We start from the raw sequence: 72,089 nt of genomic DNA on the forward strand, positions 1-72,089 counted from the left end.
CTAGAATCGTGAAGGGCCCCATTAATAAATTTGACAAGGGAAACAATAAAGTTACTCCCAAAATTAGGAAAAAGGACGATATGAAGGAGTCCATGGGAAAAAATAAAAACAAGTGTTGCAAACTATTGCAACAGCACTCTTTCTTTCGCCCGTAGTAGTATTAAGTATTAAATAACAAGCGTTTTCTTAAGCAGTCTTATATTATTTTATTATTGCGACGCTAAAAATCAATCGCTTGACTCGGGCTACCGCGAAAGAGTGCCTTCGGTCATTGCCTTAGCCACGCTGTTCGGGAGCCTTTGAGCGATCGGGAATATTCGGCTCGATCGGTATTGGATGCTTCCCACACTACGCGTTTGTACCGCGCTCTGTCGGGAATCACGGTAGATAACACCGACAGATCGAATCTAACGTTAATAATTATTAACAACAAGAATAAGAATAAAACACTGGTTATTGTTCCTAAGGTGGTTCAGTCTTGCGATACGACAAGAGCTGATCTACGCGCAAAATTGGATCCGATGCGACAGCAAATATCGGAATTCCGTAATGGCAGGGACGGTCAAGTTTATGTTATATGTCCTGCTCAGGCAAATTTAGATAATGTTAGAAAAGAAGTAGAAGGCATTTTAGGAGACGGGTGTTTAACTTCCTTGCCAATGGCCAGAGTAAAAATTATTGGAATGAAAAATATTCTGAGTCAGATTTAGTAGATCTTTTGAAATCTCAAAATGAGTTGATTCCCTGGAAACAGATGACAGTAATTGGAATGTTTGCGAGTAAGATCTACAAGTACCAGAAACACAACGCGGTATTGGAAATCGACAATGAGACTGATAAATGTTTGGAAAAAATCGTTAAATTCAATATCGGATTTGATCGTTGTACAATGTCTAGGAGCATACATGTTATGCGTTGTTTTAAATGTGGTCAGTTTAACCATAAGAGCACTGAATGCCAAAATAAGGAAGCTTGCTCAAAGTGCAGTGGCGAGCACCAAACGTCGGATTGCTCCTCGTCCATCCGAAAGTGTATTGTTTTTTTAATAACACATCTAGGAATCTTCAACTACAGGTACAACATGCTGCCAATAGCTATGATTGTCCGCTGTTTAAAAAACAGGTAGAGAAACGAATGAAACTTTCTCAATAGCAAGAAGAGGTGGAATTAGGGCGATTCAGAGAGATTTTATATTTCAATGTTGCCGGTCTGTCATCTAACTATGCTGAGTTTTGTAAGACAGAAGAAAAAGTTCAACATTTGTTGGTCTTGATCTCGGAAACTCACGTGACCGAGGAGGCAGCATTTGAGCAATATTATATAAAAGGTTATAGGGTAGTGCCGTCTTTATCACATTCACGTCATACCGATGGTGCTGCAGCTTATGCCAGAAGTGATATTGTTCTTAAAGTGATCTTAAACGAGTCATTGGAAGGCAATTGGTTTCTCGGTTTAGCGGTTTCTCAGGGTATGACGGTAGGAAATTATAGCATATTGTATCACTCACGTAGTGGAAGTGATTCAAGGTTCGTAGAAATTTTGGAAGAGTGGTTAGAAAGGTTTCTGGATTTTAGTAAAATGAACATTGTCGTCGGTGATTTCAATATTGACTGGGTGCATGTTGAAAACTCTGCCAAGCTGAAATGCTTTATGGAATCAGTAAATATGATCCAAAAAGTCGACGAATTCACACGAATTGCTAGGCAGAGCAGGAAATTGATTGATGAGGTTTACAGTAGTATTGACTCAATCAAAGTCACTACTGATCCGCTATTGAAAATATCGGATCATGAAACACTTGTTTTGACCATAAACGATGAGCGTTGTAAAACGGTTCAACGTAACCTTAAATGCTGGAATAGGTACTCGAAACTTGCTCTTTGCAACAATGTGTCACAAGACTTACAGTATGTCGCGTCAAACTTGGATGAAGCAGCTGACTTGTTATGGAACACGTTGAAAAAAACAATGAACACATTGGTGGAAGAAAAGACAACTGTTTCAAAAGAAACTAGTAGGTGGTATACTTTGGATCTTGCACGTATTATACGGAAAAGAGACAAAGCGTACAAACAATTTATTAGAACTAACACAGATTATGATTGGACTGAGTGTACTACACTCAGAAATTTATACAGTAGAAATCTGAAAAACACACGCAAAAATTACTATACCAGTGAGATACATAAGCACAAAGGAGATATCAGAGAATTGTGGAAAGTGTGGGGTTATTAGTAGGCTGGCATAAGATCTCGAGTTTTGGGATTGTTAACCTGTAAAGGTCACTGATTTTACCACACTTTGATTTTTTTCGTCGATTCTATTTCTTGGCGATAAGGACAAATAAAATGGCTTCAGAGATTGAAAAATCGTATTTTGTCGTTGGTCGTCTGTTGTTATGCTACATATTTTTCAATGGATGTCTGTAGAGCAGAGGATTGTGTATCAAATCATGACCTTCATATTTAATGTTGGGGACTGCCCTCGTGTAGACGTCCTTACAAATTGATGCATGGGCCTCCTTCTCTCAGGTGACAGGGACTGTCACCTAGAGACGAAGTAAGCACGAAGAGGTCACTCCCCCACGAGCCGAGCCGAGAGATAGACGTGAGCTGGTCTCCGTCTAAGCTTTTGTATATTATGAGTTTATTGCAATAGATATAAGTTTTATCACCTGAGACTCTATATGTTTTGTTTACCGTCAAGTTGAGAACGTAGATAAACTTACATTTAAACTTTTGGGAGGCCTTTTGCCAGCGTATTTAGAGGAACGCATTGTTCGAGGATCTCATGTTCATCGGTACTATACACGCAGAGCAAATGAGCCGAGGGTTCCCAACTTAAGTTCACATGATGCCAGAAACTCTTTGTTTTTCAAGGGAATTCAATTGTACAACAGATTACCTGGAGAAATCAAGAATGCGAGTAACTTTCCAGGCTCCAAACGTAGGTGTGCGGCATATGTTACGCAAACTGTGTAATGTCATATTTGTGGAGATGTCCTATGTCACTATGGTATGTACAACTGCACTTGTCATCATGAGTTTGATGATGATGATAAATTTTTTCTTGATATATGAAAACAAATTAGAAAAAATATATAAGAAAGAGACATCATAAGTTTGAGACACGCGCGCGTACAAGTGGACAAACGGATTTAGTTTTGGAGAGTTTGCTGTCTGCATGTCTGGGAGGTCACAGCGAGATTCACTCATTGATGATTGTAAGTGGTCAAATCCAGATACATTAAGTTCTCCTGCATCGGAAGTTAGTGCCCTGGAGCCGGTGTTTGCACCAGTGGAACTGGCCATACGCATGTCGCAGTTATACCCTGATGTGTTCGATGGAGTTGACCCGTTTTTTCTTGATGAAACAACGTCGGTCTTTTTGGGTGTGTGTGTGTATGACTCAGTGGATTCTTTCAAATGACGTCCGATGCCGCCACTTGCTCGTAAATTTTTATTTTATTCAAAAACTACCTTAGAGTAATATTATCGTAAAGATACTTTCGTCCTTCTCAAACCTATGTTGGGGTAAGAGGTAGAACTTATCATCATTACAAGTAGATCCATGAATAACTCAGCACCTATCTTGCTGCTGTCGATCTTGCTGCTCATCGATCCTATCGATCTTGCTGCTCACATTAAAATGTGGATCAGCCAAGAGTAAATGATGCGGTATTGTCCAATTATCAATTGAAATATCAGAGCTGGGTAATTCGTTCGTGATTTTTGAAAGAATCAAAACTGAATTGAAGCTTTGTTCGGTGTTATTCGTGACTCAATCGTTGCCAAAACTGCCTTTTTGCTCATTACCTCTGCTCCTCCAACACGGCTTACTTGCGCATACCCTTGAAATCTTCTCAATTTCAAATGTTGTGCGAGTCTCTTAGTTACCACTACATGTGCCGTTGCCAATTGCACGTTTTGTCTGATACTGGGGGACGATGTTACTGAAATAAAAACAGGTGCTCGATTACTGTTACTACCAGAACCCATCATGCATAGTTTCGCCTCATGTCGTCTTCTGCAATGCACACACACGAAGGTAGATGTACAATTATTACTTGTATGCCCTTGTCGCAGACAATTGAAGCATAAGTTCAAACCATTTGCCACCCGTCTCCTTTCCTCTACTGACAGTTCGGCAAACCTTGAACATGAATGAAGCGTGTGACGACCCTTACAGACTGCACACAGTTTTTCCATATTATGAGACTTATTGCCTTGCGCCGGCAACGATACGGTATGCCGTCCTAGTCTGGTGTTTTCTCGAAGCTGCTTCCCGGCCACCCTTCCAGGCCTTATAGCTTTTCCGAATGCGATGCTGAAGGTGTGAGCTGGTGTGACGACTTCAGCATCTTAATTCGATTGTTTAGAAACTCCATCAGTTTCGAATATTCGTCCCTCTCGTGGCGGGTGGCTTCCCAGACTAAGATCGTCGATTCGTCCAGCTTCAAATAAAGAAGATGAGTTAATGAAATGTCCCACTTGTCAACTGGCTCACCCAATTTGATTAGGCCCTTTACAAAGCGAGTAAACTCATCCACTAATTAGACGTTTGACGTTTAACGTAAAAGTCGCATTCGCGTTTCGCTCCGTATATTTTCTTGAAAATCGCGCTGTTTATCACACTATTTTCTGGTTTCTGTATAATCACAGTATTTTAGAACACCGTTCCATTACCGTTCAATAGTGCGTTTATCTCTGCTGACAATAAAATTCGCGTAAATTTTGTTTTTCGGATCGCATCTGAGTTCGCGCGTCCAAACCGCCATCGCTCTTATTGCTGCAACGAAAACCTGCACCGCTCCCGTAGAATGGCCCGTATTTGCAACGCCTGCACTATGGAAATTGTGGAGGCATCTATCAGCTGCTGCCTGTGCGACTCTCCATTTCACCGGCGCTGCACTTCGGTTCCTGCTGATCTGTTCCTGCGCATTGCGGAATATAAACAATTACACTGGTGCTGTATTGGCTGCAACAACGTATTTATGAATCCGCGCACCAAGTTCGTAAAAGACGCAGCCATGCAATCTGGCTTCCAGGCGGCAATAACAACAGTCGCCGAAAGCATCAAGACCGTTATGGAGCCATTGACTAATGAAATTAAAACTGGGTTTGCACGGATGAGCCAGCTCGATCTAAAAACTCCACGAAGTAGCCACCCCCCCCCCCCCCCCCCGCTAAAATTCGTCGCATAAATCGGTCAAAACGTTTGTTCTCGGAAGTCGCTACTGACAACCGTACGTTGTTTACATTTGGCGCCAGACCCATTAACACTCAAAACAATCACAACCAGAACCAACATAATAAGCCGATCGATGATATGTATCGCAAAAATCGAGCTCCACCCATGATCACAGGCACAAACAAAGATACAAATACATTTCCGATCAAAATAGTCCCCGCTCAGTCTACGGTGCAGAAGTGCGCATTGTATATTTCCCGGCTCGCTCCAGATACATCCAGTGACCAAATAGTGCAAATGGTCAAACATGCTTTGTCCATTGAGGATGTCACTGCATATTGCCTTATACGACAAGGCACAAACACAGCAACACTTTCATTTCTATCATTTAAGGTGTTAGTGCCTCTTACTCAACGCTCTTTCCCCCGATACTTGGCCGCTTGGTCTATCGGTGCGTGAATTTTTCGACTACCGAGCTCAACAACCAGGTGCAAATTTTCGTCTACCGCCAATGAGACTTTCAACACCCACAACCCTATCTACAGCGCAGGATATTCGATCACCACAGCTGTTGGATCACACAATACTTTCAGCACACACTCCACGCACTTCACCCACACCGCAAACCCGCTAATTATCAACACCGACAATCAATTCGCACACATCACGCACACTCGCACGCTCGCTAATCAGCTGTACACCGCATATGAGCCAAATAACGCCGAAACAACTTTTGTTGATAATTTACGCACTCACCTGATGATTGTTCCTCCAACAACAAACAACTTTACCACCACTGAAGCAGTCTGTAGTAACGGCATCTCGTGTAGGCTACTTAATGATCGTGAACCCAACACTACGCAACATCAGCAGCACTATTGCTACAGTACAGATCCTACACTCACACAAACGCACGACGCTCATATCATTCCTGCAGGGGTTGCCTCCTTAAATAATACTGACGATTTGTTATTTTTATATCAAAATGTAAGAGGACTAAAAACTAAATGTCATGAGGTATTCGATTATGTTTCTACTACTCATTACGACGTCATTATCCTGACTGAAACATGGTTGGACTCCTCTATTAACTCGTCACAGTTGTTTCCGGACCATTATATCGTCTTCAGAAAGGACCGTAATGACAGAAATAGTAGGAAAACCAAAGGTGGTGGGGTTCTCATAGCTGTCGCCTCACATTTGCGAGTACTCTTATGTTCTACAACAGACACTGTCGAGCAACTTTGGTTAAAGATTTACAGCATTAAGAAAACGTATGTTATTGGCGACATGGCAAATATAACACGTCGGATATTCATACAATCTGTTCAACTATTGACGACGTAGCATGTAAAGCTAATGAAATGTGTTTGTTATTCGGGGACTTCAATTTGTCAAACCTGAATTGGATACCCGATGAAACAAACCCAATTATGCTCCAAGTTGACTACGAAAGCTCGAGGATCACGGACAATGTTTCCTGTGCATAAAAAGGGGGATAAGAGCTTAGTGGAAAACTACCGTGGCATTACTACTTTGCCTGCAGGTGCTAAGGTTTTTGAAGTCGTCGTCCAGAACTCGCTCTTGAACTGTTGCCGCTCGGTGATATTGTGACGAACATTCCACACCGTCTAGACAGGTCTAATTTCGATACGCACACGCACTGCCCAGTACCGGAATAGCTAACGCCAAAACGGACTGCGGTTGCAGTGTGCAATAAGAGACGCGTGTCCGCGACTCTATCGAATGGTTCCCACATTTTGCCACCTTACAAAATAACAGGGAACCGATGACAATTTCGGTTCCCACAACAAAATGCAACATTGGCAAAACGGCTTCAGGTATCTCGCCTGACGTGAAACTAATGAAACTAATAAATAGAACGCATCGTGTCCGGAACTAGGACAGTGATGAACCAAGATACAAACGAGAAGGTTCTGTTCCGCGTTTACCATAAATATCACAAAGGTCCGAGTTATTACATGGCGACCGTGACAGGACATACGCGTAAACGTGATGTTGTAGAACAGTGAAACAGTGAACACAGTGAAAAGTGAAACGTAAAAAGTTAAACAGTACGCAATGTGCTCTCCTCAGTAATCGGAAATTTTTATAGCATAGCTGAGTTGAATATATGTTGTTCGCTGATTTTAAATCTGAGTATAGGGGAAAAGTGCAAAAAAAACCCATACATAATGAGTGACTCTATCGAGTCAGATTTAGTCAAAAGTATCTATTGGGTACTTCACATAGTAAAGAATAGAATCGATAAATCTGAGCTCGAAGAGGAGGTTAAAGATGAGCTCCACGAAACCGCAATTTCAATCTTGGTAAGCTCCATGGAGAATAACTTGTCACTAGAAGAAGTGCAACACCAACTAGTGCGAGCACATTTACTGTGGTCAAGTGTTGTGAAATTGATAAATGGTAACGCCAAGAACATGTCAATGGAAGAATAGTGATTATAATTAAAAACAAAAAAAACAATATAGATGTGAATAAAAAGACGTGTAAAAACTTAGTGAATGAAAATGACGTGCGCAGAAATGGAGAACCAATTGAACGAAATATTGGTAAGAATCCAAGAAATTAGTGACGCGAGTGAAAAAGAGCGGTGGCAACGGTACTTATCAGACTTTGATATAGAAGAAGCCACTACGGACGTCATCCAAGAAATAAGTATGACGATAAACTTTTATTTCGATGTGGAAAATTTGTGAAAAATAGTTATCTTGAAAAACAATGTTGAAAACCTGTGAAAAATAGTTATCTGTGAAGGGAATGAAATCAAAAACAGTGATCGTGTCAGAAAACGGTTCCCTGACGTTTAAAATGTGTCGGTCATATAACAGGCACACCGCCGTTACAGGTGATGCCCAAGTTAACGTAATTAACACGCTTGAAAAACATAGCCATGATCACGAAGAGCATGATTGGAAGCTCTGGCTAATACTTGCACTCATTGTTGTTAAGCTCGTAATAATAATCTGGAAAGAGTACAAGGCAGCAATGAGAAGGCAAGCAATACGTGCAGTGAACCTAAGAACAAGTACGCAAAATATTTAAACATTTAAAACGAAAAGTGATGTGATGAAAAGTGTCAAAGTTGTAATGAGTGACAAATATGATAAAACAATTCCCGACTGCAACGGAAGTTTCAAACCATTCCCGACTGCAACGGAAGTTCTAAACCATTCCTGACTGCAACGGAAGTTCCAATCCATTCCTAACTGCAACGGTAGTTAAGAAACCATCCCCGACTGCAACGGAAGTGCGAAAAAAAAATTCCTGACTCCAAGAAGCATTCCTGAATACATCGATGCATAATAAAGGAACTGTAAGTGAACTATCTTTACTATATAATATATAAATACAAAATACGCTAATGTACAGTATAACAACAAATATATAATAACAGTAGAGTAATATATACAGGTTAATGACAGTATAACAATATATTGTTAAGTAATAACGACATATCAATAATAAGTAATACTAAAATGAGTCGCAAACGTACTCAACCGTCATCAATAAAAATGAATAGGAAATGTCAGCATCAGTAATAAGAGAAGAAATAGAATTATATGTCAAAAACCTTAATAATGTCTTAAAAAATTTAAAAAAGGCCCCAAATAGGAGATATAAAAAGGATACACTGCTTAACAAATTAGAGCAGACTAAATCAATCTATAAAAATATAACAGATAATTTGGCAATTTTGGAGCATACAATTTCAAGCGAAGAAATAAAATTCTTCCTAAACTGCTCAAGGAATATTTTTGGAGAGATCCACACAATCATAGCAACAAAATTAGAACGAGCATATGCACATAAAATTAGTTTACCAGCTATTGTGTATGCATTAAAATTTACATCAAAATTAAAGGCGAAAATCAATACCAAAATGGCTAAAGTAGACATTAAATTAGGAACAACCCTCATACCGATGTATGATGGGTCCCCAGAAACCCTACATTCCTTCATCGACGCAATTGAACTATTCAATTCTACCACTAACGATGAATTTGCATCAGCTACCCAGGAACAAAAAAACATGGCAGAAAATATAATTTCGCGTTTAGTCAAGACACGACTCTCGGGTACGGTTAGACAAATAGTAAACGATAACCAAAATCTCTCAGAAATTATAACAACACTCAAGCAACATTGCGTATCTACGGTCACAACTGACCAATTAATTTCCAATCTTAAATCAATACAGTCAAAAGGGAACGTGGCCGAACTTTGCGACAATATTAGCAAAATAACAAACCAACTACGATCCCTATATATCACCGAAAACATTCCTGTAGAGACTGCAAATCGAATGGCCACAAAAGCAGGGATAGAAACTTTAATAAATAAATCAAGAAACAATGAAACAAAAATAATCCTAAAAGCAGGATCCTTCTCGAAGCTAGGCGAAGCAGTAACAAAATTTCAGGAAAATGAGATTAATTACACACCAGCGCAGGTGCTCTACGCAAAGCCACAATACTTCAACCAAAACTTTCAGCAGAGAGGCAGGTACAACATCCGATACAACGGAAGAGGAAACAATAATAGAGGAAATTTTCGAGGAAATTATCGCGGAAATTTTCGAGGAAATTCCCAAAGAAAACAATACCAAAACAACGGCCAGTATCAAAGCCAGAGATTCCAAAGAAATCAGGGCTATAGAGGTACGAGTCTGAACAACAGACCACAGTTCAACGCTTACCTACAAGAATCAAGGCAAGTTGAAGCCCCGAATCAACAAAATGACACGAATAATTTTTTAGAAGCCACACCAAAACAGTATACACCATAAACGGAACAACTGACAACTACGTATTACTCAGGAGTGATATGTCGACGAGCGCGCTATCACTGATGGTAGACAGTGGTTCAGATATATCAATAATCAAAATTAACAGTATAAAAACAACAAAGCATACAACCCTAACGAACAAAGCTACATACAAGGCATTGGAAGATGACGCTTAAAAGATGACGTTTTAACTTGCAATAATTTTTATGAACAGAATATAACGGTAAATGACAATAAACAAATTTATGTAAAAAATTACAGAACACCATAATCTCAACAAGAGGAAATAAACAAACAGATAAAATCAATGGTTGATGAAAACATAATTCAAAATTCTGTTTCACCAATAATTCGCCTATCCTTTTAGTACCAAAAAGAACCGGTAACGACAACAAATGGAGATTGGTCATAGACTATCGTCAGCTGAACAAAATAATTAGCCCCGATAAATTTCCTTTACCACGCATAGATGATATTTTAGATAAATTGGGCCGTGCAAAATACTTCTCAACGTTAGACCTAAAATCAGGATTCCACCAAATTCCGTTAAACAAGGATTCAAAAAAATACACTGCATTTTCAACAGATACAGGGCACTACGAATTTAATAGGCTACCTTTCGGGCTCAATATTAGTCCAAATTCTTTTCAACGTATGATGTCCATCGCTTTAAGCGGACTACCACCACAATGTGCTTTCTTGTACATAGACGATATCATCGTCGTGGGGTGCTCTATTAATCAACATATAGAAAATTTACGCAAGGTGTTTGAAACAATGCGTGATTATAATCTAAAGCTTAACCCCTCCAAATGCAACTTTTTCAAAAACGAAGTGACATTTTTAGGACACAACATTTCGAAGGAAGGTATACAACCAGACAAGGAAAAGTACTCGATAATCCTAAAATATCCTGTACCACACAAAATAGTGACGAAGTACGAAGATTTGGTGCTTTTTGTAATTACTACCGCCGATTTATCAAAAACTTCGCAGAAATAACACACCCTTTAAATCAACTGTTAAGAAAAAACGCCACTTTCCACTGGAACGAAATTTGTCAACAAGCTTTCGATACCCTTAAGAACCAATTTCTATCACCACACATTTTAAAATTTCCGGATTATACTAAAGACTTTGTTATTATAACCGACGCCTCTAAAATAGCTTGTGGAGCCGTACTAGCCCAAAAATACGATGATATGGAACTCCCCATAGCTTTCGCTAGCAAAGCTTTCACGAAAGGAGAATCCAACAAGTCAACTATAGAACAAGAGCTAACTGCGATACATTGGGCAGTTCAGCATTTCAGACCATACATATATGGTAGGAAATTTAAAATTCGTACAGACCATCGCCCGTTGGTGTACTTATTCTCAATGAAAAACCCCTCATCAAAACTGACACGAATGAGATGGGATCTAGAGGAGTACGATTACGAAGTTGAATACGTCCCGGGTAAATCAAACGTTGTATCAGATGCTTTATCAAGAATTCCGGTCACATCGGAAAGATTGAACGCTATGCACATAGTTACCAGGGCTATGAAACAAAAGAAACAAGAAACTGAGTTAATTCACATCAAGGAGCCTGATCAACTCCATGTATATGATGCAACAAATAGTTTAGAAGCATTCGATCTACCTAAACTAACGTTTCACCAGGACAAAAATAGAAAAACCCTATTTTTGAATATCTACGATAAAAGATTTCGTAAGAGACTTGCCGAAGAGGAAGTACTCGCAATAAATACGAACATGAAAGAAGAATTAGAAAGGGTATTAAAAATCATTGATGGCAGGCCTGCCCAAAAAAATAAAATTGCTGAAAGATGCAAGAATAATGAAAAAGATAACCCTTCGAGAGGTAAAACATATGTCGCAATACAAGCTAATGATGACATTTTTAAATACGTTAGTTGTTGCGTACGACCTCATTATGAAGTAAAAGCATTTATGCGGATGTAGCGAAGTAAAACACTTCAAGTTAAAACATCTCAAGTTAAAACAAAGTTCAAGCAAAACACGCCTCAAGCAATAGCGCGCGCTTCAGAAACGCAACAAACATAAACAGGTAGTCAACCGTTCTCACGGTTCAAAAGAGGAAGTAACTTACGCAATTCATAAACCTTAGGTACATGTCGCATTAAGTATAAATAAACTTGTTATCAAAATAGTCATAATTACAGTTAGCTGACCTATATGTGGTCAGCAACTAAATAGCATATAAGAGATGAAAACCTAAATAAAGGGAGCGCATTCGAACACAAACCTCAGAATCGCTCGTTTCTTAATAGTCGGAGGCACTCTCCGGTCGACGAAGGAAAAATATACCCAACTCGGTGTAAAGCACCGGCGTTGGGCGCTGCGACGGAGCAACACATCCGCCAGCAGCATTAATGGTGGCTCCAGAGAGGATCTAACGACCTCCTCGTAGTGAATAGCACGTGATTCAGTCCAGCATAAGCGCCGAAGCACCGTGAGTGAAATAGAACGGCAACTAAGTGCGTAAAACAGCACGACCGCCAAAAAACCGCGAGTGAAAGTGCGTAAAATAGTGAAGATCACAACCGTGAGTGAAATAGATAGGCAACAAGGTGCGTAAACCAGCACGACCGCCAAAAAACCGCGAGTGAAAGTGCGTAAAATAGTGAAGATCACAACCGTGAGTGAAATAGATAGGCAACAAGGGGCGTAAACCAGCACGACCGCCAAAACACCGCGAGTTAAAGTGAGTGAAATAGTAAGGATCACAACCGTGAGTGAAATAGATAGGCAACAAGGTGCGTAAACCAGCACGACCGCCAAAACACCGCGAGTTAAAGTGAGTGAAATAGTAAGGATCACAACCGTGAGTGAAATAGATCGGCTACAAGGTGCGTAGACCAGCACGACCGCCGAAACACCGCGAATGAAAGTGCACAAAGCATTAAAATCAACACCAGGAGTGGAAAAGAACGGCAAATAAGTGCGTAACTAAGCACGACCGCCGAAACACCATAAGAATAAGGTGACATCATAAACAAAACCCGAGAACCGTTAGCGAACCCAAGAGCACGGAGGGTACCGACAACGATATAAACAAACTAACGGCAAAACGTCAAAAAGCCAAATCAGCAAAAGGCTACGCCAACGTAGTGACCATTCGGTGGTTACACAGCAAGGTCGGCGACAACGAAATAAAAACAACGAGTAACAACAATCAGCTTAAGTTTCAATGGAAATAGCTGATTAAAAACATCGAATTAAACAACAACGAGTAGGCTTACTCGGTTTGGAACGGACAGCAAGCAGTGACTCATCGTCAGGTCCGACAAACAAAACGAACAGCGAGCGACTAGCGGCAAGTCCACCGGCGTCTCCAAGCAGCAAGCAGCAAGCAGCGACTCATCGCCAGGGCCGGCAAACAAAACAAACAGCGTGCGGATAACGGTCAGTGCACCAGCGACTTCAGGCAGCAGACAGCGATCGCAGACGTTCCAAGTAGCAGAGCGGGGCCGGCAATAACGTGACTGAAGAAAGCATCCAACCTACTAGAGACGACTATACAGCAGTAGTCGGACCAGAGAAGAACCCACAAGATCGACTAGCATCATCACCAAGCGGACATCCGTGATACGGCAAACACAAGCATCTCAAACGCTGAGTGAGTAACAATGGAATTCATTACTAATCCAAACGGTCATTGTAAACTTTGTACTAACAAAGAAGAGTGGGGGAAACAGGTCAGTTGCACGGAATGCGACAGGTGGTTTCACCTGAGTTGTTTGGGAGTAAAGAGTACCCCAAAGAATTTCGTATGTTCAAAATGTAAGAAATCTGAAGAAGAAAGGAAGGAGATAAAGAAGGCTCTAGAAGAATCACAAAGACTTTGCGAATTATTAAAGGAAAAAAGAGAGAAAGAATTAGAACAAAGTAGTAACAATAAAAAGGATTTGGAGCGGTTACAAGAGGAATTAAACGAAGCCGCTAACGATGGGAAAGAAATGCGTGAAGCATTAATTCAAACAGAGAAATTATTGCAGGAAAAGATAGATAATGAAAAACGAAACAAAGAATCACAGAAGCAGCAAGAAGAAGAAATAGAAAGATTGCAGAAGACTCTTGAAGATCAAATCATAATAGAACCAAAAAAGCAGGAAACAAAACAATTGCTAAGCGATAATGCTCCGAAACCCGAAACAAGCGAGGAAAATATTTCGCTTACCGAAAATATTAACAGACTTGTAAGCGCACTAACTGCTAGTTCTTCTGCTGGCAAAAGTACGCTTATGGAACTTCCTGAATTTGATGGTAGTTATAAACTATGGCCTCGATTTAAAACGGCCTTTGATGAAACAACTAAGAAAAGAATTTTTTCAAAGCTGGAGAATCTGAATAGACTACAGCGATACTTAAAAGGGAATGCATTAAAATCAGTCAGTGGTCTCATGTTAAGTCCTGATAATCTCGAGAAAATTATCGACCGATTAGAAAAACTTTATGGTAACCCCGAAAGCGTCTACAAGTCTTTGCTTAACGATCTCACAGCTTGCAGACACATATCAATAGAAAATCCAACATCAATAATAGAGTTTTCTAACGCGTTGAATAATATGGTAGATAATATGAATCTACTGGGGAGAACACAATATTTAAATGATCAGAGGCTCCTAAGCGACCTCATAGCACGGCTATCAACAGATCTTAGAAATAAATGGATTGCAAAAACATTAAATGATCAAGAGATTCACACATTAAGTGATCTTGCATTATGGATAAAACCAACCGAAGACCTAGCGGCAGTGTTGGTAGCAAATGAAAATGGTCAGAAATTTCGAGGGCACCGATTAAATGCTCACTTACAGCCCAAGATGTATTCTAAAGACAATCATTGTCTGGTATGTCTGGCTCATGAAACAACTCAATGCCAAGAGCTCATAGATAAGCCAGTATGGCAGAGATGGAAACTGTTAACCCAAAGGGGCATTTGTACTAATTGCTGCAAAAACAAAAACCATAAGGCAGTTAGCTGCCGCCTTCCTGCTCAATGCAGAGTGGAACGTTGCTCACAAAAACACCATACGTTGCTCCATAGGAAAGAGGAACAATCCCCATCATACATTCCTCCACAAAGATTAAACTTCCACAAAGAGGACAGAAAGCTTTACTATCAAATCATACCGATCACATTATATCACGAATGTGCGGAAATAAAAACATTTGCCTTGTTGGATCCAGCGTCAGCAACAAGTCTTATTGTTGATGATGTAAGAAAACAGCTGCAACTAACAGGGCCCAATATGCCTCTTAAATTATCGTGGACGAATGGAAACATACAAGACGAACCACATAGTCAAATTGTTTCTTTGAGGGTACGTGGGCCAAATAATAAAATGCTCAACATCAAGAATCTACGCTCGGTGAAGGAACTCGACCTTCCCAGACAAACGGTAGATGCTAAGAAATTAAGCAAGATGTACAAACACTTCAAAAATATCGATTTAGAAAGTTACTATGATGCCATTCCCACAGTTTTATTAGGTCTCCCACATGCTTATTATACTCAAAGCATTGGATATCGCTCCGGAAAACCTAACCAGCCAGTAGCTCAAGAGACTCGTTTGGGATGGACAATATTCGGAGGAGGAAAACATTATTGGCAAAATGATATAAACAAGTGTAGTCCTCTATTTACAATCAAAGATCAAAAAGAAGAAGATGAAAAATTAATGTCGTCACTCATGCAGATATTTTTCTCAACTGATGAGTTTGGAGTTAAATCGAACGAAGCGCCAATGCCAAAATTAGAACAGCAGGCACTGGAAATTATGAAGGATACCTTGGCATATAAGGAAAACCGATACGAGATAGGATTACTTTGGAAAGAAGACAAACCACAGTTACCAAATAGCTATCCCCAAGCCCTGACAAGATTAAAATCACAAGAAAGAAAATTAGAAAAGGATGTTGAATTAAAAGAATGGTATCACCGAACTATTGCGGAATACCTAAGCAAAGGATATGCTCGAAAGGCTACCCCTGGGGAGCTGCTCGAACATAACCGGAAGATAAACTATATTCCTCACTTTGCTATAGTAAACAAGAACAAGTTTCCACCTAAGCCTCGTCTAGTATTTGATGCAGCCGCAAAAAATGAAGGAAGGTCACTGAACTCATTCCTCCTATCCGGTCCTGATGCTACCACCTCTTTATTTGGTGTACTCATCAGATTCCGCGAACACGAAATTGCTTGCTCTGGTGATATAAAGGAAATGTTCCACCAGGTAAAGGTTAAGCAAGAAGATCAGTGTGCCCAACGTTTTTTGTACAGAGAATCTCCTAACAAAGACCCTAAGGTCTATGTTATGCAGGTAATGACATTTGGAGCGACATGCTCCCCAGCATGCGCACAATTTGTAAAGAATCAAAACGCTCTAAAATTCGAACAACAAAACCCAAAGGCGGTGAAGGCAATTACCGATAATCATTACGTAGATGATTATCTGGATAGTTTCGCCAGTATTGAAGATGCTGCCAAAACAGTAAACGAAATCATGACAATTCATGATAAGGCTAATTTTTTTATACGAAACTTTGTGTCAAATTCTCATGAATTGATAAGCTCTCTTCCTGAGAACAGGAGAGCGAATAAAGAGATGCATTTTATCGAAAACAAGGATGATACTTACGAGAAAATTCTTGGCATGCACTGGGACACGAGAAACGATACTTTCAGATATAAACTGAAAATTCCACCACTAGAGGATAAAAAATTGACCAAAAGGAATATACTTTCAAATATAATGAGAATCTGCGACCCATTGGGCTTGGTCATCAATCTCACTACGGAATCAAAGGTCCTCATGCAAGAACTATGGAAGGAGAAAGTTGACTGGGATGATGTATTGCCAATTAACCTCCAAAGAAAATGGCAGGAATGGCTCGACGCTATAAAAACTGTTGAAGATATTAAGATCATCAGATCCTATTCAAACATTAAGGGAGACTGTCGCAGAGAGCTGCATACATTTGTAGACGCCTCAGAAAGGGCTTTCGCAGCCGTGGTATATCTAAAAACAATACAGGGTGATACAGTAAATGTCAATATTTTGGCAGCTAAGTCAAGAGTAGCTCCCACAAAACCACTTACAATACCAAAGTTAGAACTTCAAGGGGCAATACTTGGTGTAAGACTTGCCGATACCATTAAAAAGGAATTGAGACTGAATATAGAGGAGGAATTCTATTGGACAGATTCAAAGACAGTACTAGGATGGATCAATTCAGAAGCTCGCAATTACAAACAATTTGTGGCATGTCGAATAGGGGAAATTATCCATCGAACATCAAGAATTCAGTGGCACTGGGTAGCTTCAAAAGACAATCCAGGAGACGAAGCTACGAAACCTAAACAGGGGCACACGATATGGCTAGATGGCCCAGATTTCTTGAAACAAAAAAACAAAGCAACCCCCAAACCAGAACAATTTGCTACAAACATACAAATCCGACCGATGCACATGATTAGAGAAAAAACGGTGCAAATTAAGGATAGGAAAACGCGTTCAATCGACTGGTGCTCTAGTTGGACACGCTCCAAAAAGAGCAATCGCACTAGGCTTAAAGTTCATACAGAAATCAGTAAAAGTAGTAAAGCAAAAGTACTCCTCAACAATAGATAAAACAATCCTACCCGAATAACAACTCTCGCGCTGATACCATTAACTATACTAGCGATCTTTGCGATTAAAAGATGTAATAGAAGACGTCAACGTCCTCCACCGTTTAAGGCACCAACAGAAGCGTAACCTCTCACGAGAAGTTACGGGGGCCGGGATGTTGCGTACGACCTCATTATGAAGTAAAAGCATTTATGCGGATGTAGCGAAGTAAAACACTTCAAGTTAAAACATCTCAAGTTAAAACAAAGTTCAAGCAAAACACGCCTCAAGCAATAGCGCGCGCTTCAGAAACGCAACAAACATAAACAGGTAGTCAACCGTTCTCACGGTTCAAAAGAGGAAGTAACTTACGCAATTCATAAACCTTAGGTACATGTCGCATTAAGTATAAATAAACTTGTTATCAAAATAGTCATAATTACAGTTAGCTGACCTATATGTGGTCAGCAACTAAATAGCATATAAGAGATGAAAACCTAAATAAAGGGAGCGCATTCGAACACAAACCTCAGAATCGCTCGTTTCTTAATAGTCGGAGGCACTCTCCGGTCGACGAAGGAAAAATATACCCGACTCGGTGTAAAGCACCGGCGTTGGGCGCTGCGACGGAGCAACACATCCGCCAGCAGCATTATTAGTAAAGAAGATTTTAAAAACATTGGCAACGCTGTTCTTCAGAACACTGCCGTAATAATCTATGACAAACCCGTCGAGGTTTATAAGAAAATTGATATTGACATGTTAATTAAAAGATACCACGACATGCCTACGGGAGGTCACGTCGGAATCAACAAACTATATAAAAAACTTAAATCGATTTATTCATGGCCGAACATGAAAAAAACAATTACAGACTATGTTAAACAATGCTCAAGCTGCAAAATAAACAAACATGCCATACCATTGAGAACCCCTGCAATCGTTACAACAACGCCAAATAAACCATTCGATGTAGTATCTATACACAGAAAACTTTTTTTACTGAACTTCAGTAAAATTTTACTGAAATTTTTTTAACTGAAGTTTCAGTAATCCTTTCAGTAAAAAGAATGTTTACTGAATCATTCAGTAATGTCCGGTGCTCACCAAAATGACAGCTCGTTTACTGAAACCGCAGTAAAGCCATTCTTATATTACTGATTTTTCAGTAGTTGGTTGCGATTAAAAAATGACGAAATATTTCTTTTAAATTGAGTTTTTATTTATGCTTAGAGATTGCCGGTTCCTCAATTCATGTTCATACATGTTTTGTGTTGTTTTATACACTTTTATACTGTATTTTGCCGCCGCCGAAGTGTAGCTGGTTCAATAAGCGCTCACAGACACCACGCAATTTCAGCAAGTACAGTGGGTTGTAGCAAACATTTTACACACCAACACGGCTGCCAATTATTTTAAATTAATTCCGTAAGCCGAAATATCACCTGAAATTTTACCAGGGTGCCTGTAAGCGCCTACAAAATTAACTTTTTGCACATCACGAGCTAGTGGGTACCGCATTGTTTTGTTTTGATGTTCTGACTGACAGGTCGATTTGACAAAAAGAACTGCTGCATTTTCAGTAATTTGTTTTACTGATATCCAGTGAAACGACTAATTTGACACTTATTTTACTGATTTTCAGTAAAATGCGTATTACTGAAATGAATTCAGTAAATTATTTTGCTGAAAGTCAGTAAAAACATGACATTCATGTTGAAAATTAGTAAAATATTCTATTACTGAACCGTTTCAGTAAAAAACTTTACTGAAGTAGGATGAGAAAATTTGCTGTGTAGACACTATAGGACCTTTTCCTATAACAGAATCAGGAAATCGCTACGCTATTACCCTGCAATGCGATCTTTCAAAATATGTTATGGCTCTTCCAGTACCAGACAAATCAGTTTCTACAATCGCTAAAGAAATTGTGAATAAATGCATACTTATATATGGACCCATGAAATGTATTAAAACTGATCAAGGAACAGAATATAAAGGTGTTTTTGACGAGGTTTGTAAATTGCTTAAAATTGATCGCAAATGTTCACCCTCAAACGATCGGAGCCTTAGAGCGAAACCACAAGTGCCTTAATGAGTATTTAAGAAACTTTGGAAACGAGCGTAGTAATGATTGGGATGAGTGGCTATCTTTTTACTGTTTTTGCTATAATACCACACCAAATAACCTACATGATTATACGCCATTTGAACTTGTTTTCGGGAAAAAGCTGAATGCATTTGAATTTTGCAATATTAACAAAACGGAACCATTACACAACATAGATGCATATGAAAAAGAGTTGAAATATCGCCTTCAAATTGCCCATGATACAGTAAGAAAAACTTTAGAACAAGAAAAAATAAAAGAACAATACTATTAAACAGCCTACTAGATGAAAGGAACATAAGCGTAGAAATAAACGATATAGTATATCTTAAGATAGAAAATAGACATAAATTAGAACCAGTCTATAGTGGACCCTACATAGTAACAAACATAAATCAAGCTAACGCCACTATAAAAGGTAAAAATAGCAAAGAACAAGTAGTACACATATCTAGATTAGTTAAGAGATAAAAAAAAACCATAAAATAAACATAACAATATATTGTACTTATATACTTAAGTATAAATTCCAGAAACAAGGAAAGGTATCTGAAGCCAAATTTTCAAAATCAAAAATTTGTCTTTGAAAAGGGGTGAGGTGTGACGAACATTCCACACCGTCTAGACAGGTCTAATTTAGATACGCACACGCACTGCCCAGTACCGGAATAGCTAACGCCAAAACGGACTGCGGTTGCAGTGTGCAATAAGAGACGCGTGTCCGCGACTCTATCGAATGGTTCCCACATTTTGCCACCTTACAAAATAACAGGGAACCGATGACAATTTCGGTTCCCACAACAAAATGCAACATTGGCAAAACGGCTTCAGGTATCTCGCCTGACGTGAAACTAATGAAACTAATAAATAGAACGCATCGTGTCCGGAACTAGGACAGTGATGAACCAAGAAACAAACGAGAAGGTTCTGTTCCGCGTTTACCATAAATATCACAAAGGTCAGAGTTTATTTATTTATTTATTTATTTATTTATTTCATATATATAAACCGACGGATCATCATGTCTAATCGGCAACCTTATAATTAAATTAAGGAGCATATAAATAAACATCTAGTTATAAGCAAACATTACATGTGACGTAGACGCAATTTCTCCTTGAACGTGGAAGTAGACATACTAAAATCGAACAAATCTAACACTTCATTGAACTCGAGGGACATACGTATAATAGGGTGTCCCTGGCTATGGTTGTTGCGGGTACGCGGAACACGGAGATGGAAATTGGATCTAAGAATCCGACAGGGAGCGAACAAATTGATGCTGGCTAGTAATGCCGGGGAATCGATCTCTCCGTTAAGGAGCCGAAATATGAAAAGGCATTGGGCGTTTTTACGTCGAGAGCAGAGTGGTTCAAGTCCGAGAAGCAGACACCGCTGATGGTAGGTGGGCCGAGCGTGGTGGGATTGCCATGGAAGGAGTCGAACCGCGTACCTGGTGAGTCTCCGTTGAATGGCTTCGAGGCGATTGATGTCACCAACGCCAAGCGGGCACCAGATCGGACAGCAGTACTCCAGGCACGACCTTACGATGGCACAGAAGATCGACTTGACGCACATGGGATCGGTAAACTCGCTACAGGTCCGCGTAATTAAACCAAGTAGCTGATTTCCCTTCGCAACAACGCTATCAATGTGAGGGCGAAATGACATCTTCTGATCGAGTAGCACCCCCAGATCACGGATACATGTCGTGCGAGCCAAAGCCGTGTTGAGCATAGTGTATGTAAACGTGATGGGGTGACGGGCTCTGCTGAATGATATACACTGGCATTTATCAGCACACACTTGGAGAGCGTTTCTGCTGCACCAGCTATCCAGATTCTCAAGGATCGTTTGAAGGCGTACACAGTCACTGTCGTTTCTAACTGGAGCGAATATTTTTACATCGTCGGCGTACATTAGGTGTTGGCCTGGCGGTAAAACGAAAGATAGATCATTAATATAGATGAGGAAGAGTAGCGGTCCCAAATTACTCCCTTGAGGCACACCGGAGGAGCTGGTGAAAGAGTGAGAACGATGAGATCCTATACTTATGTAGTACGAACGACCAGTTAAATATGAACGCAGCCAGGTGATGTGCCAGTCGAGGAAACCGAGTTTTTTTAGCTTCGAAAGTAGAATATCATGAGAAATACTATCGAACGCAGCCCTGAAGTCGATATATACTGCATCAACTTGAGTACCACGATCCATGTTGTCGAAGCAGTAGCCAACAAATTCAGCAAGATTTGTGGTGGAAGATCTCCTTGGGAGAAATCCATGCTGACTAGGGCTCATATAGTTTTGAACTGCTGTGAGTAGCGGATTGTATAGAATGAGCTCAAACACCTTTGCACAAGCGCATAGGGATACAATGCCACGATAATTACTAGCATGAAGTCGACTGCCTTTTTTATGGATAGGAATCATTCGCGCGTGTTTCCAGGACTCAGGATACGTGCCACGCATAAGGGAATCATTAAATATTTTGGCAAGAATGGGTGCGAGTGATTGACGGCAGTGCTTCAATATGTATGCGGGAATATTGTCAGGTCCAGATGATGTAGATGGTTTTATATCGTTGAGTGTGCGCGCAATTAATGCTTCGTCAATTGTGGGTATAATAAAATCGATAGCATCCGATGGAGTATTGCGGGTGGCCTCTGCTAGTGTGTTAGGATTGTGAACAGGAAGGGTGAATGCATCAGCGAAACGATTGGCGAGAGTGTTGCAAATATCGGATGTATCGATACTAGTTTGGCCATTGTAGCTCATTGACGGAGGGATACTTCTTATATTGCGCCGTTTGTTCCAGAAGCTCCAGAACCGTGTCGGCTTAGAAAATAGCTGCCTTTCAGTACGGCGAATGAAGGAGCGGTAGAGCACACGATTATGTCGACGATAATTGTTCAGTGCATCGAAAAAAATTCTCCTATGCAGCGATGATCTCGTTCTACTGTAATCCGCGTAGGCTTTTGATTTTATTTTTTTAAACCGTCTTAAAGATGCATTAGACCAATCGGGGCCAGGCTTTCGTTGAGCAACAGGAACGCAGGAATTAATCGCTGAGCGCATAAAAACGCTAAAGCAATCGGTGGCTTCGTCGATAGTGGAAAAGTTGGAGCAGTCAAAATTACGGTCAAACGACACAATAAGGGCATTCATACGTTCCACATTCGTTTTGAAGAAATTTCTATTGACTGTACTGCGAGTGTGACTGTTGGTGGTGTGGGATAGTTGTACGGGATAATAAATCATCATATCCAATGAAGGATGATGAAAGTCCTCACTGAGAAGTGGAATACTACAGTGTGTTACGTATGGGAGGAAGTTCTCTAGAGCCGAAGTACCATTCACAGAGTGCAGAGGTGTGATTGAGTCGCACAAAATATTGGTTGCGGCAAGGTTTGCGAAGACCAGATCCAATTGACGCCCAGATTGATTTCCAATACCACTCAACTGAAATAATCCGGTACTATGCAACCCATCAACGAAATCGGTATTAGCCACGGAATTGCATAAAGGTGCATAATGCATGACAGAATAACATGGAGAGCAATCGGTGGCTTCTGATGTATTAGTCAGCTCCCATCTGATATCAGGTTTATTGAAATCTCCGAAGACGTATAATAAATCGCTCTCTTTAATGCGGCTTGAAATTTCACGTACACTATCATGTAAAGCGTTCATCACTGCGGGGTCATTCGCATGACTAGGCGGAATGTAAACAACGCCGATGTAAACAGAGACACCTGGCAGCAATGTTTTGATCCAAAGTTGTTCCAGTATGGTATTAGGCGATGCGATTTCACATGTCGGTATTGAAGAGGAACTTGCAATTAAAACACCCCCACCGCGTGAGAGGGCACTGTTGGAAAGATTCCTATCGCACCTGTAGATATGATAATGATCGTCAGTGAGGAGCGAAGAAGGTATGGACTGAGTAAGCCAAGTCTCGGTAAGAATGATAAAATCATATTCTGATTCTGATAGCGCCAGGCGAAGATTTGTAGTTTTCGTTCGTAGACCACGTACATTTTGGTAGTAGATAGAGAGACTGGGATGAGCTGAACGAGGTGCATCGCCGGATGCTGTGCAAGATTGCTATTCATCCGACGGGCCAGCGTCAGCAGATTCATCAGTCCGTTTAGCGTTTCGCTTCGGTCGTTTTTTAGGAGCGGCTATTACAATAGAGTTATTACAATATCAACACGCCAACACGGGTTCCGCAGTGTGACCACCAATTTGGTGGAGTTTGTATCTCACTGCCATGCTGCATTCGCTTCGGGAGCCCAGATGGATGTCATCTATACCGCCTTTGATCGTGTGAATCATCGCTTGTTGTTGGCGAAGCTTGCTCGTCTTGGATTCTCTACCCCTTTAGTGGAGTGGTTCGAATCTTACCTCACCAATCGTTGATATCGCGTCAAAATTGATTGTATGACATCTAGGGAATTCGTGAGTTGTTCAGGCGTGCCACAGGGTAGTAACCTTGGACCCTTGCTGTTTTCTCTATTTTTCAATGACGTTACTACTGTAGTAAGGGAATCAGAATGTTTATTGTATGCGGACGATCTTAGACTTTTTTTTCCTGTGAGGTGTTTTGGTGATTGTCTTGTCCTGCAAGCACCGATCGACTCTTTTTCCGACTGGTGTCTGAACAACGACCTACAAATTTCTGTTGATAAATGTTTGTCCATGTCGTTTCACCGTTCTAATTGTCCAATAGTGTTTAACTACTGCATCTCCGGTACACAATTACAACGACACAGTGCAGTAAAAGACTTAGGAGTTACTCTTGACCGTAAACTTGACTTTCATTTGCATCATAACGAAATTATTGATAGAGCGAACAGAATGCTAGGATTTATACGCAGGCAGTCGAGATAATTCTCCGACCCACATTGTCTTGTCGCACTCTACAAATCACTAGTCAGATCCATCTTAGAATACTCCTCAGTAGTTTGGTGCCCATCGTCGTCGTTATGGTGGAATAAGATTGAGTCAGTGCAGAAAAAAATCACCCGTTTGGTCTTACGGTTCACACCGTAACGTGGCAGTGAGACCTAGTTATCATGCCCGGTGTTTAATTTTTGGACTCGAAGCTCTCGCTACTCGTCGCGAAACGGCGCAAATATTGTTCATGAAAAAAATCATCCTAGTAGAGATAGATTCACCGGACCTTTTAGCTAGAGTTAATTTCCACGTACCAGCTCGTATTTTAAGAAACTTTAGGCTACTAAGAGTTGACCAAACTAGACGTGCATATAGCGATAATGAACCTTTGACTGCGATGGCTATGCGATTTAATGCGCACTATGACTCTTTCGACTGGAATTCCCTAGGTTAACCTGTTTTTCTTGTTGTGATACACTTTGTTGCCGGTCTGGTGGTACAGTCGTCAACTCGTACGACTTAACAACACGCCCGTCATGGGTTCAAGCCCCGAATAGACCGTGCCCCCGTACGTAGGACTGACTATCCTGCTATGGTAACAATAAGTCACTGAAAGCCAAGCTCACTTCATTAGTGGGTTCAAGCAGGCCTTGACCGACAGCGGTTGTTGTGGCAAACAAGAAGAAGATACACTTTGTTATTTATTTTGTGCTGATGTTACATTGTACCGTGATGCTTTATGTTATTATAAGTTTAGTTTATAAGATCAGTGATAAGGCCAATTATGGCCAATCACTTAACATTTACACATAAACAAATAAACAAATTGCGCCAAATCTTCCACTCGATCAGACCTCATCGCAGATAGGAAACTCAGCATTCGGTAGTATTCTCGAGTGAGCGCCTTCTTATAATCATACAGCTTGTCGAGTGCATCCCATGTGATGGCATAGTTGTTCGCTGTCAGATCCGTGTGCTCGAACAATGCGGCTACCTCACCCTTGAGTGACGCAAGTAGATACTGAAGTTTCATCACTGTGGGGATTTCACTCGCAGCATGTATCATTGAAGTGAACCGGTCCCTAAACATCAACCACTTGGCTTGTGATTCTTTCCCCCTTTTGTATTACTATTACTTAACGCCATGGTGGACACTAGGGAGTTTAAGTGTCCCTTGCCAAAAAATGCAATGCCACCAAACACGTGGTTTGCCCTCAATTAAATCTGCGACTGTAAACTAGACTAGACTGTACTGTGCGACGGTAAACTAGACTGCGGTAGTAAAGGTATCCTTAGCCGAAAGCAATGGCTACCAACCTCGTGGTATTTTCACTAAACTGCAAAGGAATATTAAGTTGTAGGGAGTAGAAGTTTCCCTTAACAAGTGCGATGGCTGTTAGCCTCGGGTTTTGCACTCAATTCAATAGAATATTCAACAGTAGGGTGTAGAAGTGTCCCTCAACGACAATCAATGGCTACCAACCTCGTGACCTTTCACTCGTCCTTTAGCCTGAAGAAAAGGAAGATCTTACCCAACGTATTAGTGATCACAAACAATTGCAATGGCTGCAGAACGCTTTTATGAAACCGCACAACAAGTTCGTTAAAGAAGCGGTTGATGTTTAGGGAATATTTTTCTGCTGCACTCGAAATGCTTATGAAAGAGATCCGCGCTGGCTTCGCACTGGTTAACCACTCACACGCAAATACACCTCTGAGCAGTCAGCTTGCTAAGATACGTCGCATCATTCCTGTTAAACGGCTCTTCTCCGAACTTAGGTTGAATAAAAAAGAGTCTAATCCTTCAGTAACTTTGAACAAAAGAATCGATTTTATCAAAGAAAGCAGTGTAGCATATCAGCTAAACAGAACTTATTATAAACAGAACCACACTATCAACCATAGACTCATTGTAACCCACCTCGGAAAGCCAAATCACACCATTGCAATACGTTCATTATAACACATCAGCAAATCAATCCACACCATAGCAACACACCCAGACTATACCGTTCATAGAAAAAACCGTTGAGACATATTTATCGAAAACAACCGAAACGCGCAACCAAAGCAATTCAAGCGTTACTGTAGCAAAATAGACAAACTGAGAACGCAAAGCAACTTAACGCTAAAAGCGCTGCGTAGGCAAAGATCGACCAACGCACCCGTTCTTTGGCTAGAACAGTTTATACTTTCCAGAACCTTCCTAAAATCACTAAAAGTACTGCATATGCACTAGAGTTGTGCCTCAAGAACCAGAACTGTACGATTCATTCAATTCATCCTAAAGAACGAACGACCTTCGTTCATCTAATCAACGTTCATCTATTCTTTATAAATTATAATGTACTGAGTTGTTCATGAAAATAACCCGGGTAGGAACCCGTCGAAATGAAGAACGTCATAGTACGCCAGGTCGTTCATTCCCCCCATACAAATTTGAACGTGAATCGTATGACTAGGACGTTCACGAAGAGAACGTCCTACCCGTCCAAATAAAGAACGTCCTAGCAAGCCAGGTCGTTCATTCCCCCCATACAAAATGAACGTGAATCGTATAACCAGGACGTTCACGAAAAGAACGTCCTACCCGTCGAAATAAAGAACGTCCTAGCAAGTCAGGTCGTTCATGTTTTCCCATACAAATATGAACGTGAATCGTATGACCAGGACGTTTATTCTCCTGATACAAAAATGTGCTGTCCCATATGATAGACATGTGTCGATGAAACAAAATCAGCATACTTTCTCACTCAGCCCAACAAAACATCCAATCTGGCATTCTGCACTGGCTTTCTGCGGAGAGCACAGTACAAGATAAGAGAACGGATAGAGCGTTTCATTGATCTACATCAGGTACAGTATCGGACAGAATGATAGGACCCTAGTGTTTTCAACGCAGCATGCACCCGTTTGGACAGGTTAATGTGTGTGTGTGTGTGTGTGTGTGTGTGTGTGTGTGTGTGTGTGTGTGTGTGTGTGTGTATGTGTGTGTGCACGCGTACGTGCGTGTGTGTGTGTGTGTGTGTGTGTGTGTGTGTGCGTGTGCGCGTGTGTGTGTGTGTGTGTGTGTGTGTGTGTGTGTGTGTGTGTGTGTGTGTGTGTGTGTGTGTGTGTGTGTGTGTGTGTGTGTGTGTGTGTGTGTGTGTGTGTGTGTGTGTGTGCGAGTGCGCGGGTTTTTGTCTGAAGAAACGTAGCTGGACATGGTTTCATATTGCGTTCAAAACATTCTGATTATGTGTGTTATCATGTGAAACAGCGTGCGTTCACACTTGGATAAACGCTAAAGTTTGCATCGATAGCAGCGAATGTTCTTCGGACGAGAACGCAGGTGTGCTGTTTCATGATTGTGCGACAGCGGTGCGAAATGGAAACGCGCACAATAGCAATGAACTCGGCATTCCCTCACAGGTGTTTCTCCAGTGCACGACATTGAAAGGCCAGCGTGCATCTCTGCGTTAAAGCTGGTGTGTGCATAGGAAACTTTGTGCGTGCATTGAGCTTGCGCGCAGTTGTTCTTTTCAATGGGCGTTTTGTTTCATGAGCGCGGCAGTTTTCTGTTCTCGATTTAAATGGGTTGACGCTCACTCGCTTACTCATAGATAGTTTTTATCGATACACTTTTATCGCTGCTCTACAACGATGTAATTCATCACGTGTAGAAGCAGAACGCAGGCTGAGCACGGGATCAGTCGTGTCCAACTTTTTAACCAGCGCGTTCTTGACGGTCCAAGCAAGCAATGTTAGTAACAATGGGTCGAGGTAAACATTGTACCGATTATCAGCACCATATGATGAAGCGACTGGCTGCTGCTGGCATTAAGCGCAAAACGATCGAGTTCATAATGGAACGATCGCGCACTTTTGTTGCAAACGCGCTTTGGACAACCGAAACGTGCTTAGACAACCAAAACGCGCTTGGACAACCGAAACGCGCAAGTCAACCAGACGTCCTCAAAAGACCACGGCGAAAGAAGACCGTAAAATTGTTAATGTATCGAAAAAACACTGATCGCGAGGGCGGTGGTCCTGCTTATTACATCAAAAACCTAACCCAAAACACAAAAAAAACTACTAACAAATCTATCCGAAACGACATACTTGTGAAACAAACACACACACCAATACACATTCAAACATACATACACACACACATGCACACACACACATACACACACACACACATAAACACACACACACACACCCACACATGCACACACAAACACATACAACCCACAATAAACCTGGCCCAACGGGTACATGCTGCGTTGAAAAAACAAGGGTCCTATCTTTCTGTCCGATACTGTATGTCAAACTGGCGGCCCGCGGGCCGCATGCGGCCCTCGTCAATGCTGAATGCGGCCCGCGAGAATATTTTGAGAATTGCTAAAAGCACTGCAAACCAAAAATCCGTTATTACTATTTGTAGAAGTGTATACAATTTTCCAGACAAGAACAATCATTTTGTTGGTTTATTTTTCGAATCTATCATGAATGTACCCATTACATTTCATAATCTTATTCTACACAATCGTACAGAACAATCGAGACCTTTAAGAAACATTGAATTGAATACAAACTCAGCCGTATTATGTTTCGATTAAATTCTGAATATTAGCACTGTTTTGTGCACACTCGATTGCACATTCTATATGGAAAAATAGATTTGCGTCAACCTTCTACAAACGAAAAAGGAATGAAAATAACTTGATACACACACTACCAAACTTTGCAACAACTAGTGATGGATTGTCAGAATCGCATCCACGGGTCAAAACCATTTTCGATCTTAACCACAGCGACTCCGAATCCGGTCAAATCAAACCAACAGTTCCGTTCGGTGCCGTCCGAAGCCTAAAGAGCCGTTTAAAGCCATTCGGAACCGTTGAAGTCATCGGCTGTCGCATGGAGCGGCTAATCTGCAGTGAGAAATGGATCCAGTCCGTACCTCAATTCGCGAGATGATGATTCCTCTCTTCAAGTTTCAAAACAAGGAAATTAACTTGGAACTTGGAAATTAGCGAAAAATAATGTAAATAAACGTTTTTAATTTTATTATAATTTTCCTTTTGATCTGTCAAAAAATTGCAGGCAAATATTTTTGTTATTCATCCAGCGGTGGATAGCTCGGATGGCTCGAAAAAGTTTCGCAACAGGCTGGTAGACTTCCCCTACCTCAGTGAAAAAGTGTGGTTGAGCAATATTTTCTAACAGAACTGACGTGTTAGAACACGACTAATGAGAATTGTCCTATTTTAATAATAAGGATAAAAACAATGCACGTGACTTTAAAAGTACATTAAAAAAAATTTTCAAGTAAAAAAGTGCACAATGAAAAAAAACATAGCAAGTTTGTAAATAAGAAACTATTACAGATTTGAAGCGAGGAGCACAAAAAGTCAATTTGTTTAACTATAATGATATTAAACAGTATTTTATATAAATATTGAGGTATATTTTTTATTCTCATCTTTGCGGCCCACGAATCACTGAAAATCTGTACTTGCGGCCCTCTGATGAAATGAGTTTGACACAGCTGATCTACATCGTTCACTCTCTTTCTGATCCTCGGACACGATGCCGCTTCTGCAATATGCGCTCTCTTTTTCTTTCCGCTGCAATACTTTCAGCTGATAGTGGCCGAGAGAACGATCACATAGATAGAGAGTCAAAAAAATGACGAGGACGGGGGGTGGTATGTGGGATGAGTTTTTTTTTACCTACTTGTGAGCAAGGTACAGTCGAAGTTCAATAATTGAACGAAATTTTCGTTTGTATATTTTTCTATAGATATTTGATAGTAGGTTGATAGCTCAACCAAAAAGCATGCCTTTATAGTAGTGAATCTAGTTTCATAGAAAATTGCAAAACTGTCGCCTATAATGAAAAAAAAAACTTCATTTATTTTGTGCAGGAAAGAACGTTAAAATTTATCACCAAACGTGACACTAACCAAACAGTGAGCTGCCAATCGAAGTTCAATTAGTGAGTTTGAACTGTACTAGTCGGTTTGTTTGAGAGAGAAATGACCTTCTCGCGCTCTGAGGAAGAAATAAAAATTACACTAATACGTTTATGGTCACTAAATCCATATGATAAATACATGGATCACGTGTGTTCGATTCGTTGTTGTATAGGTGATTTTGACCGTTATTTTTGAATACGTTCGATTTCATCAATGTGTTGTAGGCTTGTGGTAATAAACATTGCTGAAACCGTGATTGTATTGATAAATTTATCTTTGATATGCCATTTGTTGTGATCTTTTGACTTGTAAACCACAAATTGATCTACGCTCCATCGAAATTAGTGAAAATTGAATAATTGCACGGCGATCAAAGGTAACATCAGTCTTGGTAGTTAAAAACAAAAACATAAAGAGTTGTATGAAACATTTCACATCATATTTCACAGATATGATGGCTCCAACAAACGCAACAACAAGCCCTGTCTGGGATCATTTTAGTCCGGTAGAAACTGGCGCAAAGTGCCTTTATTGTTTAAAAGTGTATAAGTATACCAAAGGAACTACTTCGAACTTGAAGCGGCATTTGAATTTAGTGCATAAAACTGTGCCGTATTTAAAGCAAAAGCAACCAATTCCTCAAACTATTAACATAGACGATGAAGCGGGACCTTCTGCTGTAAACTTTCAGCCATCAAATCAATATTTCAATTCAAATATGGGCATACAGGGTTATCTGAAGAAACCCATTAATAGCGAGACAAAAAAGGTTTAAGATAGAATGTTGCTAGACCTAATTTGCAAAGAATGTTTGCCATTTAATTTAGTAGAAAGTGAAATTTTCAAAAAATTCGTTTATTTATTAAATCCGAACTATATTATGCCTACACGAAAATGTTTATCAAACGCCCTACTACCAAGCGTATACAATCAAGAATTTGAAAAGGCTAAAGAGAAATTATCGACCGCCAAAGCTATAGCTGTTACGTCGGATGGATGGACGAACCTGAATCAAATAAGTTTTTTTGCCTTAACAGGTCATTATATCGATGAAAATTGCAAACTAAGTTCTATTTTGATAGAATGCTCGGAATTTGAAAATCCTCATAGTGGTAGGAATATAGCTAATTGGATTCAAGGTACCTTGAACAAATTTGGCATAGAGCAGGTATGTCAAACTGGCGGCCCGCGGGCCGCATGCGGCCCTCGTCGATTCTGAATGTGACCCACGAGAATATTTTGAGAATTACTAAAAGCACTGCAAGCCAAAAATCTGTTATTACTATTTGTCGAAGTGTATTACATTTTCCAGAGAAGAACAATCCTTTTGTTGGTATATTTTTCGAAACTAACATGAATGTACCCATAACATCTCATAAACTTATTCTATACAATCGTACAGAACAATCGAGACCCTTAACAAACATTGAATCGAATGCAAACTCAGTCGTATTATGTTTTGATGAAATTCTGAATATTAGGATAATTTTGTGCACACTCAATTGCACATTCTGTATGGAAAAATAGATTTGTGTCAACTGTCTACAAACGAAAAAGGAATGAAAATAACTTGATACACACACTACCAAACTTTGCAACAACTAGTGATGGATTGTCAGAATTGCATCCACGGCTCAAAACCGTTTCCGATCTTAGTTATTCCGACTCCGGCCAAATCAAACCAACAGTTCTGTTCGTTGCCGTCCGAAGCCTATAGAGCCGTTTAAAGCCATTCGGAACCGTTGGAGTCATCGGTTGTCGCACAGAGCGGCTAATCTGCAGTGAGAAATCGATTCATTCGGCTCCGAATTTCTCTGAACGGATTTGCACGGCGCCGACCTCAGAATGTTACATCTTTGATGTTCGATTGGAGCCACAACTGTTTTTTTTCATAATCATGCCACAATAAATGTTAATAAAAATTATTGTAGCCAAGTTGTAATTATTTGTACCCCACGTTCTGCTAATGTACTTTCCAACCTCCCCGAAAATTAAAACCAAAATGATATGATTACACTTAAGCCTAAAGGATTGAGATTGAGTGTTGTGTCTTTGGCTTGCATCAGGTACTTTATTCAAACACTGATATAACAGTACACATAATAAATATAAACTCACAAGCACAATACACACTAAAATACTCGGCCGCGCGCCAGCCGTACCGTGCCCTGCCGGGAGTCCTGCTCGACCGGCTGCTCGCAACACTTGCTTGTCCGAGCGCACCACACACACTAAGCGGCCCGCGCTTAGTGTGCGTGACACACTGTCGTCCCCTGGACATTGACCAGTGGTAGCACAACTACCACGGCAAGTCCAGGGGTCGGCACGGCTGCCCACAACATTAAGGATTAAAATAACCGAAATGCCGAAGCCTTGCAATACAAAGCTTATTAATAGATTAGCTCACACGGTCCATGCTTCAATTCGCGAATCATCTCCCTTCAAGTGTCAAAAAAAGGTTTGCCGATCTTTATAGGATCACAACACACCACGAATCTTCGTCAGACAAAATTATCGTAATTTAAACAAAAATATTCGTAAAATACGGGTTCTTGTTATAAGAAATGCATATACCACCAGAACACTTGGAACTTGGAATAATGTTTAAACTCGTTTTATTACAATTTTTCTCTTGATCTGTCAAAAAATTCCGGGCAAATATTTTTGTTATTCATCCAGCGATGGATAGTTCGGATTGCTTGAAAAAGATTTGCAACAGGCTGCTAGATTCACCCTACCTCAGTGAAACAGTGGGGTTGAGCGATATTTTCTAAGAGAACTGCCGTGTGAGAACGCGACTAATGAAAAATATCCTATTTTAATAATAAGGATAAAAGAAATTGCATGTGACTTTAAAAGTATATTAAACTTTTTTTAAGATAAAAGAGCATAATGAAAAATAACATCACAAAATTCGTAAATGAGAAACGATTCCAGATTTGAAGCGAGGAGTCCAAAAAGTCAATTTGTTTAACAATAATGTTTTAAAACAATATTTTATACAAATATTTAGGTATATTTTTTATTCTTAAATTTGCGACCCGCGAATCATTGAAAATCTGTATATGCGGCCCTATGATGAAATGAGTTTGACACAGCTGGCATAGAGGATAAGATTGTTGCAATGGTTACTGACAATGCTTCCAATATGAAAGCGGCATCAACTGAGTTGAATTTTTGTCACATACCATGTTTTGCACATACGTTAAATTTGATTGTTCGAGATGCTACAAAAAAAAGTGTGCTACCAATTGTAGAAGAGGTAAAAAAAGAAGTAATGTTATTTAAGAAAAGTCCAACAGCCTCACAAATGCTAGCTGATACACAAAAAAGCTCAATTTAGATCAATTGAAAATGATACAAGAAGTGTCAACGCGATGGAATTCGGGGTATGATATGCTTAATCGATTTTATAAGAACAAAATTGCATTACTCTCCTGTGCAGATAGTTTGAAAATGAAAATATCTTTAGAATCTCATGATTGGGAAGCAATTGAACAAATTGTGAGGGTTCTAAAATATTTCTATTCTGCTACAAATACTGTATCCGTCCAAAAATACATAACCATTTCACACGTGGGATTACTATGCAATGTGCTGTTAACCAAAACATCACAGTTTAGAAATGATGAGGATATAGGAGAAAACGTTCAAAATTTAGTAGCTTTGCTCGTTGAAGGTCTACAAAACAAGCTAAACATTTATCGTTCCAATGAGCAGATACTTAAATCTATGATATTGGATCCTAGGATTAAACAACTTGGCTTTCAAGACGATGCGGAAAAATTCAAAATGGAATCGATTGTGAATCGTGAATCGATTATATCTGAGCTGCTTCCGTTGCAAAAGCCCGTAGTAGAAGTCGAAAAAGTAGTCAAAAAGGTTAGCAAGGATGTGGACATGCTTTTCGGCGATTTATTAAAAAAACAAGGGAACTCAAAACTACAAAACACCAGGACAAATAGCTGAGAATGAACTACATCAATATTTAAGCGTTGAAAATATTGATTTAGAAAATGATCCGCTTCTTTGGTGGAAAGAACATCAAGTTCTTTATCCATCATTGTTTACTCTTGCCATGAGCACTTTATGCATTCCCGGAACATCCGTTCCATGTGAAAGGCTTTTTTCTAAAGCGGGACAGATCTACTCTGAAAAAAGATCTCGACTAACGCCAAAAAATTGCAAGAAATATTGTTTATTCAACAAAATGCATAAACAAAACGTCGTTGCAAGATTTGTAACATGGAGTACATGAAATAATTGTTTTGTAATGAACTTTTTGTAATTAAGTAAGACTTGAATTTTCTAGGTGTAAGTGTTATTTTTGTAATATAAAAAATGAATTCAAAATGGTGTTAAAATATGTTGTTTGCCTTAATCATAATAGATGCATCACTTAATAACATAATTAGGAATACATGAGTTTTTTAGTTCAGTAACTAAGAACTGTTATGCTTATTATATGAAACTGTTAACAAACACCCATAATATGAAACTATCGCGAAATAAGATCGATTTACCATACTGTGGTTAGTTGACGTGAACGATTGAATCGCGATTCACGCTCTGTTCATGTTAATGAAAGAACCGGTAAATTCACGTTCATGGTAATGAATCGAATTGCCCAACCCTAATAGGCACATAATTGCACACACCTCACTCCGATACAATGTATAACTTGCACCTCATATTAATAACCTTTAATTAGAACAAAAACACATTCCAAAACCAAAATGTACGAAACCCATTGAGTATTTAGGGGGTTACGTATTCGGATCTATCTTTTTTCCCTAATGTTATGACGCGTACACGTTGGGTTTCGTGAGTAGTTAACGGCGTAATTTTATTCTAAATTATACTCTGAACGGTGGCGCACGTTCACTCGGGATGGGTTCGCGTGAGGCTTTTTACGATCGCGGAGTTAAGAAACGAGGTCCGTTCGGCTTCGAGGTCGGAGGTGAAAGAGAATGAATGTGCTCGCTGACAGCAGGAAGTGCAGCGCTGGACACGCGGCGCACGTCACTTTGACATATTCGTGTGCCTGGTGAGTGCGCTCCCCGGAGATCCGTGTCCTTGTCCCTGGGCGCCACGATCGCTCGATTATTCTCACGCCAGATGGCGGTCTGGTCGCTACAGTACTCCCCTCCTAGAGCGGTGTCACCGGTAACGTAGAGGTATGATGACCTTCCGCTGAGACCTGGTGACGCCGGTCGATATCGTCTGGTCGTTGCGGCGTAGGATGGATGGTGGTGGGGCGTCGACGGTGGCTCGGTCGGTTTGTCTCGATGCCGTCGGGTGCGATGTTGGTGCGGGTGTCGTCTGATCGTCGACTGGTTGTTCGCGCGACGTCGGGTTGGAGGCTGCGGTGGCGTCTCTGGGGTCCGGATTTGCCTGGACGTCCGGTAACGGCAGAGTTTCCGACTGCGGGGCCGAGGTGGCCTCCTCTTCTGCTCCATACGCTGGTTTTAAGCGGTCGACCGAAACCAGTGTTGGCTGTCCACGTAGGAGTATCTGAAAAGACTTAGGATTGCGTGTAAGAACCTTATATGGACCGTGGTAAGGCGTAGTTAGTGCAGGTCGGACGGTGTCGTCGCGTATGAACACGTGAGTACACTTGTTCAGATCGGAATACACGAACGGTGTGCGGTTGGTATGCCAAGCGGTGCTCGGTGGTCGAATGCTGCTCATCGTTTCCCTTAACGTTTTGGCGAAGTCGGATTGGTCGGCGAGGGCATTTTGCGGTTTCGTGATGAAGAATTCTGCCGGGATGGTCAACGTCGTCCCATACACAAGTTCGGCTGGCGAGGCGTTGATGTCATTTTTGAACGTGGTTCGTAGCCCAAGGAGTATTAGCGGTAGGTGTTCGCTCCATCTTGCGGTGTCTTTGCAGGTGATTGCTGCTTTAAGGGTGCGGTGCCACCTTTCGATTATTCCATTCGCCTGCGGGTGATAGGCTGTCGTACGGATGTGTTTCGTTCCTAGGGCTTTCGTCAACTCTTTGAACAAGGAGGATTCGAGTTGTCTCCCTTGGTCTGTTGTTACGTGCGTCGGAACTCCGAATCGGGCGATCCAGTGGAATAGTAGTGCTGATACGACGGTAGATGCGGTGATATCTGGGATTGGTATTGCTTCTGGCCAGCGAGTAAATCGGTCGATTATCGTAAGGCAGTATCGGTTACCGTTACTGATGGGAAATGGTCCAATGATGTCTACGTTGATGTGACTGAACCTCGCTGTCGTCGCAGGGTACGGCGTCAAAGGGCTTTTGACGTGCCTTCCTACCTTAGCGCGCTGGCAGGCTAAACAGTTCCGCGCGAAGTCCTGGGATTCCTTCCTTGCGTTGAGCCAAACAAAGCGCTCTGTTATTAGTCTAGCTGTGGCGCGGGCTCCGGGATGACTGAGATCGTGTACGGCGTGGAGAAGTTGTGTTCTAAACGATCGGGTGATGTACGGTCTGATGATACCTCCGGGGCAGTCGGCGTAGAGTGACTTGGGGCTTCCCGGTATTGGTGTCTTCTGCAGGAACAAGTCCGTCTGAATTTTCCCACTGAGAATGTCGGAAAGTTCGGGGTCGCGCTCTTGCTCTTCTGCTAATCGCTCATAATCGATGGTCGGTGTCGCGTGTACTGTTTCTATGCGGGAGAGCAGATCGGCTGTAACGTTGTCTTTTCCGGCGACGTGGCGGATATCGGTGGAAAACTGGCCAATGAAGTCTAACTGCCGGGCTCGTCGAGGTGAGGCATTATCGTCCGTTTGTCGGAAGGCGAAGGTTAGAGGCTTGTGATCTGTATAAATACAGAATTCCCGACCCTCTAGCTGGTATCGGAAGTGTCGTATGGCGAGATAGATGGCGGTAAGTTCTCGGTCGTAGGTCGAGTATTTTTGCTGAGCCTTTTCGAGACGTTTCGAGAAGAAGCCTAGCGGTTGCAGGTCTTCGTTGATGCGTTGGTGAAGTACGGCTCCGGCTGCGAAATCTGAAGCGTCGGTCCACAGAGAAAGTTTGGCGTTCTTCACGGGATGTGCCAATAACGTTGCGCGTTTAAGTTGCTCTTTGCATTGGGCAAATGCTTCGGAAGCTTCTAGCGACCAGGTTAATGGCGTTCTGTCCTTCTTTTTGTTACCTGGAGTCATCTCGAGAAGTATACCTTGCGTTTCCAGGGCGTGCGGCAGAAAACGTCGGTAGTAGTTTACCATGGCGAGGAACTTCTTCAACTCCATAATCGTCGTCGGCTGTGGCAGCTCGCTGATGGCTTGGACTCGATCGGGGAGAGGACGAATACCAGAAGCGTTGACCAGATGGCCCAGAAAGGAAATCTCGTTCCGGTAGAACTCGCACTTGGCTGGATTGATCGCTAGCTGGTGCTTTTCCAATCGTTCGAAAAGTTGGCGTAAGTGTTCGTGGTGTTCTGCCTCGGACGTCGATGCTACGATCATATCGTCGATATACGGAAAAACAAACTCGAGTCCTCGTAGGACATCATGGATAAGGCGTTGGAATGTCTGCGCTGCATTCCTCAATCCGAAAGGCATGGTAGTGAACTCGTAAAGTCCAAAAGGTGTCGTGATGGCTGTTTTCGCCACATCATCCGGATGAATTGGTATTTGGTGGTAGGCTTTGTGCAAGTCGACCTTAGAAAATATGATCTTGCCTTGCAAATGCATCGTGAAGTCCTGTAAAAACGGTAGTGGATAACGGTCGGGTACGGTTTTTGCATTTAGGGCGCGGTAGTCACCACAAGGGCGCCAGGTGCCGTCGGCCTTTTTTGTCATATGTAGCGGGCTAGCCCAGCTGCTATTCGAGGGGCGGCATACCCCGAGCTGGACGAGTGATTCGAACTCTTTGCGGGCAGCTGCGTACTTTTCGGGTGGTAATCGGCGAGGTCTTGCGAATGTTGGTTGTCCCGTCGTTTCGATTCGGTGCGTCACTTCGGACTGCAGTAAAGTGCCAGGAGTGGATAGTGCAGTTAACCCGGGAAATTCCTTTAGGAGAGTGGCGATCGGTGAGGTGGAATCACACACTTTTACGGTCGGTTCCGACGGGTTTTGGCTCGGCACTCCGCTAGAACGTACGTTTGTTAAGGCGTCGACAAGACATTTTTTGCGCAAGTCCACGAGCAGATGGAAATGCTGGAGAAAATCGGCTCCAATAATCGCTGTCCCCACGTCTGCGATGATGAAGTTCCAAAGGAAAGATCGGCGAAGTCCCAAATCGAGAGTATAGAGCGACTCTCCGTAAACCTGGATTGGTGTAGAATTAGCGGCGAATAGCTTCATGGTGGAGGGTTTACTCGGGACGGAACTGGGTTGTCGAGGGATTACTGAAACGTCTGCACCGGTATCGATTAAGAATTTGATGTTAGTTTTTGGATCAGTGATTACGAGACGATAACTATGGGTCGAAAGTACGTGTATCTGTTGAGGTTGGCCCCTGGTTAAGCGTCAATCGGAGGCAGCGGCCGAGTTACTACCCTGCCGCCGACTGTTGAAGGAACAGGGGGCACGACAGTTCCGCGCCGCTTGCCCGTACTGCGTGTGGTAATAGCAGTGTCCGCTGGGTGTTACCGCATCCTGGTTCGGTTGGCGTTGCCGTGTTCGTGAGCATGGTCGCGCGCGATCTCGTTCGTTGAGCTTGCTTAGTACGGCATCCAAGCGCTGACCTAATTCCGTTACGTGCCGCGAAAGACGTTCGAAGTCCTCACTGCGTACTTCGTTGATGGTTTGATACGGGCCCGTTCGGTGGTATAACGCGAACGAATCCATAACAGAGTCTGCTACTTTGGCTCGATCGTTGGTATCCGGGTTGGCGGCAATAACGGCGGACTGGACGTACGGCGGAAGACGGCCGATCCACAAATCTACCAGCATAGAGTCCGTCATTGCTCCATTTGCGGCGCGGCGCATCTCCGCTAAAAGCTGCGATGGTTTTCGGTCCCCGAGGTTCATCTCGGCGAGCAGACGATGCAAGCGGCTTCGTTGCGACTCTTCAAAATGTTCGATTATTGCACGCTTTGCTACCTCGTAACGGTCCGTAGCGTACTGTCGAATGTTCTCTAACAGGGGGCGAAGCTCAGGGAGAACCCGAAGCGGTATGCGCGTCTTTAAAATGTTGAAACGGCGAATATGTTGGTTCGCGGTGATATTCCACGCCTCGAACCAATTTTCCAATGCGAAGAAAAAGGTTTGAATGTCAGTGGTGTCCATCTCCGGTGGTTTCAGCTGCATGGCATTCAAAGTGTCGATCTGAGATTCGATCGGCATGGTCATGGCGTCGTAAACGGACGGTCCTGCTACGCGCGGGGTATTCGGGACGGGCGGTGTTGGCACGTGAGGCGACTTGGATCCACTCGCGGCTGGATCGGCACTCGGGGTTACGCCATCGGGAGTCGATACGTCGCGGATCGGCGGACTGTGCAACATCCTTACGACTAAGGTTAGTTAAAAAAGGGTGGATCTTACCTTAGTGGCGGGGCGCAAGCAAGTCCAGCTGAGAATGGCTAGGTCGATCCTTCGGCGAAGAAATATCCACACACGCGGTCGAACGTGTTGGGATAAGTCGGTCGTTGGCAGCGTTCGTTGATGACGACGTCTTCGGTTCACGGTCGAAAAAATTCACGAAAGTGGCTCGAGCAAAATTCTGACGCAATCCGCTCGGCGTCGGCCTGCGCACTTACACACACACTCTTGACCCGGTTGATGTACGGTGTGCGCGTCTACGTCGTTCGGTCGAAACCGCGTGGGTCCGGAGCGCGCTCGGCTGTACGTGTGAGGTTATGTTCGGCGGGTGCGCCAACGCGTACGGGGTATCAAAATGCTCGGCGGGTGTGCGATACGGCACGGCGTGAGTCGGCAAAATATTCGGCGATTGCTCTGCACCGAGAGGAACTTTTCCGTTGGTATCGGTCGCTCCGTCGGGGAAAAATGTTCCTAATCGGTGTTCCTCGCAGGCGGCTCTCTCGGTGTCGATTTGTGCTCACGTGGGTTGGACGGGTGTGCGCGGGGGGTTTTTTTCCGCTGTCCGATCGTGCGTGATGCCTTTTTCGTGGTCGGCAGCTCCTCGATGATGGTGGGAACGTTGCCGTCGGTCCGGACTGGGGCACAATGGAAACACTTTTTTTACGGCTGCACACCGTGTTCGTCGGGTTACCACTCACTCACTCGCGCACGCGATCACGTCGGGGTCACCAGTTTTAGGGGGTTACGTATTCGGATCTATCTTTTTTCCCTAATTTTATGACGCGTACACGTTGGGTTTCGTGAGTAGTTAACGGCGTAATTTTATTCTAAATTATACTCTGAACGGTGGCGCACGTTCACTCGGGATGGGTTCGCGTGAGGCTTTTTACGATCGCGGAGTTAAGAAACGAGGTCCGTTCGGCTTCGAGGTCGGAGGTGAAAGAGAATGAATGTGCTCGCTGACAGCAGGAAGTGCAGCGCTGGACACGCGGCGCACGTCACTTTGACATATTCGTGTGCCTGGTGAGTGCGCTCCCCGGAGATCCGTGTCCTTGTCCCTGGGCGCCACGATCGCTCGATTATTCTCACGCCAGATGGCGGTCTGGTCGCTACAAGTATAAATAAAATCAATTCCGACCGTGGCAAGTCAGATTCGTTTGGACTGTCAGGATAGGACTATACCCATCCTACATCTATCGACTTCTCATTTAAAGAGTTTAGTTATGTCCACCTACCCAAGGTAAGGCTTATATACTCCAACGTTTCCAGTAAAGGAAACCTCCTACAGGTTTCTATGATCGCCTGGATGATCAAGTGTTGAAAAGTCCGCTCGAATGAAGTTTTATTCCACCTCGATACATGTCAGCGAAACACTGACCTACCGCGATGGTACGCGTTGCTCAGTTGTACCGTATGTACACTCATCAGATTACTTGGCGACCGTATCTAAAACCGAACATATTACATGGTGACTGTAACTATCTCTAAACCTACCACAGCAGCAATTTCGGTGCTTTCATTGCACCAAAAACACCCGCTTTTATCACTGGTACTAATATAACCACATCGCCTACACACTTGCTCAACATTGTTCCCGCTTCAACACGTACAGCCAAATTAGGGCTTCACATTTCGCCTCTTTCTCCTGACACTTCCAAGGAAAGAGTAGAAAACGTAGTAAAGCATCTTCTTGGTACCGACGACGTAAAAGCTAATTGTCTTCTGAGAAAGGACGCGGATATGTCATCTGTAACCTTCATATCGTATAAAGTGATTATAGCGGAATCTTTTCGCGTGAAAGCACTTAACTCGGACACTTGGCTTGTAGGATTGTTACTCTGTGAATTCATTGAGAGAAACAACTCTGCACCACATCACAGTTTTCACCTGATATCACCTATAAACAACCCAACACCAACATCCACTGCACTTACAACAACACTGCACGTACAGACAGCCCAATCGCGCGATTGCTCCCCGGCTCATCTAAACGAAACCATGATTTCAATTCACACACCACCACAATAATACCAGCAAATCAAAACAAATGCTCCCTCTCAATTTATTATCAAAATGTTCCTAAGAACCAAAACACTCGATTTTCACACTTCAGTTTCATCGTGCTGTTTCGATATTATTGTGCTTGCTGAAACCTGGCTAATTGACGATATATTATCTGAACAAATATTTGACAACTCATTTATTGTACACCGGCTTGACCGCAACACACAAAACAGTCGCAATCGTAGAGGTGGTGGTGTCCTGATTGTGGTTAGAGCTAATATCCAATCTTCTATGTGTTTCACTAATATACCAACAATCGAGTTGTTATGGGTACGCGTCATGGAGTCGCTCATTATCGGAGTGTTATATTCACCACCAGATCGCTGCACAGACGCGGACACAATTTATGCATGTTGTGCATCCTTCAGCTTCATTAGAGATCAATTCAAAGACGATAGTATCATGTTAATGGGGGATTTTAATCAGCCAACCTTGAGCTGGTCCATACAAGAAAACATTGCCACTGTGCTGGATGTTCAACGATCACGTATTTCTTCCTCGTTCGTACCGCTACTAGACGAGATTACCTTTTCATGCCTTACACAGGTTAACACTAAGACAAACTCATTCGGCTCAATATTGAACTTAGTGTTTGTGAATGATTCCTTGTTGGATCAACAAAACAACTTCTCAACTGATATGGCTATCCATACATTGAATGCGGACAGTAAACCAACCGTAGAACGTACGAAAAGGTTAAATTACAGGCGCCTCACACTAACATGCTCTCAATGTTACTTGGTAATATTAACTGGGATTCTTTGACCGATAACTCATTTGTTAATGATGAAGTGCTTGTATTAAATAATGTAATAATCACTTGTATCGCTAAATGTTGTCCTACCCACATTCCCCATGTTGGTCCACCGTGGTTTAATAAACATCTTCACCTGCTCAAAAAAAAAAAATCTCTATATGGCGTATACAAGCGAACGAGAACGCAACTTGCCAAAATGAATTTCGTTTAGTGCGAACAACATTTACCGACATCAAAACCGCTACCTCTAAGATCGCTATATAAAAAATATCCAAAATTTGAAAAAGATTAAAAAAAACACAACATTTCTGGACTTACACCTGTTTCCATCTACGTTCGAATCTCGTGCCATTTGCATCGAATCGCAAACCGCCTGCTTCGAATCGCATGCCACTACGATCGAATGCGTGCATCCATGGTTGAATCGCGTTCCACTATGGTCAAATCATATGCCACTACGATCGAATCGTGTGCCGCTACCATTGGATTTTGGAAAGCAAGAGCATAGTAAGCTGTTTGTTCACGTTTGAAAGCTATATCTTTCTTCGCCGACGGAATTTTGTTTGTAAAGTTCTAATTGTAATTATTCACTGATTATAGGTAAACCCCACGAATATCGGTTGAAACCAAGGATTTTACCATCAACAACGAACACCGAATATTAGTTGAAAACAAGGATTTTACCATTTTACCAACAAGGGACCACGATATTCGTTGATAACAAGGATTTTACGTGTAATCAGTGAATAATTGCCTTTTATGAGAATTTTACAAACGAAATGCCGTCGGCGAAGATAGAAACAGCTTTCAAACGTGAACAAACAGTTTACTATGCTCTTGCTTTCCAAAATCCAATGGTAGCGGCACACGATTCGATCGTAGTGGCATATGATTTGACCATAGTGGAACGCGATTCAACCGTACTGGCACGCGATTCAACCATGGATGCACGCATTCGATCGTAGTGGCATGCGGTTCGAAGCAGGCGGTTTGCGATTCGATGCAAATGGCACGAGATTCGAACGTAGAAGGAAACAGGTGTATTTGAAATCTAAACGAAAAAATCCATCTCTACCTGGAACAATGTCATCTAAAGACGGAAAATCATCCTCGGATTTAGCGGTAATATGTGATCTCTTTCTCTAAAATGTTCCAGAGCAAATTCCGTCAACCGAGTAGTGTTAACATTAGAGCTGACCTACCTGAGTTAAGCCGTGATTCGGTTGATAGCCAGATTTTTGACATCTACTCATCTGCAAAGACCATTGAAGATGGAATACGTAAAATGAAATGCTCGTACTCTCCTGGGCCAGATGGATTCTGTCCGTAATAAGCGATCTAGTAGTTTCTTTTTAAGCGATGTAGTAGTATCTTGATCGCACCACTTCTACAATTTTTTAAAGTATCTTTGGATTCTGGCACTTTTCATGACCTATGGAAATCGTTCCCAGTGCTTACAATTACTTATGTTCCCAGTGCATAAGAAGGGTGACAAGTGTATCATTGAAAACTATCGTGGCATCACATCCATGTGTGCTGGAGCAAAAAAAAATCGAAATTGCTGTTCATAAAGCTATACTAGAAAAATGCAGGTTGGTTATTTCATTTATCCAAAATGGTTTTATTCCCCAGCGCTCTACTACTACAAACTTGTTGAATTTTGGATCTTAAAGCGGGCTTTGATAGTGTTAACTATAAACTACTTGCCTTGAAGCTTTTACACATTGGGTTTTCTCAGCATACAGTATCATGGATAAGTTCGTATCTCGAAAATAGGCGTTATCAAGTCAAAATCAAGAACACTAATACTGCAGAATTTATTAGCTCTTCCGGTGTCCCGCAAAGCAGTAATTTAGGACCTCCTCTATTGATTATATTTATTAATGATTTAACGTATTGCGTGTCGCCTGATACTTGTTTAATGTATGCTGACGACGTCAAACTGTTTTTACCGGTTAAGAGTCCCAACGATTGCATCATCCTTCAAAATATTATAAATGGGTTTGGTACTTGGTGTCTAAAAAATTATCTAGAGTTAGCCCTGGAAAAATGTTTCATTATTACATTTCATAGACAAAAAAACTATGAAGTATAATTATTTGTTGTTAGGCAGTGTGTTAGATCGTCGCCAGAAAATCTGTGATCAAGGTGTTACACTAAACTCTAGTTTGAATTTCCGTTTACATATTGACAACACTGTTAACAAGGCATACAAGGTTTTATCTTTTGACAATTCCTTGAATATAATGATGTCTTATGTCTTAAGTCGTTGTTTACTGGTCTTGTGCGCTCGTGCGTGGAGTATTGCTCAATTCGTTGGTTCCCGAATTGCACTACGATGATTAACATAATAGAGGCAATACAACTGAAGTTTACAAGTTTTCTGTAGACGTCCCTTATTGACTACAGAAGATTAATATCAACGCGTCATCGAGACTTCTTCGCTTACTTACTTGTCTTGTTACTTACTAACTTGTAGACTTACTTGTCGGCGATAACAGGTGTACCTTATATGGATACAACGAACCGTTACTAGCTATGTCAAGGTAATTCAAGAAATGGTCTCATCACGTTGATTTTAATTTAACGACCAACGCATTGAAAGAAAATATTTTATTGATCTTCAATTTTGGCGACACTGGATCAAGGGAGATGTTAGGGAAATAATTTAGGACTTAGGTGTAGGAGAGGTTTTAAGTACTTAATTAACAGCCTCAAGAGTGCAAGACTTATATGTTGGTAAAAAAAGTAGAAGCGTCTCTTCGTGTTGCACCGATTACTTTCACAAGCCCCCTGCACAATCCTGACTAATTCGGTGTATCGCTTTCATCGGTCAATTGTTCCATCCTAACGTAATTGATCAACACTATCACTAAATAACTGTTCAAACCTAACGCAATTTCATCTAATAAATCTTCAAACCTAACACTATTTCACCAAATAAATTTTCAAACCTAACACTATTTCACCAAATAAATGTTCTAACTTAATGCAATTTCACCAAAGCTCTCACTAAACACTCGCCAAATTTAAGCACCTAATCATTTGCAATGTATCACCAACCAATTGTTCGCAATGGTAGTAAACCGCTTCTCAGCGTAAGGCTCTGGCGACCTTTTATCTGAAAGTTCACGCTCTAGCAAACAATTAATCACCGAAAAACAAGAAACAAAAAAAAACTTTTCGGACTTAAACTCGATTTGCATAATTGTTTCCTGGTTCAATAATAGTTTCGAAGGACCAAAATGTATAAACGTTCTTTCGTTGAAGTACAATATCGTAACACGTCCGATTGTATCTAATGCCTTTGTTATAATGACCGATACCACTCTCGCTTTATTCCCATCACCTAGTAAAGTGGTCACTCACGCATACCGTCTGATTCCGTGTGCATGTTCTATTCTTATTCTAATTCGCCCGCTGATGCGTGTTTGCTTATCTCTTAGGCGTAAACAAATTCCATACACTAGGTATTTTAGTATTAGGTCCTTCATAAGTAAGCTGTACATTAATTAAATAACTAGCTCTTTTGTACATAATGTTTCCTATTCTATCCTTAGAATAATCAATGATCGAACTTACATCCTAAAGAACGTCAATGCTCAATCGAAGAAACAACTGTGATGATTAATTTACATAGGTCTATCCAAGAGTTCCTATAAACTAGTGTATGAAATCTTGAACAGAGCTAACTTAATTTCTCATATACCAATATTAAACACCCGTGTGGGAAGGAAAACTAGTACAATCTTAAAGTAAGATAATTATGAAAAATTTTACGTGAATAAATATACTGTTGAATTTTGTTCTTAAAAAAACAGTGCGCTCGCGAGCTAGGCTATTTTTCTGCATGGATGGGCAGTGCGCTCGCAAGCTACCCTGATCTTCTCGCTACGTATTTTGGATAAGCAGTGCGCTTGCAAGCCAGCTTATTTTTTTTTAATATAAAACGTTAATTTTAGTTTTAGTTCACCTTAACCACTGTTAAAATATTTGATTTTTTTACACGCAGCAATTTTACATTCCGTATAAGCCCGACAATGTTATAGATTTGGAAAACAAGTTACAATTCCCGCTCTTCTTACCCATGTCTAGTTGAGATTATTTATTTTCTTCTTCTGCTAATACAAGTGGCTTTCAGTGATAATTGAACGCGTTTTTTTCATAACGTCTATTACAGTGCGACTAAGGGTGCAGCTTAAACTGCAAAGTGTCACGGATAATTCAACCTGGGTGGTCCTCGAGATACACGGTTAATGGGGACCGAAAACGGCCGCAAAATACCGCGTATCTCGAATTTCCGCGTAAGTCGAATCTCGTGATTTCTAGCCAAATTATCACTAATTTTCATGATATTTTGCAAGTAGGTGGTGGTTTTAGCCTCTTAAGTAATTATTTGATATGTATTTGAATGAATATAACAGTATCAATTTTTTTAAATATTTTTTAACATCCGATCAAAACAGAAATTATTTGGCATTTTACAATGGATGTTAAATCAGTTAAATTTGCTCAAAGAACTGTCAAATTTAGAAAATCGCGTATCTCCGAATCCGCATATAAGAGGTACCGTGTATCTCGGGGACCGCCTGTGCGACGATTTATGCGATCTTCACCATAAGCAAACCTTTAACAAGGCTTTTTTTATTTCCTGTACTTTTCAGTGTTTATCTAAATTGCTGTATATCATCCAAGACATCACTAATGAAGATGCTGAAAATGCGTTATTCGCTTTAATACAAATACTTCTGTCTCATCAAACAAGATCTAATGATATTCTACTTTTTGGACAATATATTGCAAAATGTATTCCTAAGGTAAGTTATATTATGTTTTATTATATGTATACAGTCTTTCACCGAGTAACGCGAATAATGCGTTCCGGAGACATTCGCGTTACTCGGATTTTCGCGTAAGTCGAATAACACGTTTGACAGTCAAAATATACTTGATTAATAATGATTTTTGACTGAATTAATTTTATTTAAGTAATTTTTTACTCATTGAATTCGATTTTTGAAGAAAATTTTGTTATTAGTAATAAAAACTTTTGGAAAATATTTTTCATTTAACAATTGATAGAGAAAATTGTACTGATATGATATGTGAACTGTCAAATTTAAAAATTCGCGTAATCGAATTCGCATAACTCGGGGAAAGACCGTTTTCTTAAAAATCTATTTCTTACATATTTTTTACGTAAAAAATATACTCACGTACACAAAAATATTCCCCTGTCACTCAAATATGTCCCTTTATCCCACTACCCCACCCCACAAACTCACATATCTTCTTCTTCTTTTTGCTCAACAACCGTTGCAGGTCAAGGCCTGCCTGTACCACACTACTTGTGGGTTTGGCTTTCATTGACTTATTGATCTCCCCATAGCAGGATAGTCAGTCCTACGTATGGCGGCACGGTCCATTTGGGGCTTGAACCCATGACAGGCATGTTGTTAAGTCGTCCGAGTTGACGACTGTACTACGAGACCGGCTAAAAACTCACATATACTCACCGCAATTACATTTTGGCGTGCAGGCTACGTACAACACAACACAAATGGTCGTAATAACCACGTGCAATTAACATAGTCGCGATGGTCCAATCGGAACGCAGACACTCTTAGTGACAGATTTGCTGAGAGAAAAAAGTTTTTATGACCAAATCGACAACACGCACGACGACACACATCGTCACATCAACAACGCCGTTTGATGGAAGTGATAACCTAAAACTAGATCTATGAGAGAATGAGGGTAAGGGACAAGAGAAGTGTATAGATTTCTGTGGAAGAACGTGTAGAACAGAGATGGCTAACTGATTGCCCGCGGGCCAAAGGTGGCTCGCGAGGTATTTTAGTTTGGCTCGCGACCGCTTTTTTCCTACCAATAACTTCATAAAAACTTGATATACTTCATTTCCAAAAACTGTTAAAATCATAGAACGAAAATCAAACATGGTTAGTTTGATGAAACTAGGCTTGCATTTCCGCACAATTTTATTATAATGGAAAAAAATCAATGAAATTATGTTATACTCTTTCCGATGATAAAATTTGTGTAACAACAAAAATTTGATGAACAATTATAAATAGATACAACTAACGGATATATTAAGTTATGGCACATTCTTTTTTTTATTGTTACGCCATCAATCAAGGCACTTGGCGACCAATCAAACAATTTGTACAAGAAAAAGACTTGTACAATTTAACAAAATCACTCATCCAACAGGAATTCAAAAACGTAACGTATCCTACCAAGACACATGTGATTTGATCAACTACAGGTGGGCTTATAACTCTGATGTTGGCCCCAATATGAATGAAAATTTCTGAAGTGGTGGGCCGTTCTAGCCTGGTACAAGTTATGCTGCAGCACACCGACACATGGTAGGCAGCGGCAAAAACAATGCGTAAGATCCTGACCAAGCTGCACCAAAAATGGAAGCAAGACCAGCAGCTCGGCGATATTTAATTTCGTCGTAAGTGTATGTGTTAGTACACGCGTGAGTGCGCGGCGGAAAAAGTGTCGTTTATTGCCTGGTGTTTCGCGTCGTCGTCATGACCGTTTTGTGTTCGCGTGATAACCACGCAAACAATGAGACCCCAAATTTTGAGTGATTCAGGCCGAGGGGTATGAGGAAGCTTGAGGAAGCAAGGAGAAACACGCTGCGATGAGAGCTCGCATTCTGTTTTACACGCGCGCTTCACTAACACCAATACAAATACCGTGCTTTGACGAGCCGTCTGTGAATGTGTGTGTCTTCTTTCAGCGAGCTCAACAACTTGGAGCTGCTCGTCACATCGTGTTGTCTCGCTTACACTACAGCATCGAACCATCGCTCCGTATGTCCCCCCTCCTACGCGTACAAAACCATCAGTACAGCGCGACGCTTTGCCGGAAATGGTTGTGCGCGTTTTGTGCTAAGTCCCGCGCGCAGTGTTTGTGCGCTGATGCGCATTTCGTTCAAAGTCTCGTGCGCTGGTGTATTATGGTGAAGTGTGCAGCGAACAAACAATGTGCACAGACGCACATGCAGTGCGTGGATCGACAGGTAAGAATTTGCTGAACACAGGCAACGCAGATTGTGGACATGTTTCCCGCAGCCAGGCTCGACCCGCTACTTTACAGTATGACGCCATTGGTGAGTATGAAGGATTCTAAATGTGTTGTGAAAGTGTACTTTATGTTTCAATAAAGTGTTTAATGTAATAAAAAATGACCGTGTTTGTGTTTGTTGTTAGAATTAGTGCGTATTTGCGATCATGGGAATGCATGAAAGAAAACGACAAACGAAAGAAACAAATATCTTTGGATGTGTTGGTAGCATGACTGGAAATAACACGAACACATTGAGAACTGCTGAGCGTGCCGTGCGTTCCGGGGGGGGGGGGGGGGGGAGGGCTCGCGCGAGGGTGTAACTCATTCCTCCAAGAGTAACTGCTAACGGGGGACGGTACTCAAATCACTCAAAAAATACACTCATTTTGCCGGACGGGAACTGTCAAATCAGTCTCGCGAACTTTGCCTCATCGTTCAGTAGCGAGGATAAAATGCTAATGCATAAGCCCTCCCCCAAGAAGCATACCGAAAGGTGAACCCACGGGGATAGCCCGTCTGGCAATATGAGTGTATTATTTGAGTGATTTGAGTGACGCTAGCGAAATACAGTGTCTCTTCGACCAATGAGTTACACCCTCGCGCGAGCCCTCCCCCTCCCCACCCGGAACGCACGGTGCGCTCAGCAGTTCTCAAAGTGTTCGTGTTCTTTCCAGTCATGCTACCAACACATCCAAAGATATTTGTTTCTTTCGTTTCTCATTTTCTTTCATGCATATACACGATCGCAAATACGCACTTATTCTAAAAGCAAACACAAACACGGTCATTTTTGGTTATATTAAACACTTTATTGAAACTTAATGTAAACTTTCGTAACACATTTAGCACCTGACAAAAACACACATCATGTCGTCGTACTGCTAAGTACGACCTCCATCCAGCAAACACATATCTGTGAATAAAAGGACCCTTACCTATCGTTGCCTGCGCCGCATGTGCGTCTGTGCACATTGTTTGTTCACTTCACACTTCATCAAAACACACCGGTGCACGAGACTTAAAACGAAATGCGCACCAGCGCACAAACACTGCGCGCGGGACTTAGAACAAAACGCGCACAACCATGTCCGACAAAGCGTCGCGCTGTACTGGTGGTTTTGTACGCGTAGGAGGGGGAACACACAGAGCGATGGTTCGATGCTGTAGTGTAAGTGAGACAACACGATGTGACGAGCAGCTCCAAGTTGTTGAGCTCACTGAAAGAAGACACACACATTCACAGACGGCTCGTCAAAGCACGGTATTTGTATTGGTGTTAGTGAAGCGCGCGTGTAAAACATAATGCGAGCTCTCATCGCAGCGCGTTTCTCCTTGCTTCCTCAAGCTTCCTCATACCCTCGGCCTGAATCACTCAAAATTTGGGGTCTCATTGTTTGCGTGGTTGTGTTGTGTGAGTGTCCGCAAATTAGGTGATTATACACTACCCGTCCGGCAAAATGAGTATATTTTTTGAGTGATTTGAGTACCGTCCCCCGTTAGCAGTTACTCTTGGAGGAATGAGTTACACCCTCGCGCGAGCCCTCCCCCTCCCCACCCGGAACGCACGGTGCGCTCTGCAGTTCTCAAAGTGTTCGTGTTCTTTCCAGTCATGCTACCAACACATCTAAAGACATTTGTTTCTTTTCTTTCTCGTTTTCTTTCATGCATTGCCACGATCACAAATACGCACTTATTCTAACAACAAACACAAACACGGTCATGTTTTATTTCATCAAACACTTTATTGAAACATAAAGTACACTTTCACAACACATTTAGAATCCTTCATACTCACGAATGGCGTCATACTGCAAAGTACCGGGTCGAGCCAGGCTGCGGGAAACTTGTCCACAATCTGCGTTGCCTCTGTTCAGCAAATTCTTACCTGTCGATCCACGCACTGCATGTGCGTCTGTGCACATTGTTTGTTCACTTCACACTTCACCAAAACACATCAGCGCACGAGACTTTGAACGAAATGCGCACCAGCACACAAACACTGCGCGCGGGATTTAGAACAAAACGCGCACAACCATCTCCGGCAAAGCGTCTCGCTGTACTGATGGTTTTGTACGCGTATGAGGGGGGACATACGGAGCGATGGTTCGATGCTGTAGTGTAAGTGAGACAACACGATGTGACGAGCAGCTCCAAGTTGTTGACCACGCAAACAATGAGACCCCAAATTTTGAGTGATTCAGGCCGAGGGGTATGAGGAAGCTTGAGGAAGCACGAAGAAACGCGCTGCGATGAGAGTTCGCATTATGTTTTACACGCGCGCTTCACTAACACCAATACAAATACCGTGCTCTGACGAGCCGTATGAGAATGTGTGTGTCTTCTTTTAGCGAGCTCAACAACTTGGAGCTGCTCATCACATCGTGTTGTCTCGCTTACACTACAGCATCGAACCATCGCTCCGTATGTCCCCCCTCCTACGCGTACAAAACCACCAGTACAGCGCGACGCTTTGTCGCAGATGGTTGTGCGCGTTTTGTTCTAAGTTCCGCGCGCAGTGTTTGTGCGCTGATGCGCATTTCTTTCAAAGTCTCGTGCGCCGGTGTGTTTTGATGAAGTGTTAAGTGCAGTGCTGCAAAATGTCATGAGTATCACGAGATTTTCACCAACGAAAACAATGAACATATCCGTGGTAGCTTGATGCTCATTGTTGATAGTCAATAAAAGTGCGTCATGACATGCTGAACACGACATGTGAATTCTTGAGTCCAACGCGATACTCTGACTGACAAGCTTAGCATAAAGCCCGCATAAGCATAATAATGACTATTGCTGGCTGTGTACAGTGCTACCAAATATCACTGTTTCAGTCACCAACGCTCATGACTGAAACGAAGCTCAAGTCGACTCACGTACACAAGTGCGATGATCAGGTGCGTCATGACATGCTGAACACGACATGTGAATTCTTGAGTCCAACGCGATACTCTGACTGACAAGCTTAGCATAAAGCCCGCATAAGCATAATAATGACTATTGCTGGCTGTGTACAGTGCTACCAAATATCACTGTTTCAGTCACCAACGCTCATGACTGAAACGAAGCTCAAGTCGACTCACGTACACAAGATGAACATAGTCGTTGTGACGTGTGACCAGATTGGTGACATTGCAGCAAGCACCTCTTGGTCGGTCACTTTGACGTGACTTTGTTTGTCTGTGATCAATTTCGAAATGTCATTGATGCTATCACCAGCACTCGTGATTGAAATGAAATTCATTTCCGTTCACGTCCACATGTGCGATGATCAGAGGTAAGACGCAAATGGTCGTTGTGGCGTCTGATCTGATTGGTGATATTTTGGTAACCAACTCCTGGTTAATCAGTTTGTCGTGATTTTTTGGTATTTTATTATCGCGATAGACTTAGAACATACGTGGCGCGGGCGAGTGGTGTTTTATTAACCATGTGCATATGATTAGAAGCAGTAATCGGTTCTGCTAGCTGGTCAAATGATCCCGCATCCTACATATATTGCCAGACTCAGTTTGCTGATCCAAACGTTTATGTATGAGCTCTCGTAAGCAGTGCACATGCAAGGATTACCGCTTCATAATGTATTTATTAATTACTCTAGAAAAACACTTTAGACCCACAAACAGCCAGCACCGGAATTTGAGGCAATTTGGAAGAAGGGAAGGAAGAGTCAGTACGACTTTTAGCGGACATTGCCTAAGTTTCTTGTCCAGATGACCAATTTTACGCTGTTCGATGGTAAGGGGAATCCTATGTTAATGGTGATCTCCGGAGGCGGATACACAGGCTGTTGTTGGTGGCAGTGGATAGACGCTAAGTGTCAGCATGCCGTGCCCGTTAGAAAATCCGTACCCGTGCGCGGTGTCAATTGCGCCAAAGGTGGATTATGAAAGGTGCTGGAATTTGGTGGCTTTGTCTAGAATTAGTGCTTTTGGGTATGAAAATATTAAAACCAGGATATAAAACAAAAACTATCTACCTTTTCATCCATCTACAAAACATCTTTTTATATTTGCACTATGGAGAAACTAACAAATTACACGCCTCGTATGCTAAGAATATCACAGATTCGATTAAAAATATTACACTAACAACACAGTGAATGAGGAGGTGCCGCTGAAGTGAGTTCACATCCGAGGATCTCTGCTTGATCGTTTTCCAGCCGAAATCGAACGCCGACGCAAGTACTGGAAAACTGCCTACTTTATCTTTTTGAGTCGACCAGATTCTTAGGCCGGTTCCTTGGCCAGACACTTTACTTCGTTTTGCCAAAATTCTCGATCGGGCCGACCATGTAAAAGGCAATCTCTGTCAGTTGGTCGAGTTTGCCGTTCATGAGCATGGTGTAAACCTTGATAATGTTCTCTTTGTTCACCAGCTTGCCGGCATAGCATAGAATATTTTTTTACTCGTATAACCTTTGTGTACATCAGTGTACTGAAAACAGCAAATTATTTTTTTCGTGTTTATACCAAAAAAGATTATTTAAACAGTTGAAACTACTTTCTTAACACTTGTAAATATTTTAATGAAACAAATATGCATTCACTAAATTTATTTAACTGTCTTTTTTTTTTGGTAAAAACGCGAAAAGGATAATTAGGTGTTTCTAATACACTGATGTACACAAGGGTTATACGTGTAAAAAAAATATTCGACCGCATGTCCTCGGCGCGGAACAGTGTGTTCGAGAAATGTGCCGCAGATTCAGCATTGCATCCGATGAATTCAGGTATCATCAACGTTTTCAAGCATTATACCGCATTCTTGGCATTGGCTAAAACAGATTCGGGAAGGGGCTCCGCGGTCTTGAGATAAAGTGTGAAACCCTGTAATATGAATATTTCAAGAGGCAAATCAAGCGGAAAACGATTTGGTTTGTGATTCGAAGCTAGGAGATAAAATTGCAAACGGTTCGTGTTTCATACCATTTAACATATCAGCATGTCGAAGCACACGTAGAATGGTATCGAAGTAACGGCTTCATATTTTGGAACCATGCACCAGCGTTGGATGCTGGTGTCATACTTAGCACTCATACTTAATTCATGGTAAGTTTTGCTTCTTTCTTTCACTCGATTGATTGATAAATATTATTATTTGCTATTTTTAGGAACGGTTTATAATGTAATAAGCTCGAGCGAAGTTTTTCCAGCTTAGTTCGATTGCGTCTCAACAGCTTCTACCGTGTGATGTAGCTGTTTCTCCGAGTGTTGCCGGTTTCAAAGGATACCCGCTCGCTATCGGATACTAAACAACGCTGGATGTATACAGGAGTGCATTGCCACGATTACGACGGTGCAGGCCATTTGACGTGCCGGCTGATTCTCTGACCGATCCAGTTTTGATGTCTGACCACATTTGCTCGTTTTGATGTCACCATGCTGTTGCATGCTATCATCGAAATAAGCATCTACTTGGCTGTGAATCCACTGGATTCGATATCGCGTATAATGGACCCAAAACATTACCGACACTGAGCATTATAACATTTACCGTGGCGTGCAGCGGATCCTGTAGAACTACAGGACGCTCCAGGAAATAATTCCCATCCTGGCAATGTATGAGCTGTTCGTAGTGTTGCACATATTGCATTGTGCTAGCACTTTTCGCACAGTTTGGTCTACGAGAACGGTGCGCTTTTTGTGCTCTTAACGTGCTATGCGCTTTGAGTTTTTGAGCCCTGTCCGCTCTTTGAGCACTTGGGGTTTGGTCTCCATTTTTTCCACGTCCACGTAAAACTTTCCGCACAGTCGCGTACTTTAAGCGCTGTGTTGTAATGCGCGCATAATATGATGTGCTGTGCGCATGATGCGCCGTTTCCAGCGTTTCGAATTGCAGGCCTTTCAGTTCACAGAATTGTTCACGGGCTATGCCGGCAAGCTGGTGAACAAAGAGAACATTATCAAGGTTTACACCATGCTCATGAACGGCAAACTCGACCAACTGACAGAGATTGCCTTTTACATGGTCGGCCCGATCGAGAATTTTGGCAAAACGAAGTAAAGTGTCTGGCCAAGGAACCGGCCTAAGAATCCGGTCGACTCAAAAAGATAAAGTAGGCAGTTTTCCAGTACTTGCGTCGGCGTTCGATTTCGGCTGGAAAACGATCAAGCAGAGCTCCTCGGATGTGAACTCACTTCAGCGGCACCTCCTCATTCACTGTGTTGTTAGTGTAATAATTTTAATCGAATCTGTGATATTCTTAGCATACGAGGCGTGTAATTTGTTAGTTTCTCCATAGTGCAAATATAAAAAGATGTTTTGTAGATGGATGAAAAGGTAGATAGTTTTTGTTTTATATCCTGGTTTTAATATTTTCATACCCAAAAGCACTAATTCTAGACAAAGCCACCAAATTCCAGCACCTTTCATAATCCACCTTTGGCGCAATTGACACCGCGCACGGGTACGGATTTTCTAACGGGCACGGCATGCTGACACTTAGCGTCTATCCACTGCCACCAACAACAGCCTGTGTATCCGCCTCCGGAGATCACCATTAACATAGGATTCCCCTTACCATCGAACAGCGTAAAATTGGTCATCTGGACAAGAAACTTAGGCAATGTCCGCTAAAAGTCGTACTGACTCTTCCTTCCCTTCTTCCAAATTGCCTCAAATTCCGGTGCTGGCTGTTTGTGGGTCTAAAGTGTTTTTCTAGAGTAATTAATAAATACATTATGAAGCGGTAATCCTTGCATGTGCACTGCTTACGAGAGCTCATACATAAACGTTTGGATCAGCAAACTGAGTCTGGCAATATATGTAGGATGCGGGATCATTTGACCAGCTAGCAGAACCGATTACTGCTTCTAATCATATGCACATGGTTAATAAAACACCACTCGCCCGCGCCACGTATGATCTAAGTCTATCGCGATAATAAAATACCAAAAAATCACGACAAACTGATTAACCAGGAGTTGGTTACCAAAATATCACCAATCAGATCAGACGCCACAACGACCATTTGCGTCTTACCTCTGATCATCGCACATGTGAACGTGAACGGAAATGAATTTCATTTCAATCACGAGTGCTGGTGATAGCATCAATGACATTTCGAAATTGATCACAGACAAACAAAGTCACGTCAAAGTGACCGACCAAGAGGTGCTTGCTGCAATGTCACCAATCTGGTCACACGTCACAACGACTATGTTCATCTTGCGCCTGATCATCGCACTTGTGTACGTGAGTCGACTTGAGCTTCGTTTCAGTCATGAGCGTTGGTGACTGAAACAGTGATATTTTACAGTGCTGCTCCTGGTCCAGAAAATTTCATAAAAAGGCGATTGACTAAAAGTTAATTCTCAAATTTTCACCAATCATATCACTCGTAAGAACCACTTGAGAATTTCACTTGTGATAATCGCATTTGAGTACGTGACGCTGACAAGGTTTTTGTTTCACTCAGTTTTTTTTGTGATATTGATGGTGACATTTTGCAGCACTGGTTAAGTGAACAAACAGTGTGCGCAGACGCACATGCGGTGCGGGCAACGACAGGTAAGGGTCCATTTATTCACAGATATGTGTTTGCTGGATGGAGGTCGTACTTAGCAGTACGACGACATGATGCGTGTTTTTGTCAGGTTCTAAATGTGTTACGAGAGTTTACATTAAGTTTCAATAAAGTGTTTAATGTAACCAAAAATGACCGTGTTTGTGTTTGCTTTTAGAATAAGTGCGTATTCGCGATCGTGGCAATGCATAAAAGAAAACGAGAAACGAAAGAAACAAATATCTTTGGATGTGTTGGTAGCATGACTGGAAAGAACAGAAACACATTGAGAACTGCAGAGCGCACCGTGCGTTCCGGGTGGGGAGGGGGAGGGCTCGCGCGAGGGTGTAACTCATTCCTCCAAGAGTAACTCCTAACGGGGGACGGTACTCAAATCACTCAAAAAATACACTCATTTTGCCGGACGGGTGAGCTCACTGAAAGAAGACACACACATTCACAGACGGCTCGTCAAAGCACGGTATTTGTATTGGTGTTAGTGAAGCGCGCGTGTAAAACATAATGCGAGCTCTCATCGCAGCGCGTTTCTCCTTCCTTCCTCAAGCTTCCTCATACCCCTCGGCCTGAATCACTCAAAATTTGGGGTCTCATTGTTTGCGTGGTTGTGTTGTGTGAGTGTCCGCAAATTAGGTGATTATACACTACCCGTCCGGCAAAATGAGTGTATTTTTTGAGTGATTTGAGTACCGTCCCCCGTTAGCAGTTACTCTTGGAGGAATGAGTTACACCCTCGCGCGAGCCCTCCCCCTCCCCACCCGGAACGCACGGTGCGCTCAGCAGTTCTCAAAGTGTTCGTGTTCTTTCCAGTCATGCTACCAACACATCTAAAGACATTTGTTTCTTTTCTTTCTCGTTTTCTTTCATGCATTGCCACGATCACAAATACGCACTTATTTTAACAACAAATACAAACACGGTCATGTTTTATTTCATCAAACACTTTATTGAAACATAAAGTACACTTTCACAACACATTTAGAATCCTTCATACTCACGAATGGCGTCATACTGCAAAGTACCGGGTCGAGCCAGGCTGCGGGAAACTTGTCCACAATCTGCGTTGCCTCTGTTCAGCAAATTCTTACCTGTCTATCCACGCACTGCATGTGCGTCTGTGCACATTGTTTGTTCACTTCACACTTCACCAAAACACACCAGCGCACGAGACTTTGAACGATATGCGCATTAACGCACGAATACTGCGCGCGGGACTTACCACAAAACGTACACAACCATCTCCGACAAAGCGTCGCGCTGTACTGGTGGTTTTGTACGCGTAGGAGGGGGGACATACGGAGCGATGGTTCGATGCTGTAGTGTAAGCGAGACAACACGATGTGACGAGCAGCTCAAAGTTATTGAGCTCGCTGAAAGAAGACACACACATTCACAGACGGCTCGTCAAAGCACGGTATTTGTATTGGTGCTAGTGAAGCGCGCGTGTAAAACAGAATGCGAACTCTCATCGCAGCGTGTTTCTCCTTGCTTCCTCAAGCTTCCTCATACCCCTCGGCCTGAATCACTCAAAATTTGGGGTCTCATTGTTTGCGTGGTAGGCTCGCTAGGTGAGTTCCTCGTAAATTGCCTTTCTTCATGTGGAATTCGGTTGAGCAAAACCACCAATGAGCGGGAACGAATCGCTACCTCCCCGTCCTCTGGGGTCGGCCTTGAAGGAAATAGGCGCTTTTTTTGGCCGTAGTAGCAAGACGCCTAGATCTCCTCCGTCGGATTTCGAAGAATGTTCCGCTTCTCCTGCGGTTGAAGTAGTTGCCAGCACGTCGATCGATTCTGCTGTTGCTGATGCGGTAACCGGCGTGGAAAATGCGATGGTAGCAGAGGATTACGTGACCTCGGAACCAGTGGAATCGTTTTCTTCATCGAAAGAGCCAGCGCCTGTTGTCGGTGGAAGCAAGCTGCAGGAAGCTTTAAAGGTGGCTGGAGAACTTCATGCCTATACGAAAGATCGGAATAACGTTCACCATCCGATCAAGAAGATAGCAGTGAGCATCTTATCGGCGTTAGCCTGTGTTGAACGTGAGCTCATGACGACACGGCTGAAGCGGAAAGGGCTGAAAAGTCCCTAAAAGAGGCGCTAGAAGGCTGTCCCCAAACCGAGACGCCAGTGAATGGTAAACGGAGCAGAAATTTGAGGTCGCCTGAGAAAGCGGACGATGCTAAGAGAGCAAAAAATGATGCCCCCTCTGGCAACTCACTGGTCGCGAGCGCCGGTTGTGGCCCCGAAATGAGCGAGGCACAGGGGTCGTGGAGCACGGTCGTACGTAAAAATCACCGGAAGCCGAAGGAAAGTGTCATTCCGGATGACACCGGCGCAAAGCAAGGTGGTACAGAATTCCATTGGCAGCAATGGGACAGTAAAGACCTTAGGCCAAATGGAAACGGTGGAAATTCGATACATCGAATTTACAGAGACGCAGACCAGCGACGTTGAAAAAGATCTTCGGGATATGTTTACCGAGCTGGATGGGGTAACTTCCGAGACCAAGATGACCAAATTCTTCAATGGAATGCAGACTGCTTCAGTGAAGCTCCCGACGAAACTAACGACGCTAGTGGCAGCACGTGGCAAGATTAGGATTAGATGGTCAATCTGCCAAAATGGTCAAAATACAAATACCGAAAAGCAGGTGTTTCAAATGCTGGGAGACGGGCCATTTCTCCCCCGATTGCAAAGGCCCAGATAGGACCGACTGCTGTCTACGAGGCGGTGAAACAGGGCATTTTGCCAAAACATGCGTCAAACCTCCCAGATGTGTCCTTTATCCACCGGGTACAGACATGCATCATACCAGCGGCGTTTTCTGTCCAGCGAGCAAGCACAAATCGATATGGAGATAGTTCAGTTGAACTTGAACCACTGTGAAGAGGTCCAAGACATGCTTGGGCAATTGCTTATAGAGGAGAAGGGAGATGTGGCAATACTGTCCGAGCCGTATCGCTGTCCTAGCGGCGTAAACAATTGGGTTTCTGACTCTACAGGGACCGCTGCTATTTGGGCTTCTGGTAGATTTCCGATTCAGCAGATCATTTCAAGGCACGGCGAGGGGTATATGATTGCAGTCATCAACAAAATAACCTTCTGCAGCTGCTACGCTCCGCCAAGGTGGGATCTAGAGAAATTCCAAGAAATGCTTAAGAGGATTTCAGATGAGGTCTACGATGTTAATCTTATCATCATTTCAGGAGATTTTAACGCTTGGGCCACGGAATGGGGCAGTAAAAGAACAAACGCCAGAGGAAACGCCGTGTTGGAGCACTTTTCTAGACTGAACTTAGCACTGGTAAATGTTGGCTCCTGTTCTGAATAGCAGAACTTCCATTATAGACCTTACGTTCTGTAGTCCAGCATTGGCTTCTTCCATGAACTGGAGGGTAAGCAACGCCTACACCCTCAGCGACCACCGAGTGATACGCTACACGGCAGGAAGCAAGTGCCACAGGGTTGCCCAGGGCTCCGGTTTTCCAGCCTGGAGCGGTTTCCAGCACAATGCTTCAACGAAGAACTGTTTATTGAGGCATTGAGGTTTGGTGATTTCTCAAACACCTCAGCATTGGAGCTAGCGCCAGCGATCGCCAACACCTGTGACACCTCTATGCCACGAAGGAAAGGGGGACCTTACCCACGACGCAGAACTTACTGGTGGACTACCGAAATAGCCCAGTGCCGAAGCCATTGTATCGAAGCACGCAGAAAGATGAATCGAGCCAAATCCTCGGAACAACGGGAGGATCTGAGACGTTTGTACATCCTGGCACGATCTAACCTAAAACGGAATATTAAGGCAAGTAAAAGGAGATGCTTTCTGGCCCTATGCGATGAGGTTGAAAACAACCCGTTTGGTGCTTACCGAACACTAATGGTTAAGATGGTCGGCCAAGACCTACCTAGGGAAAGGAACCCAACCGTGCTCAAGTCTATCATCGGACAGTTGTTTCCTATCCATGAGCCACAAACTCCACGTGATATACCCCGCAATCCTGATGTTGAACCTGTGTCAATATCCGCTGATGAACTACAGAAGGCTGCAGACCATCTCAAACTGGGGAAGGCACCTGGTCCCGACAGTATTCCCATTGAGGCGATCAAAGCAGCTATCAAAGCATACCCGCAAGCATTTTTATCAGTGTTTTAGAACTGCTTAGATATTGACTTTTTTTTCCGATACCCTGGAAGCGACAATACTAGAAACCCTAATACTCAACCGATTAGTTGTCTATACGGAAGGCGAACACGGACTGTCGGACAGACAGTTTGGCTTTAGAAAGGGGCGGTCTACTGGTGAAGCGATCGCAGCTGTTTTAAAGAAAGGACGAAGCGCCTTGCTAAAAAAGAGGACAGGAAACAGATACTGCGCGATCGTTACGATTGACGTAAAGAATGCTTTCAACAGTGCCAACTGGGAGGCTATACATGCAGCTCTCTCCAAGATGATGGTTCCACCGTACCTCTGTAGGCTGCTGAAAAGCTATTTGGATCACCGTGTGCTTTTATACACACAGATCTGGGTATAAAAAAAAATGAGCATCACCGCTGGCGTTCCTCAAGGTTCGATTTTGGTTCCAACTCTCTGGAATGTTATGTACAACGGAGTTTTGACCCTAAGGATTCCTCCAGGAGCTGAAGTGATAGGTTTTTCTGATGATATTGCTCTTACTGTCCTTGGTGAGTCAATAGAAGAGATTGAACTCCTCACATCCGACTCCGTAAGCAGAATCGAGTCGTGGATGCAACAAATGAGGCTAGAAATCGCCCATAAAAAGACGGAATTCCTCATCATAAGTAGCCACAAGACAGTGCAGTCAGGTAGCATCCAGGTCGATGATGAACGTATTGAGTCGATACGTCATCTAAAATATCTTGGTGTGATCATCGATGACCGCTTAAGTTTCCGGAAGCATGTCGAGTACGCCTGTGACAACGACTTTAAGACAGCAAACTCGTTGATACAAATAATGCCGAACATTGGAGGGCCCAAGAGTAGCTGCAGGCGACTTCTAGCTGACGTGGCCATCTCACGGTTGCGTTATAACGCTGCGATCTGGGCACATGTTCTGGTGCTAAAGGAAAACCGACAGTTGGTGAATAGAGTGCATCGATTGCTAGCTATGAGAGTAGTTTGTGCCTACAAAACAACATCGCACGTGGCAGTTTGTGTTATCGCAAGCATGGTTCCCATCTGCATCATATTAGCAGAGGATTCTGAGCGTTGCAGTTTCTCCGGAGTTTCAAACGCGGGATTATCCAGATCCTCAGCAAAGCAGCTCTCTATGAGAAAGTGACAGTCTGAATGGGATTGTTCAACAAAGGAACGTACGACGCATGCACTGATCCCGAACATCGCTGCATGGACGAGCAGAAAACACGGCGAAGTTAACTTCTACATTACTTAGTTCCTCTCCGGCCACGGGTGTTTCCGGAGTTATCTTCACAAGTATCGTCACGCAAGCTCGCCAGACTGCCCAGCGTGTGTGAGCATCGTGGAGTCAGCAGAACACGTGCTTTTTAATTGCCCCCGTTTTGCTGAGGAACGTCATGAAATCACCGTAAAGTGTGGAACAACAATCAACGGAGCAAACCTGTCCGAGGTGATGTTGAAGAATGCTGAAACATGGGAAGTCGTAGCAAACGGCATGCAATCAATAAGGGAAGTCAGGGTTGGTTCGACACTGCGGGTAAGTTCGAAACCTTGGCGTTTTTGTATTTATAGAACTTTTTGAAGAAAAAAACTAGTGCATATTATTTATGTCAACTGTTTCGAATATTTGAATCACATTTCACTGATCAGAAACCTGTCAATTGTCAAAAAAACAATAAAATAAACACATGGTGGTTCTGATTGACAGCCGATGTAAGTTTTTACTTCTGGGACTTAAGGAATTGTCGTTATTTCAACAAAATTATAGTTTTGGTGTTAATAGTATTTTTTTATAAACACTATTGATTTGTTCTGTATCACAGTGTGTAATTTTTATATTTAACTATGTAATATAAAATGTCACTAAAACTTGTGCGGTCAATGGGGGTAAAATCGACACCCCACTTGGTAGTAGTGTAATGCTTATTCCCGCTTGGCAAAATGTCGTGCGACATGCATGCTTGAAATCGATGCTTGTTAACATTTTATTTCAAGCATCCTGAGTGACCCAGCGTGAGCGCTGAGCGCACCTCCCCTCATTCTCAATGCCGCGTTTTTGATTAATCCTCGCTCCCACCCTTTCTTTCCTTCTCATCAACGGACCCAAAAAATTCCAGGAAATTCCTACAGTAAGTGTGCAGTTTTTTATTCACAGTACTGTTTGGCAAAATATCAATTCTTGATGGCGCGTCTGGCGATCAAATCGTTAGCTGCTTGATCCACCGATGGTGCGTGCTGTTGGAAGAGAAACACTTGCTAATTGATGCGTTTGCCTGAGGAATGAAAGATATATCGAGCATTAGAATGGTGAACAAAACTAGTACTATTTCAAAACTTACCGATCACGAAGATATTTTTAATTAAACGGCGACTCTGTATGCCCTATCCATCTGCTTTGATCTGTTATCAGGAGCTTTGGTGATGAAATAGCTACGTGTGATGGAAAATAATAGAATATTAAACAAACATTGAAAGCAGTACGATTGTTAGAACACAAACATCATTTGCAAGATTCTTCTTCTTATGCATGCACTTACCCATAGATCATGTAACAAAACAAACTGCATTTACGCCTGCGTTGACATCTTTCACGATTAACTTAACCACTTTTCTACTATCATTTCATAATTTTCGCTGCATCTTCCGGCACCGATCCTTCCAAAATGAAATTTGCATTCGTTCTGGCAATGAGTTTCGAACGATCACAACACAGCGCGAGAGTGAAGAACACAAAGTAAATGGTACTATGTACAAGTGTTGATCATATGGTCAAAATAGAGTATAATGTAATTTATTTTACTTCAAATGAATTGATTTTATTCTGATTTACATTGCAACTACTGTTATCAGCCTAGTTGTTAACGTTTAAAATTTTGATAAAGTAAAAACATCATTACCAGATAAATGAAACGATAATCGACGCATTTTGACCATATCGAATTATGATCGTCTTTACACATAGTGTCATCTCTTGCGCTTCAGGGTCTCACGCTCAGAGCAAAAATTCTCCCATCTTCGCAACGGTGGGTGCGTTCAGCTGTGGAGGGCGGGAGGATTGCGAGTGTGTGTCTCATGCACACAGCGAAATTTTGGTCAACACCTCGATGGTGGGAGCATTTTTCCATGGGATGGGGTAGTGGAGTGCGAGTGTGTCGTATGATTCCTTTAAAACTAAGGTCAGGGGTAGCGAGAAGCATCCAAATGATTTACTCTTTGCCAAGCGGGTTTGTAGCATGATAATTTTTTTTTTATATCGTAATGTGAAAGTGCCTGTATTTTATACAGATGTCCCTTAACGATGTCCTTAAGGTGTCGAAAGTCCCCCAGTTCCCCTACTATTGCAGCTGCAGTCCTCATGGAAAGAGGATCAACGACCCGCTCTGCAAAGCGACGGAAGGCGTTATGGCGTTCTGAGAATTTTATCATGCCTTCCTTTTCTCTCCAACGGCAAATTTGTCGAGCAGCTCGTCGAGCTACCCGTCCCTGGCTCCGCCTCATACCCCTGGCCTGAGCGCGCTATCGAAGGTTTGGATGTGTTGGTGCGTCAGACGGCCAATCGCTGTCAGCCGTCGTCCGTGCTTTTTCCCACCATAGCGCCATCTCTTTCTCGCGTGTGGTCAATGCTCGCGAGCTGTTGTGGCGCCTAAAAATGCCGTTAACAAACATTGCGGCGATGAAGTTACATTTTCACAAATCAAACCAAAAAATCGCAATGAGTTCAAACACTGCAAAATAAAAATGACTAAGGAATCGCTAGCACGATAGAGGGTTTGCTGTGCAACGCGTAGAACCCTATATCGCATTAACACATTCAGCCCGGCGCTGATTTTCATGAGCTTACCGTTCCCCCGGCATCTAGAACGCAAGCTGATTGTGAAACCAGTATACTGGAAAGTTCACTGGCAGTCCCTGGAGCCTGCCATTGAACTTAACGTGTTAAGCATTAATCATAACTTTGTTACACTAAGCTTTTTTGCTTTCGTATGGTGTAGATTACACAGATATGCTGAGCCGTCTGCGCAAGGGTGTGAGTGTGCGTGTGTGCCAAAACTGTCGCCAAATGTGTTTTCTTCTGGAATGTTATGATTGATCGAAGGAAGGTGTTCATGACAGTGGCGGAGTAGGGGGAATCGGGGGCGCCCTAGGCGGAAAGACGAGTTGAGGCCCCTGCAAATGGTAGCTGATGACCGGGAGGAGGGAGGACTGGCATACAGCTGTTATGAGATTTAACATTATACTTATATTGCCGGAGGGGTGGGGGGGGGGGATTGGCGATGGAACCCCTACGATCATCGGTCACATGTCCTAAAATTGTTGCCGGTAGGGGGGGGGGGGGGGAGTGCAGAAGGTTCTCCAGCGACGGGGCCCCAACGACCATCTTTCCGGCGGCCCTTGTCGCTAATACTCTGTCCACTTGTAGACATACGGCATACTACAGACTAGCGATATTCGGCGACCGCCTAGTCTGTCTACCGTTAAATCCGCCGCTGGTTCATGACCGTGTTTTTTGTTGTGGAGGTGCATCCTTCCTCCTGCCTGCAGCGTATGCATCGAGCAGGAGACAGTGTGACAGTATGCAAGTTGCACGCTGGATAGGAGCGGGCCCGCGACACCGCCATCATTCCGCACATCTGCATGCCCGTCGTGGGTTCTAACCGCGTATGAACCGTCCGCCGTAGCAAGGGCTGACTATCCGGCTACGCGGTACTCAAGTCCTGAAAAGGCCGGCATGATCGCGTAGACTATTACGCCAATAATAATAATAATAATAATAATAATAATAATAATAATAATACGAAGAACTTAGCATAGCAGTCCACACTCGGGGAAGGTTTTTTTTTACTTTGGTGCTGCCGGGTCTGCAGCCGTGGTGCGACAAATGCACTGAATACACTTGACCAAAGGACATAAACCTACCGATCCGAACCCATTCCAAGGCAATGCCGGTCAATCGGCGTCATGATAACTTCTCCAAACCAACAAGCCGCGAGATTTTGGACGGGCAGGTGCAGCACCATATGCGCGAAAGAAATTTGCTACATATCACACGCACGTTTGCTTCGATCGTGTGCCTTTTTAACACCCCAACAGCAGAACCGATCGCAAAGATCGTGGTGCCAATCCGATAGTTGTGTTGTCTCTCAGGTAGCGAAATCGAAAATGCATGGACTTTGTAGCCGCAGCGGATGAAAATGTACGCATCATAATCAAATAGTTTTGGGGTTTCCACACGCACACACACACACACACACACACACACACACACACACACACACACACACACACACACAAACACACACACATGCACGCGAGCACGCACACATGCACGCACACACACACGCACACATGCACGTACGCGTGCACGTGGGCAGGCACCCGCGAAAGCGCAAACGCAAGCACCCACGCACCCACGAAAGCGCGAACGCAAGCACGCACTCCCCCATCCCCCTCTCACCAGACCACCCCCCCCCCCCCTCATCGCATGATCGATTACGGCTACCGTATCGGTAGAACGGCTGGTTCAGCTTTCTTGTATCGCATCGTCATCCAAAGCACCAGGCGGGGTGGGGGATCGCGGCATGATAGAGTGAACGGTCACTTTCCCCGCGCTGTGTGCGTGTGTGTCCCGCTGTGCAAAGCGACGGAAGGGGTTATGGCGTTCTGAGAATTTTTTCATGCCTTCCTTTTCTCTCCAACGGCAAATTTGTCGAGCAGCTCGTCGAGCTGCCCGTCCCTGGCTCCGCCTCATACCCCTCGCCTGAACGCGCTGCCGAAGGTTTGGATGTGTTGGTGCGTCAGACGGCCAATCGCTGTCAGCCATCGTCCGTGCTTTTTCCCTCCATAGCGCTATCTCTTTCTCGCGTGTGGTCAATGCTCGCGAGCTGTTGTGGCGCCTAAAAATGCCGTTAACAAACATTGCGGCGATGAAGTTATATTTTCACAAATCAAACCAAAAAAGCGCAATAAGTTCAATTGCTGCAATGTAAAAATGACCAAGGAAACGCCAGCTCACGCGCAGAACCCTAATTCGCATTGACACGTTCAGCCCGGCGCTGATTTTTATCAACTTTCCGTTCCACCAGCATCAAGAACGCAAGCTGATTGTGAAACCGGCATACTGGAAAGTCCACTGGCAGTCCCTGGGGCCTGCCATCGAACTGAACGTGCTAAGCATTAAGCATAACACTAAGCTGTTGATTTCGTTTGTTGTGGGTTACATAGATATACTAAGCATCCTGCGCATGGTTGTGAGTGTGCGTGTGTATGCAAAACTGTCGCCAAATGTAATTTCTTCCGGAATGTTATGATCCATCGGTCAAAGAAAGGAAGGTGTGCATGATAATGGCGGATTAGGGGAATCGGGGTCCCTAGGCGGAATGACGAGTTGAGGCGCCTCTAAATGGTAACTGATGACAGGGAGGAGGGGGTACTGGCACACAGCTGTTGGGAAATAGAACAGTATACTTATATTGCCGGCGGGTGAGGGTGGGGGGTGGCCATAGGACCCCTACGATCATCGGTCACAGGCCCTAAAATTGTTGTCGCCATGGGGGGAGGGGGAGGGGAGGTGCATATGGTTCTCCTGCCACGGAGCCCCAATGACCATCTTTCCGGGGGCCCTTGTCGCTAACACTCTGTCCACTTGTAGACATACGGCATACTACAGACTAGAGAACTTCGGTGACCGCCTAGTCCGCCTACCGTTAGATCCACCGCTGGTTCATGACGGGGGGTTTTTTTTTTACTGTGGATGTGCATCCTTCCCCCTGCCCCCTGAGTTTGTCTTGACTTTGTTGCTGCCGGGCTACCGCTATGACGAGACAAATACACGGAATGCACTCGACCAAAACATGAACCTACCGATCCGAACCCATTCCAAGGCATTGCCGGTCAACAGGCGTCATGATAACTACTCCAAACCAACAAGCCACCAGATTCTGGACGGACTGGTGCAGCACCATACGCGCACCGTAATAAACAAATCCAGAATCCTCTTTTGTATGGATTCAATTCAAAATGTTGTTTCCACTTGCGTCCGCTAGCTGAATTAGAAATAAATGTACAATATATCACACGCACGTTTGCTTAGATCGTGTGTCTTTTTAATACCCCCAACAGCAGAGCCGATCGCAAAGATGCCAATGCCAATGGTTGTGTTGTCTCTTAGGTAGCGAGATCGAAAATGCATGGACTTTGTAGCCGCAGCGGATGAAAATGTATCCATCAGAATCAAATAGTTTTGGGGTTTCCAAACGCACGCACACACACAAACGCACAAAGACGCGCGCGCAAACTCACACAAAAACACGCAAGCGCAAACTCACACACACATACACACACACACACACACACACACACACACACACACACACACACACACACACACACACACACACACACCAGTCGATCGCAAAGATCGTCGACCAGCCAAAATCTGCGCTGGCCACCCGCTGCGCAAATTCGAGCAGTTTCCAGCGCAGGAAATGTACCAAAATCTGCGCTGGCCAGCGCAGATTTTGGCTGGTCTCCCGCGCTGGACTTCAGCGATTCCTGCGCTGGGTCGAGCAAGTTTAGCGCCATCTGTTGGCGAAATGGACGAACTATTTATGGCGGCGGAGCAAAAAAATGGTCAAAAAATTTAAAAATATTGGCGCCCATTTTTTCGTCCGCTGCTTCTACCTCCCTCGCCCTGTCTTGCCTTACTTGCGCTTCTGCCCGTGCCTTCCGCCGTCAGCTGATTGGCTGTAGCGGTGTATGCGTTGATACTCATATGTGCATTGCGGTTGTGTATTGTTATTGGTGGGTGTTAGCATTTATTAATTTGTGTGTGACCTTGAGACGCTGTGGGAGAAGCTGGATTGGGATTCAAAGTGTTATCGGTGTATTGATGGTTTATTTTATTTCGTGCCGCTGCTGATGAGACCATTCGATGCCCCTGCCAATCGAGGGTGAAGAAGCCTATTTAAAACAATCGTAGGAGAACGTCTAACACTAATCTAATATTTTTTTTAATTTGAACATGTTTGATGCTTCAACGACCTTCTATGCATCATGTAGCACAGTGTATAATGGAAATAAAATAACTTTTTTCAAATGTGCCGAAATCTGTCTCGATATTTCGGGTCGCAACACACACACACACACACACACACACACACACACACACACACAGCGCGGGGAAAGTGACCGTTAACTCTATCATGTCGCGATCCCCCACCCTGCCCGGCGCTTTGGATGAGGATGCGCTACAAGATAGCTGAATCAGCCGTTCTACCGATAACGTAGCCGTACTCGCTCGTGCGTGTGCGTGGGTTCGTAGGTGCGTTCTCGCGTGCGCGCGTTCGTAGGTGCGTTCTCGCGTGCGCGCTTTCGTGAGTGCGTGCTCACGTGCGCGCGTACGTGCATGTGTGTGTGCACGCGTACGTGCGTGCGTGTGTGTGTGTGTGTGTGTGTGCGTGCGTGCGTGTGTGTGTGTGTGTGTGTGTGTGTGTGTGTGTGTGTGTGTGTGTGTGTGTGTGTGTGTGTGTGTGTGTGTGTGTGTGTGTGTGTGTGTGTGTGTGTGTGTGTGTGTGTGTGTGTGTGCGTTTGGAAACTCCAAAACTATTTGATTCTGATGCGTACATTTTCATCCGCTGCGGCTACAAAGTCCATGCATTATCGATCTCGCTACCTGAGAGATAACACAACCATTGGAATTGGCATCTTTGCGATCGGCTCTGCTGTTGGGGGCATTAAAAAGACACACGATCTAAGCAAACGTGCGTGTGATGTGTTGCACATTTATTTCTAATTCAGCTAGCGGACGCAAGTGGAAACAACATTTTGAATTGAATTCATACAAAAGAGGATTCTGGATTTGTTTATTACGGTGCGCGTATGGTGCTGCACCAGTCCGTCCAGAATCGGGCGGCTTGTTGGCTTATCGGTATCGTGACGCCGATTGACCAGCAATGCCTTGGAATGGGTTCGGATCGGTAGGTTCATGTCCTTTGGTCAAGTGCATTCCGTGCATTTGTCGCACCACGGCTGCAGACCCGGCAGCATCAAAGTAAAAAAAAAACCTTCCCCGAGTGTGGACTGCTATGCTAAGTTCTTCTTCTTATTATTATTCTTATTATTGGCGTAATGGCCTACACCGTCATGCCGGCCTTTTCAGGACTTGAGAACTAGGTAGCCGGATAGTCAGTTCTTGCTACGGCGAACGGTTCATACGCGGTTAGAACCCACGACGGGCATGCAGATGTGCGGAATGATGGCGGTGTCGCGGGCCCGCTCCTATCCAGCGTGCAACTTGCATACTGCCACACTGTCTCCTGCTCGATGCAGGCAGGGGGAAGGATGCACCACCACGATAAAAAAAACACGGTCATGTACCAGCGGCAGACCTAATGAAAGGCGGACTAGGCGGTCGCCGAAGATCTCTAGTCTGTAGTATGCCGTATGTCTACAAGTGGACAGATTATTAGCAAAAAGGGCGCCCGGAAAGATGGTTTTTAGGGTATATATATGTATAATATATATATATATATATATATATATATATATATATATATATATATATATATATATATATATATATATATATATATATATATATATATATATATATATATATATATATATATATATATATATATATATATATATATATATATATATATATATATATATATAATGAGTCGTGGAGATTGGATTTAGGTGTTTATTTGCCAACGGTCGGAATAGAAGAGAGCTAATGTGGGGAGCTCGGCTGTGTTATCCAACTGACGTTTTTGACAATTCAGTTGGGCAAGGTTTATACAGTGCTTGTATAATATTATACTGGTATAGACCAGTTTAAGTTATACCACTCATAACTTCTTCGGGGGGTGAAACTCGGGCGTCCTCGTCCGATTGACATTATTAAAAAAATTCAAACACGGTAAAATTTATGTTACTTAAAACCATCTTGAATTTTAACAAAGTAATAGTCCTATCTTTAGCATTTAGAAGCATTCATATGATATTTAGAGTTCAAAATCATTAGCTAACAAAAGCTAAACAAGGGAAATTTCAAAATTAGATATGAACTACTATGCTGTACTATTTTAAGAAAAAATAACTGTTTAAAACCAAAACAAATCATTCTACTAACTATTATGTCACTTATTTTAACCTTTTGAGTTTGCGCTTATGTCTTTTAACACCTCTGATATTTTCGAAAGTTCTGTCAGCAACATTTTTCGCTACCACTTTTGATGCTCTTGGTTGCATCTTCGTTCTTATATTTGGTTTGATATACACCACTTGATTTTCTTCAAGAGAAGGAGGGTCACATTTTACATTATTTCGTTTGGTTTGCTGCTTGGCTGCTTTTAACATATTTGTTTGTGCCGCAGAGAATAATGTTTCCCCATTCCTTAATATCTCTTGCAAATT

The 72,089-nt window shown here is 42.8% G+C and overlaps 1 protein-coding gene across 1 annotated transcript; it reads right to left on the reverse strand.

Moving 5' to 3' along the window:
- Positions 1-39,055: 39,055 nt before the first annotated feature.
- LOC121600952 lies at positions 39,056-40,033 on the reverse strand. The gene has a single exon (XM_041929731.1). The coding sequence runs from the start codon at positions 40,031-40,033 to the stop codon at positions 39,056-39,058; it is 978 nt and encodes a 325-aa protein (XP_041785665.1).
- Positions 40,034-72,089: the final 32,056 nt, after the last annotated feature.

The sequence above is a fragment of the Anopheles merus genome, unplaced genomic scaffold, assembly GCF_017562075.2.
Source record: "Anopheles merus strain MAF unplaced genomic scaffold, AmerM5.1 LNR4000013, whole genome shotgun sequence".
Lineage (NCBI taxonomy): Eukaryota > Metazoa > Arthropoda > Insecta > Diptera > Culicidae > Anopheles > Anopheles merus.

Bases quoted from the DNA above. Each gene is read 5' to 3' on its own strand.
- LOC121600952 (XM_041929731.1), bottom strand. From the start codon at position 40,033: ATGTTGCACAGTCCGCCGATCCGCGACGTATCGACTCCCGATGGCGTA.